This window comes from Podarcis raffonei, chromosome 12 (assembly GCF_027172205.1).
Source record: "Podarcis raffonei isolate rPodRaf1 chromosome 12, rPodRaf1.pri, whole genome shotgun sequence".
Taxonomy (NCBI): Eukaryota; Metazoa; Chordata; class Lepidosauria; order Squamata; family Lacertidae; genus Podarcis; species Podarcis raffonei.
Window position 1 is genome coordinate 19,067,463 of NC_070613.1, and position 60,948 is coordinate 19,128,410.

Genomic DNA, 60,948 nt, shown 5'->3' on the forward strand with positions numbered 1-60,948 from the left:
ACAATGTACATCTTTTCTGCCTGCTAGTTTTTCTGCCTGCTGCGCACTGTTCCTTCATGGATCTTTTTGTTACGTGATAGAAATATCACCTTTGTTTTAAAATAACATCATTTGTTTTGGAAAAATCACATTCATTTTTATAATAATTTTAAAATACATTTTTAATGCTATGGCAAAAACAATTCTCAAGTCATCCTTACTATTTTTTATTTAAATTTTGTCTAATGCACTCATGAAAGAAGATGCAATGGATTGCTTAGCTTAGTTTGTGGGGAATGGCAATGTGAAATGAGTACCGCTGGTCGCTGTCCCCTGTGGTGCAGCTACTTGCATAGCTATTTGCACAGATGTCACTGTGGTGACAGCCAGCCGTGCAAACAGCACACTAATGTCATGGTGTTGAAGCAGATGACTTTTTATTCTGGGCATGGTCACTTGATGTGGTGTCTGACAACTTCAACTCCAGCTGCTGGGAAAGGGATTATTTTTAGCTTATGTGTCATTCTGGCCCTAAATAATCCACATACAAAAAATATCTGAGATGACAATGAACTTTATCAAGTAATGCCTATGTTCAAAATGATCTGGTCAGCCCCTGCTTCAAATCTCACTTCAGCCCCAAACCCGCTATGTGACAAACCACTATTCCTCCAAGCCCCAGTCCCCTGTTTGCAGTTTGGGGTTGATAATACTCCCCCTTCTGTTTTTCACCAGTTATGGAAGGCCCTTTTTTATTTTATTCCAGCAGGCTTTTATTTTATGAGGCAGAGAATTTTAGTTGAACTGCTGACCCTGTCTCATTTTTGTAACTGGTTTTATAAATTGTAAGCTATCCTGATTGGTGTATTTATACTAGAAGGGATGATATATAAATACAATGAAAGAATCATCATCATGAACATCATCATATTGATCTACGTTACAGACCTATAGTAAAACTAAAGTGACAATGTGGCATGTTGTGCAGTGACAAAGGACAGGGCCTTCTCTGTTGTGGCACCTGGGATATGGAATCCCTGTAAAATGTGACTTACTCATTGGTAGCTTTCTCCTACCAACTGATGAATTGCCTCTAGCAATATGTTGTCAATTTGTTGTTGCTGTTGTATTGAAACTACTTATGGTGCAATTTTGACACATTTTTAATATTTTAAAACTTGCGCTGGGATCCAACATCTAATAAAAAAATAATATGAACATGACTAATAATTATTATTGTACGATCCATGATCCTAAAATATCAAGGCTCCAAGGTTCAGGCAAAAATTACAACTCATCTAGGGATTCTTCCATCCAGAGCCTACAGAGACTTCTATACTTCAGGACATCTCAGTTCCCAGAAAGCGGCAAAATGTATCATAAGTATAGAAGGTGATTATATCACACGTTACAAATTATTAATGATCACAGGGAACATTCTGCAACGGTTGCTCTTAGAACAAATTCCTATAAGAACCTTTCCAAGACAAATGATTAATCCCTACATCGCAAAACCTGTTTTACAGTTGAGCAGAGGTGCAACAGGGCGGGAGGGAGTAGACTCCATCACTGACTATCAAATCCAGCTAGAAGAAACAGAAGGAATCAAAAGTTTTGTGTCTTTTTGCAGAAAATGTATATTTTTTGTGTTCGCCAATTTCCTGGCCTCATTCAGCTTCTAACTATGACTAATAAGACAAAAGCCTTCTGTCCTTTCAGTGGCCAACAGAATGTTGAAAGGGTGGATAATAAAGTCTTCCAATATCCTGCGTATTCACACTATTTCCATTGAAACTCATGGTCCTTATGGTCCCAATAAACATGGATAGGCCTGGCAAAGAGTCAGTGGAGCCCTGCTATATTCTGCCAGCTGCCACTAGCCGAAGAGACTGACATTTCAGCAACCGCAGGGATTTTCCAATGACAACAACTGACCATGTCGCCCAACTGCCACGTTTCTCTTCTAAAAGTCTAAACGTCTATGTTGTAAACCAAGGAGTGAATGCATTGAAGATTGAACGCAGCAGGAAACAGCAGAAGAAACACAGTGGCAAAAGGGCCTTGTGGACATTTGGGTGAAAGAATAGTTGCAAAATGACAAAGCAGCAAGAAAACACAAGACGTGCTAAAAACAAACACCGCAAACTGAATAGCTCTTAAAAAGCAGGCAACGGCTGGATGACCAGAGCTGAACCGTATACTAGGTTTCGTTTTATGTGTGGGAAAGACAGATTTTGGAATGAGACGCAATCTGTGAATCAGCAGCTCTGGAATGCCAGCACGGAAAGAATGGCAGTAATGGATCCAAGGGGGGAACAGAGGCAAGTGTGTAAGCTATTCAGAGTCAGTTTTAGCTTAGCACACACTTCCAAATCCCATATAAAATGATGAGATGTGGTCTTGGAGACATTTAATAACATTCCTCCAAGTATAAACTAAGGCCATTGGCGATGCAAATCGCCGATGACATCTGTTAACCCTGGCAGAAGTCAGATGAAATAAATGCCTTAGGGGCCATCCACAAAGTGTGCGATTTGGCTGGGGGGGGGGTAACAAAGCTGAGAGAAAGAAGGTGTTCAGTATTGGTTAAAATATGGAGGCATTGAGATAGGGGTTAAAAAGACGTTTAAATTTTGTAAGAAATCAATATTTTGGCATGGTAGTGCCTACACTTTGGAACTCCCTGCCTATTGATTTTCACTGTGTTGTTTTCAGCAAGAGAAATTTAGTTCCATGGCACACTGTTTGAAGTCTACTGCCTTAAGCCGTGGATTGGGTGGATCAGTTCAGAGTTTGGCATGTGACAAGCACATGTGATGAACAGCTCACGTGTCAGCCTGTGCACCGGAAACAGGGTACAGTCAGGCAACCGTTTCCCTGTATTCCAAATTATTAGCAGATTCACTCAGCTCATGTTGCCCACATGGCAATTTGACTGTGAAACAGCTATAATCTACCAGTTATAATTATGCATTTTGTGATACCACTGACCATGCTATCCTCCTGAACTGACTCAATTAAATTGGTTTGGATCCTCTCTCTGGGGTTGGTTTTGAAAAATAGCACTGGGTAATAGAAAGAGAGGTGTCAGAACTCACCATGAATGCCTCTCTTGTTTTCTTATAATGGCAATGGCGCCTACCTGAGAGGTGCCAGCACTGAGTTCCAGTGAGTTCCTGCTGAAGAAAGCCCTGATCCTATCTCCAGTAATATTTAACACCTGAACACAATCAATAAGACGTACTTCTGAATAACCATATTCAGCTTACCTTGTCTGTAAACCTGCCTTCTAATAAAGAATGGAAATATTTGTGCTAAGACTGTGCCTATACTAGCTGTCAACAATTGTTTCCCCCAAAGGATCCTGGGAACTTTAGCTTGCTAAGTGTTCTGGGAATTGCAGCTCTGTGTGGTTTAAACTACCAGTCCCAGGATTCTTTGGGGGAAATATTGTACTGTCGATGTGTGATGTGTGTATAGTCTTAGTGACTCTCAAGATTATCTCTGACTGGATGGCGGACCATTTGCCCATCCAATAATCTAATTGAACTCAGAGATACTTTGGCATGTGTCTTTTGCCTTCATTTTCATGGGCCTGAGGAAACTGTTCCCTGTCAGTGCCAAAGGACACTTTGCGTATCTGTGAATTACTGGAACTGATTCTAGTAGCAATAGTTAGACAGTGTTTCTTGTCTTTTATTTTTAATGCCATTGACCAATTCTCACTCACTTTAGTCTTGAATAATGGTAATAAATATCTTACATTAGAAAACTGGAGTTCAATAATGAGGATCCAATCCATGTCTGTCTTAATGGTTAGAAGAAGAATGGACTCAGGACTGCCTCTTCTCCCCTTTAAAATACCCTAAGTTTATATTTCCATGCATTCAGATAAAATAAGTACATGGTGGCAGCAGTGCTACTGGTAGGTAAGTTATGCAAAAGGTAATTTATGCTCTCACCAAATGTAAACATTGGAAACCTGAGTTTACTTGTTAATGGATGTTATCTTGAGGGAGGGGGTTGCACATCTAAAATAAATGTTATTTTTAAAAAAATATATGCAAACAATATATCTCAGCAGTCCTACCTCCCATTTTGAACACATGTGGGTTAAACCACAGAGCCTAGGACTTGCTGATCAGAAGGTTGGTGGTTCGAATCCCCGCAACGGGGTGAGCTCCCGTTGCTCAGTCCCTGCTCCTGCCAACCTAGCAGTTCAAAAGCATGTCAAAGTGCAAGTAGATAAATAGGTACCGCTCCGGCTGGAAAGTAAATGGCGTTTCCATGCGCTGCTCTGGTTCCCCAGAAGCGGCTTAGTCATGCTGGCCACATGACCCAGAAGCTGTACGCCAGCTCCCTCGGCCAATGAAGCGAGATGAGCGCCGCAACCCCAGAGTCAGCCACGACTGGACCTAATGGTCAGGGGTCCCTTTACCTTTTTATTTGTAAATAATTTCTATGAGAGATACTTAAGAGTCCGCATAAAACAGGGTCTAGTCGTCGTTGCAGCCGGTGACTGTGTAATCGGTGTGGTAGATCTCCAAGTGCTTCATTAGAAACGTATCCAACGATACGGTCTCACTTACCGGTAGCTAACACAGCTGGTTGCTTCCCAGAAGGCTTCAGAAGAGGGCTCTCTGGAGGAAAGGATTGAAAAGACAAAAACAAAACCCTGCCAACTGATTTCTACATGTAGCGTAAGAGCCAGGCCTATCTACCTAGCCCAGCATCCTGTTTCCTACAGCAGCCAACCCAATGTCCATCTACAGCAGGTGTGGGGAACCTTTGGCCCACCTGAAGTTGCTGAACTACAGCTGCCATCTTCTGTGGCTCCTCGCCATTTTTGCTGGGGCTGATGCAGTTCAGCAACATCTGGAGTACCAAAGATTCACCAGCCGTTAGCCCTCTCCTGCTGCTGTTCCCTAGCAACTGAGGTCTGTGTAATCCAGATGTCTGCGTTATCAGATACAATTTTGTGTGTGTGAATGGTCACTGTTTACAATGTAATTACCACCATCTGTATAGATTAAAATAAGTCTCAAGCAAGCCAGTACATAGACAAAGCAGAATTGCTTTATGGCCGTTGCTTTTGTTGTTATTTTCCAGATGAATACCTGAATTAGAATACTGTTAAGTGCCAAATTGCTAGATATATAGCACATCACTTAAATTGTGCAATACTATTTCCATGCAGGATGACTGCTTTAATGCACGAGCATGCAGTTTGAGGTTATTTTTTATATTTGTTTATTTTTATTTTTACCCTGGCATCTTTTCATAATGGACTGCAATCAGCAATGATGTTTCTGGAACTTCGCGGACAAATGAATAGTGCCTTATTGGCAGACTTACTGCACAGCTAAATATTCTTTAAAGTTATTGCTTATTGCTTTTCTTTCCAATTAAAATATCCCTCATTTTTTCAAGCAAGTTTGCCAATAATAATAATAATAATAATAATAATAATAATAATAATAATAAATTTTATTTATATCCCGCCCTCCCCAGCCGAAGCCGGGCTCAGGGCAGCTAACAACAATCAAATAATCAAACAATCAAATAATCCAACATTCTAAAAACATTTCATTATAAAAATTAATTAAAATCAAATTAATGGCAACCGTTAAGCAAAATTCTGTGCAGATTGCCAGAGGAGGGAGTCAGGCTGGGCCCTGACCAAAGGCCTGGTGGAACAACTCTGTCTTGCAGGCCTTGCGGAAAGATGTCAGGTCCCGCAGGGCCCTAGTCTCTTGTGACAGAGCGTTCCACCAGATTGGAGCCGCAGCCGAGAAAGCCCTGGCTCTAGTTGAGGCCAGCCTAACCTCTCTGAGGCCTGGGACCTTCAGGATGTTTTTATTTGCAGAAGGTCACACAATTCCTTTTTGAACGCTTACATTATCTGTGGTCTAACAACATGGCAACAGCACTGATGGCACTTTGAAGAGTTCCAGTTTTCAAGAGATTCTTCATACACCTTATAAAGGCTTATATCTCATGGGAGTCATAATGATGTAATCCGTACTCTAAGGTTTTGTTCCTGCTTTATTATTCAGCTCAAGCTGTTGCATAATTAAGGGAAGAGCAATAGCAAAACATGCTTTCTCCTTGTTGAAGCCTGCTTGTGTTTACTTCAGAAATGGATCAATGAGACACAGATCTTCTGATTAAGTATTATTCCTCCCTTGCAGAAATAGTTGAAGCATTTTATGTGTGGGCATAGGAGCCAACTCCTAGGGGTTGAGGTCCCTTTGACACCCCCTCCCCCATAAAATATTTGAGGAGGCTGAGCCCCTCCCCCGAGCTGATGGGCATTGCCATTCAAATGTTGTGTATGTGTGTGTGCTGCTTCTTGTGTTCAATTATGTGGGGTGGGGCTTACCTGGACCCCCCTCAATATGTTATTCAAGTTGGGTGTGGGGGTTACTATTCCAAACTATTATACAGCCCTCTCCACTTTACCAGTGGGGGGAAATCCAAGAGCAGAACAACGAAGTTTAATTTCCTTTGTATGAAAAAATACCTGATGTAATTGCAAACATACAAACAGAGCATAGAGGAAGCAAATAGATTCCTGCAACAGGATGCAAAACTGCTGATCCTGGATCAGATTCCCAGAGAGCAGCTTTGTAAACCCCTCATAGCATGCAGGTTGCTTCTAGTCCATTGGTTACAATCCGGCTACAGTCTTGTCTTGAATAAACAGGTTCACACCAACCTAATCTCCGAGCATTGTGAGATTCCAGGGGTTCCAGGCACATACCCAGGGAAAGCAGATTTTATTAACACATATATACAACCTGAGCCTATGATGGAAGGGTTCACAGCATTAACACGCCAAGGGTCTTGCTTCTCCTATAGCCACAGCCTTGGATTCCAACAGAAATCAGGCATAGCTTTTTCTCCCAGTTGACCAGTCTTCAGCCTTGTTTCTAGTGTCTAGCTCACATAAATCCACTTTTAGCTCTGGTCTTTGCCTTTCTAACTACCAGCCAGTTGAGGGAGGTCCCCCCCCCCCTTTAAAAATCTGGCACAGAGCAACTTCTTTTGTTACCTTAATGACCCATACTTAGAGGACCATCACCTCAACAGGAAGCTAGCGTGGCTATTCCAGGAATTGAATCCAGGAATTAGAAGCCATACAGTCTGCCCACCCCCCAACTCCTAACTCTGGCCATAGATTTGCCTTGTCTCTCTGCCCTACTCTCTCTTCCCATACTCCCTGTTCCACCAATTAACTACTGGTGAATCCCTGGAGATTGAAGAAAGGTCATCTTTAGAGAGGGAGATATGAGAAGAGTGTCCCTTTTCTTAATCCATTTAATAAAACCTGTTTCTCACAAATGTAATCCAAGGAGGAAACAAACAGGCTGGCCCAGAAAGCAAACAAATCCATATTGTGTGCTCTTTTGTCTTTTGTTTTTTGCTGGGTTATGTACACACTGCTGCATAAAGCTATGCTGAGAAAGGAAAACAGGGCACATGGTTCGTCCCGTGTAGTTTAAAATGGGTGTGTGAGAGAGACCTTCCAATCCCAGTTAGTAATCTGGCTGCTAAATTATGCACCAACTGTAATTTCCTTTACGCCAGACGGTAAACGACTCCACACTATCTGGAGAAGCTCCACTGGATGGCATAGTGAGGATGCGATGAAAGCAGCGAAATGCTTCTCCTTTACTATGTATTCCACAGATCATTCAACTAGGGCTGCATCAAAAGCGCCAGTCATATCAACCAGAAAATTGTTCCCACAGCAATCTGTAAACCAGTTGGATCTATCAACCTCCAAGGGGGATGTTCCCTGCCTCTGTGGAGGGGAGATGCTACTGAAGGTTGAAATTTCAGTAGGAGGTGAGAAGCGTTTGATGTTAAAATCCCACACCCTCAGAGGGTGTCCTGCCCCATGTGTTGGGTTGTCCACATGTTGGAGCAGTCCCATTGTCGTGGTGGCCATTAAGTCCTGAGCCAACCCAGACTTGGCATGAATGTTGAAGAACCCCAGGAGCAACAACTTCAGGGTCCTCAACACCACGTCCAAGATCACGTTTGTCAGCTCAGGTAGGGAGACTGCTGGACCATGAGTTTGGAGCAGGGGAGAGTTAAACAAGCAGAATTCCTAATCTACCCTGAATGCCCAATGCAAGGCACAAACACGCTAGATCTCCACTCAAGTGGAACAGCCTACTGAATCACTTGAAATGTGCAAAGGTTTATGTGCTAATTAATTTAATTTCCAGATGATTTCAATCGGAACCTAATGAAAGTTTAGACTTTCAGAGGTGGGTGTTTCTTATTTAATGACCCTTACTTCTGGAATTTATTTTTTGAACTCAACTCTAGTAACCTTAATTAGACAATATTGATTTCATTTTTGGCATTTTACTGATCTGTGTTCTCCTCTGAGACTTCTTTTCAAGAAGACCCAAAAATTGTAACAACATTATTCAGAATAATAATCTCCCCTTATGAAATCATGTTCCTTTTAGGCTATAAAATCCCCAAATTAAACTTTGATTTGTGGACTTCCCCCCTCAAAGTGCACTGCACATTCTATAAAAAGGCACAACCAATAGTCCCAATTTCACCTTCGATGCTGTATAAAAATAGTGGAATCACGCAAAATGTATGGTGGCTAACCAAATACATGAGTACAGCCACGTTTCACTTATGTATCTTTGCATTATGCTTCATAGATTATAAGTATATTCAATATGCCTGAAATGCTGTTAAGACCCATGCTGCATATTTTCAGTTGCCTTTAATGAGAAGAGCACCGGTTGCTTTACGGATGCTGAATTTCCACATCCACTGCCAAGTGATTAAACTAGCATCTTGGTTTTTAAATTTGATGAAAACAAATTCTGTTTGACTCTGCATGTGCACCTGCACTGACAATTTAGTCAAATTGGGGTTTTTCTAAAAAGATAAAATCAAGCTAGCTGATGCCAAACCAATTTTGACAGGATAATTACATCATTATGTAGATGTAGTAAGCTTCAGAGTTGGCACAACCCCTGTGCTAAAGTGACTGTTTCTATAATACATAATAGCCGCAGAAATTACAGATTTTTTTCCAAAGTTTATTGCATTACCTGGAAAGAAGCGGTAAGAGTCTGAGGCCGCAGTCTTATGCACATCTATTTGGATCAAACTCTGTTGAACATGGGACTTAGGCTATGTATATATTTGTTGCTTGAAATGCAGAGGTCATTTTTATGTACACAGGTGGGAATGTCTTCATCTAATGCAGGGGTCAGCAACCTAAGGCCCATGGGCCAGAAGTGGCCCGCAGAGGTCGTTTGACCAGCCCACGAGCCACCCCCAAACCAAGCTGCCCACCCCTGTGCTAAACCAGCACAGTGTGGTGCGCAGACTCGTTCTGTGGCGCCGAAAACCACATCTGCGCAGATGCAGACGCCGAAAACCACAGGCGCATTTGACCGATCTGGCCCAGGCAAGATAAACCTTGCTGACCCCTGATCTAATGTGTATTACCTGATTTGATTCCCCATGCCTGCAACTCCCCCTGAACTCCCACTATTCAATGAAACCCTCATCTGTGCATGTGCAGCCACGGTGCAGCTTTTGGTGATTATTTTTTGGCATTTAAACATAACAGCATGGGCACCTCTTTAGAATGATGCACTCCAGTGGTGTAGTAATGCACTCTGGACTTTAAATAGTTTTGGGTGGGTGGACTCTTTGGAAGGTAATGCATATTACTTTTCACTTCCATCAATATATGGCAAGCCAGTCATGCTACATTTGGGGCCCTTTCCGCTGATTCTGCAGAGTGGGGCCCTGGACGTCTGCCCTAAATTCCTGCCCTGACAGCACCACTATGTTCTTCCTGAGAGTCTGACGTCAGACTCCATCAAAGAACAGTGGTCTTTTAAAAGCTGTGTTGACATCCTTAGCCTAGTGAATAATTGTTGCCTACAGCATGTCTGTGGCTGAGAAGCAGAGCTGCTTTCGTCCTGATTAAGATGAAACACTAGTCTAAGACAGAGGGACTTGTTACAACATGATTTTCATTGGGAAGCCTGAAAACTTGTCTTGCAACACTGAACTGCTTTAAAATAAATTATTTCATATGTTAAGAAAAATAAATAAAAACTTCCAAGTTCAGTTTAGAGACTATCCACTAATAAGGTAATTGGTCACCAGTCGGCACAATTGCTAGCCATCAAATTTAGGTCATAACAAGAAACAGGCCTGTGTGTGTTGAACTCAACTCACACCCATTCTTATTTGAATCTGGCATGCAATAAAATGATGTCAGGTGGACACAGGCCACAGGGTGGGTTCTGTCTTGCTAGAAGACATAACAAGAAGGCATGGTCCTGAGCCCCCGTTGTATTCTAACCAATTTGATATAGCGCTCAGATTAACTTCTGCATTGCGGAGCAGGAGTCAGAAGTAGGTCGGCAAAAAAATCACATGGCATCAATGAAGTTAACTCTTTATTCAAGGAAACACGGTTGACTGGAGGCCAGCCTTAGTGAGCATAGCAACTTGTCTTGGTAGATTTTGCCCCTTTGAGGCAGTTGTGGGGATTGAAGGTCCCTGCCTTCCCACAGTTCCCTCAGTCTCCTCCTCCACCTGCTCCAGGTCCTTCCCAAGCAATCTGAGACTTCAATGCAGCGCCTGCCTTTGCTCCACCCTCTTCATCCCTCTTGGCAGACCTTAAGAGATCAGAAACTCAGGAGCCAGCAGCCACCATACCAGGCATACAGGATATAGTCCCAGTGTAGCAGGGTGCAGAGTAGAACAGGCTACATACCTGACAAGGTAATTGACTATCACTGCAAGAACAGACTCAAAAGAACTTCTGGATAAACAAACTGAACACCCTGAACATTCCACAGCTATAAGCTAAAGAATATTTTGCCTATGCTTTTAATTTCTTTTAAAGCCTCCCTTGCACTTAAACAACATATTTCACCTATCTGAGAATTCTTACTATTCTCAACATTCTAAGAATGTCACCTTGGTTCTCCAGTCTTCAGGTCTGCATTGAAGACCAACCGTATTCTTGAAGGGATATATTTCTTAACTAACAATCATAAACCTATTGGGGTTTTAGAGATTTTATATAAAAGGTCCTTTATTTAACAAGCAATGCCTAAAGCACTAACAAACATAAATTGATAAATACCATGATCCTTTCTTTCATGTCTTTTGACAGATGCTTTTTTTAAAAAGTACCAAATCCTATAATTAAAAGTTTAACGCTAAACACATTTACCAGGGAGTAATCTGAATGTTGAGCTGCATGGAATTTACTTTTGAGTTACATGCATAGGACTGTGCTGCTAGTCACTATAAAAGTGCATTCCTATTTACTCATGATTTTCAAAATGTACAGTATAGTAACCTACCTTAAAAGGCAGATAATAAATGTACCTAATATCAGATCAGACAGAATACAGGGTGCTGTATCCTATAATCGCATTCATACAATTCAGCTATGAAGATTTCTTTCTTAATTTCAGTATTTTCTCAAAGGTCAGTCAGATGATTTCACACTTAAGATGGTTGCAAATATAGATAAGATTGTTACCTATACAATACCTTTATATGCACAAGCAATGAGGAAGTTTATGGGCTACTTTTTAACCCAAGACAATGTTGATTGCCGTGGGGATTTTGCAAAGCCTAAATGGTTTGGGGAACAGTACATTTTCAAGAGTTGATAGTCTGCAGTTCTATGTGATATGGTTTAACTTACTCTTCGATTGTCTGTCTCCCTCCCCCAGTGATTCATATCATAATGGCTATTGGCGACTATACAAACAATAAAAATCTTACTGACTCCAGAAGCATGTTGGTTAGTAAAGCCAAATGTTTTTATAATATACATAGCTGTGATCTTAAATAAACCCTAACTCCTAGTTGATTTCACTATACAGTTACAATGAAAGTGTTTAGCATTTTTGTCAAGAGTTTCTAAACCATAAAATTTATAAGCATGAGCTATTAATCTCAGTTCCAATAATTTTATTATTGTTGTTATTGTAATAAATCATATGGATTTTAAAATAGTAAGAGCAAAAATACTTATATATAAATACTTATAAATATAAATACTATATACTTATAAATACTTCAGATGAGCTGCTGGGGACATTTGAGGAATGTAGTGTGTAGTAGAGCAAAATTTCATTAATTCACACAATTATCATGAATGCAGCTCTACGTACAATCACAGCGCCTTCTTTCTATATAACATTAATAAATAATGCAACTGCTTTGCGAAAATGTCTGTGCTTTTTTTCTTCTTGCGTCACTCAGAGCAGCTCTGTTCTGCTAAGGCAAAGCCTTTTTTATACCTGATTGATTTCAAGCCCATTTAAAAGATGCTCCAGTAGAGTGCCAGCTTGGAGTGGCCTTAAATGAACTAAGAGGTAAATGCCCATTTCTTGGTTTGTGTACCTGGGGCTTTATTTAGGATAAAGCTGTTGATGAAGCTGGTTTTCAACACTTTCTGAATGAGTTGCCACTGGGAGGTCGAATTGCATCCCAGGAAAAACTCCATGGCACGAGCAAGAGGAATATCAACCGGGTTCCAGCCATCTGAGAAGTAGCAGCTGCAGGGAGCTTGCTTGTGCCTTCCATGTCAGAAAGCACTGCCAGTTGCCCTTGGTTTGAGGACCAGAAGAGAAGCAAACTCTGTCTCCATCCAAGGTCCACTGGGAAGATGCACCTTTTGCCTTTCATAGGAACATACAAAGCTACTTTGTACTGTCAGATCATTGGCTCATTAGCTCAATGTGGTCTACACTGACTGGCAGCAGCTCTCCAGAGTTTCAGATAGCCTTACTTGGAGATGATGGACATTGGACCTGGGACCATTTGCATGCAAAGCATGTGATATGGAACTGACTTACAGCCCTTTCAAGAAAGGGCATAATGATAAATGGAAGAACAGCTTGGCCAGAGAAGCAATAGCTGCTGAGAACTTTGCTTCCCCACTCTCTGCTGGAAACAACATTTGGCTCTCCGACCAACCAGTTGCCCTCAGACTCCAGAAGTACAGGAAGGGCAAGAGGAACAAAAAGCACTTAATAGTTATTTTAAATGTCCAACTCTGTTGGTAACCACATTGGAAATCATTTCAGTGAAAGGTGGGGTAGACATTCAGGGACCTTCGCTGGTTGTTTCCATCCCCCACCCCAAAGCTTTTAGCTGTCTTTCAGACACTCTCTCAAGCTAAAATTATACAGTGAAAACAGACCAAAGAATTCAAATGTTGGTCATACACAGGTGATCATTGATGCTTGAACGGATGGTGGGAGGGGAGAAACATGATTTCAAGCACAATACAAGGGGAGTGGAATGAAACGAAGTTGGTGTGCTTCACAGCTCTGTTAAACAGGACTTATTTCAAGTAAAAATAATTTTTTTTGAAGGTAGGAAGGGGATACATTTCAGTAGTGGGGCAGACTTAATTTTGATGCAACAGAAACAATTATCTCACCAAAATTATATCTTACATGACTATGGGGAAAGTGGTCAAATGGAGTGTTGAAGCAAGCGTAATTTTTTACACGATTTAAAATTCACATTCTGAGAAACATGCTCCAGAACACAACTCACAATATACATGAAATACAGTACAATCTCCAAATCCAAGCACAATACAATATACAACTTAATATATCCATTTTATAATAACAAAATAAATGGTGGTGGGAGACTCTCCGGAAGGAAGTTGATGACAATACAATAACTTAAATAAGAAATAATGCTTCAGTGTGACATTCATCTTTAAGTGTTATGAGGAAGTGCAAGGTGGGTGACCCTACAACTCACCAAGCACCAAGCACCAGCTGCCCTAGGCTTAAACTTTGGGCATCTCAAGCTAAATGGCAGAGACCAGAGCCAGCCCACAGCTGCCTCAGACGTCAGAAACCTGAGGCAGTGCCCCAGCCATCTCACTGCTTTCACTGGAGAAGTGCCGCTTTGCCACTGGTCTCCCTACTTCTAGGGGTGGACGGAGTCTAGCAGCAAACACCCCCGAAACGGTGAGTTTTGGTAGGGGAGGCATTCTGGAAGCCCTTGTGGAGTTTGTTTTCTCCACCTGGCAGTGAGGCTTTGCAAAGGCTTTTCCTTACAGGAAACCCTTGCATAGCCTCAGGCCCTCTGGCTAATTGCAGGGGCAGCAGCATGATGTTTTGCCTCAGGTGCAAAAATGTATCAGGCCACCCCATGAGACACAGAATGGTTGAACAGCCTCACTGAGTACAGTATTAGTTACATTTATGAGTCACTTCCTAAAACAAGCTAAGCATCCTAAAAAATAAATCATTATAATGTAGACTATTCTGACATATCCAGTACACTAATAATGTATCTCATTATAGCTGGTAAGTTTCTATTTGCTGTATAAATATATCAACTTCCTCTAACAGGTTAACAATCCAGAATACCATTTTTATTTATTTGCTTATTGAATGTGTATACCGTCCTTCATCTCAGGGCTAGATCTCAGCATAAAAATGCAAAAAAACATGATAAAAACAAGACCAAAACAAACCCGTAATATCTTCTCCCACAAACACATTTAAAGGACATATCAGTTTATAATTCAGAGCATTGTAACACACAATGCAAAAGCGGTCAGGCAGGGAGCAATCCGAGAAAGAATAACAAGCAGGTGCACGGCCAGCGCAGGATTCAATTTTGTCTGTTTGCTTTGCACCTCCTGCGAACTCTACTCAGCACCTCGTTCCACCTTTCCCACCTCGAGGCTCACGCGCAGGCGCAAACCCGCTGCCGCCCACCGGACTCCACCACGTGCGCCTGCGCGCTCGGCCTCTTCGTCGGACGCCGACGGAAGCTCGCTTCGGCTCGAAAGTCTGTTCTATATATACAGCACAGCGGCTTCTTTTATCGAAAGGGCGGGGTTGGGGGGGGAAGAAGGGCCGTTTCCGCGCGTGCGCAGCAAGTCCGAGGCGGGGCGTCGCGCGGCGAAGTGAGCCGGCGGCGTTCTCTGCAGTGGGTGACGTCACCCCCTCTCCCTCGCTCTGCCCGCCCGCCCCGCCTCTGCCCGGAGAAGGGGAGGGCCCGGATTCGCCGGCTGCAGGCGCCGCCATGGCTGCCATATTGGAAAGGAAGTGAGTGCAGGAGGCGGCGGCAGCGGCGGCGGCCCTGGGCGGAGCAGCCCTTCCCCATTCTTCTCGGCCGCGGCGGGTCTCCTCACGGCTGCGACCCGAGAGTCTCCCCGCACCACTGCCAGAGGCAGGGGAAGGGTAGGCCGGAGGCGGCGGCGGGCGGCTGGAGACGCGGCCGCTTGATAAGGCGTTGAACGCCCGAGAGGAGGAGGAGGAGGAGACGGCTTTGGCCTAAGATGGCGGACCCGGCGGAGTGTAACATCAAAGTGATGTGCCGCTTCAGGCCTCTCAACGACTCTGAGGTGACTCGCGGCGACAAGTACATCGCCAAGTTCCAGGGCGAAGACACCGTCGTCATCGCGGTGAGTGCGAGGGGCAGGCGAGGGGGGTCGGCCCGCCGGCGGGGAGGGGCCGGAGCCCCCCTGCCCGGGTGGTCAGAGCCGGAGGTGGGGGCTTCATGACCCAGCAAACTCTGGAAACCTTGGCGGGGGGGGCCGGTGTGAAGAACCTCGGGTGGGGGGGTGAGGAATTGGGTGGGGGGAGGGCGGAAGGAAAGCTGTTGCCGGGGCGCTTGGAGGGGAGAAACAGGGTGGGCTCACCCGGGGTGAGTGAGGGGGCGTGCGAGCCGGTGGTGGAACAGGGGCTGAGGGAGCAGAGGAGGGAAGGGCGTCGAAGTGGGGGCTCAGTGAGGACCGAGGGGCTTCTTGAGGGGTCGGGCGTTGGCTGCAGGAGCGCCCCCTCCTCTTCTGCCTCCCTCCCTGCGCCGCGCCTGTGAAATCTGTTGGCCGTGGGGTTTTGAAATGGGGGGAAGCAGTAACCTTCCTAATGTCATAATTCCAGCTGCTGAGTAAGGGAGTTGAGGCGCTCCTAGCGCTCCACACAAAAGCCGCTCCAGTGATGATGTTGTTTTGCTTCGTGTTTACCCGGGGTGCCGGCTCTATTGCATGCATAAAAAAACAGATGCTGTAAAATGCACATTGTAATAGAGAGCGGTGGTGTAGCGGTTTCTCAGCCCCCGCCCTCCATCTCAGGGGGTTTGACACCGGCCGCATAGGAAGATGGTTTTATACCAAGTCAGGCCATTGGTCCATTTAGCTCAGTACTGCCTCAGCTGACTGGCAACGGCCCTCTGGGGCTTCAGGCAGGAGTTTCTCCCAGCCCTACCTGGAGATGCTGGGAGTTGAACTTGAGTCGGTTTGCATGCAAAGCATGTGCTCTGCCACTGAGCCTTTTCCAAAGAAATCAGCTGACAGTTATTTGTACTAAGGTTCTTTTTTTCCACCTTTGCAGTTAACAGGCTGTAAAATATTGAATAATGAACCTTGCATACACTGGGATAGTTGCCAGACTATAAAGTGGTATTAAGCAAGTAGAGTTAAAACACGTTACAGATATGATGCTGGAACTGTACTAATGGTGCCTATGATATTGTAGCAATGTCATTTATAATAAAACTTCAGTGCCGCTATGAAAATAGGTGTAGGTGGACAGCTAATAGTTAATAACTAGAACTCTCTGTAAGGTAAGTTTGACCTCCGAATGGAACTCACAGATCGGAATACAGTACTTCAAAAATCACATGAATGGGTGTTTTACTGAAGGAAGAAAATTGCACATGTTTATATTGGGAAGACAAGCTTTTTAACGTAACTGAAATAGTTGTTGATGTTTAAATACTTTGGATAGAAGTCAGCACTTTCAAAAAGTGTTTTCGTCGGAGAGAACAGTGACTTGATGAAAAAGGGTTCCATAGGTGAAACTCATGGTATCAGTTTGACAGCACGCATAACAATGTGCACACCTTTTTTTTTGTTTGTTAAGCAGTTCTTCTACAAGACTGCACTTCCTTTTTTCCCTCAGACAGGTACCTCTTTAAAAATCCTCTCTGATCTTCAGCATGATGTCACACTAAGTCTAGAGTCCCATTTTAAAACTAACGATAAAAGCTTTTTTGTAGTGCTGTAGATTGTTTTTGTTTCAAAGCCCCACCCATCAGACATCTGAAAAACTAGCATGCAGCTCAAGCAACTAACTTGGTAAAACAAGTTATTGAACTGCAATATTAAATTTACTTTTCAAAACTTTAAAAGATGCTGGGCATTAATGTTTGTTTATCTTGATAAATTAAGCTTGGACTTAGAAAATGCTCAGCATGCTGTTGACATTAGAACAGACTAACATGTTAGTAATTGGACCGTGTGTGTGTGTGTGTGTGTGTATTTGGGTCACTAAATGGTCAACAAACTGTGTGTGGAGACACACACACATATACAGAGAGAGCGCCATTATTGGCCAATCATGTGTCTCCTTTTACAATCTAGCATTCCTATTTAGAGAGTTTAATAATATCTAACAGATTTTTCTGGTAAAATGAAAAATCTTGTAAAAAAATATTTTAAGGCAGAGATTGAATGGCAATCTGTCATGGATACTTTATTTGAGATTCCTGCATTGCAGGGGGGTTGGACTAGATGACCCTCTGGGTCCCTTCCAATTCTATGATACTGTGATTCTAACATTGTAACGGTGTTGCCAGCAGCACCAAAATATCTGGTCAAATCCCAGATCAGTGATTGACTTCAGGCACTCAGAGTCTCACTCTCTGTTGCCCATCTCTAAAACAAGAATTATGGTAATCGTCAATTTGGCTGCTGTGAAGATGAACAATATAGTCTTTAAAGCATATGGCAAGCTTCCAAGAGATTAAACAATACATTGTGTCCTCCCCAATCCTTGGGCATGGAAGAGTAATTTCACCTGGGGTGTTCCTACCCGGATGGGATTCATGATATAGCGTTAAGATGATGAGTGATATGATGAGCAGCAGTTAAAATGCTGTTGATATTAGTGAACAATTAGTGTTTGAGGCCCTGCAACTAGGAATTGTGGTAGGAGTGCAGAGCCTCTGAGATGTGAGCTAGTAAGATACTGCTATACAGAGGTACCATGGGTTACATATGCTTCAGGTTACATATGCTTCAGGTTACAGACTCCGCTAACCCAGAAATATTACTTCTGGTTAAGAACTTTGCTTCAGGATGAGAACAGAAATCATGCGGCAGCGTAGCAGCAGCAGGAGGCCCCATTAGCTAAAGTGGTGCTTCAGGTTAAGAACAGTTTCAGGTTAAGAACGGACCTCTGGAACGAATTAAGTACATAACCAGAGGTACCACTGTAGTTCAAATTCATTCTTATTAGTCTGCTCTCCTATTTTTCCTTGTCTAAAATGTATTCAGCATTCTGCTGCTAAACATTTTAACTTTCCTGTGTAGAGCCCTGGTTTTGTAAAAGTACTAGGATTGTTAAATTAGGCTCCCAATGCCAGAGCTTAGTTAGGTCTCAAGAATCAGAGCAAACTACAGTTTATGGGTAGTCTTCAAAGGCAGCCCCATGTATAATACATTACAGAAGTCTAATCTGAAAGTTACTAGAGTTTTCATAACTGTGGTAAGCCAGTCTATCCAGGAGGGAATCCAGTTATTGCACTGAAAAACTGAATTAATTGTAACCAGTTTAGCCTCCCATCCTGTAGACTGAATTGGGAACATTTTATCAAAATGGCTGAGTATGAAAACAGTCTGTGTCATTATTTCTGGTAGTGTTTTAAAGCCACAATGCACATTTATTATTATTTTTAAGCAACTTAGATGGTTTTATTGTTCATTCCATCATTGAGACATTACAAGCTGCTCACAGGTAAAACCTATACAGTTTAGGCCACAGCTTTTCTCAAGGAGAGAATATATTTGACTACCATATTAAACCATAGTTTATCAGGACAGTACCTAATCCCTTCCTGGACTTGTGCAATCTTCTCCCCACCACCCTGCAGCTGAGAGAAGATGTGTTGAAGCTTTTGCCTTCACTTAACTGCAGATTGTCATGTCCAGTGTTTCAAACAGTGGTTAACAACCATCGGTGATTTTCAACAACCCAACTTCAAGGCATGGGGGTTATGACACAGACCTGGTTTGCATGTCACACTTAAACCAAACTATGACTTTGGGTATGTGTGGGCTTCCGAATAGGAAATCATTATCACTTTGCTCTTCACTAGTTGCTATCCTGTTGTGCTGAGCTTAGTCACAACTTGGTTTCGCATATTGTCTGAACCCAGGCATGGGGTCTAGCTCTTCCCAAACTAATCATGAGCTGAACCAAGGTTTGTCTTGTGGCTTAAAACTTACAGTTTGACCAGGAGAATTAAACCTTGAACCTTGGTTCATCTGACAAGGTAAGATAGGCTTATTTATGTTGCACGAAACTTTGGTTTAGTTTGACATCCAGATGCAGCAACAGAATAGTAGTTTGAAATGAGTCCTACCCACAGTTAGAAATAGGGAAGCCCAAGTACATGGTAGGCCTTAGTAGGCACAATGAGATCAGGTTTGTGTGTGCAAGATGGGTTGTTCTTGTCTCCCATCAACAGAAATGCATGGAGAAAAACATCACAGGATGTGCTTATGCCACAAGCTAATACCTTCTCTCTCCTTCTGACTCACTGTCTGCGCTTCTTTACTATCTCTTCCAGCACAGTTTCTGCCCCATCTTTGACATTTGGGTTAGCTTTAGCTGGCTGTCTTTTGCTTCCCCCATATAGTCACCTGTCCTTTTTCTTAGTGGCTTAATCCTATTGTTTGTCTTGCTTCCACAGCATTTGTTCTCCAAATGGTGAGTAGGCTGGAGTGAGTGGCTACTAGAGGAGGGAGATAGAATGGAAGTAGTAAGCTCAGCTCTGATGGGAGCAGAGTCAGATGGGAGAAACAATATACTTGCTGTTGAGCTTCAAAGTATTCAATGAGCAAGTGAACCAGGGCTAGCGTGAAATATATACTACCTGCCATGGGTGAGCAGTCTATCTTCTAATTGCATATCCGTTTCTCTCAGATATTTCACTGTCTAATACAAAACTTGTCTTAGTCTTAAAGCATGTCTTAGTCTTCCAAATCTATTTTGCCTTGGGTTTTGCATATCAAATTATGATGCACTTACATACTTGGCTAATAGTTTTCACACTGGCTTTAACGAAAGCTACCAGATGTTTATAGTACTTATCTTAGCAATGAGGGATTATTTAATGCCTTAATGGTCTTAAATAATAATTCAGGGTATATGATGGACTTTGAAATTTACATCATTTGTAAACCTTACTGGACAACATGAATTAAAAGTACATTTTAATAGGTTTAAAAAGGCAGAATACTGTAGCATATTCCAAAAAAATGGTTGAAACTCTTGGACAGATATTCTTACTGCTTTCTCTGGCACTTTGTTTACAAACATTTAGGCATGTTTTGCATTCAGATCAACTTCTTGACATATTAAAAGAAGGTGACTTAAATGGTCCCTTCCTGGACAAAACAAAGAAGAAAAGATTTGTAAATTTGTATACTTGGTGTTGGGGAATTCCTCTGTATTCTAAAACTTGGTGTGTTACAGCTTTGCATGAGTATGAAAAAGCGTTGTGGTGATATACACACATAGATGGATACAGCTGCAAAAACTCAGCACGATGCTCAAATGAAAGGAAAACCAAAAGTCTGTTACCGTTATCTTCTTCCTTTTCAATTTTAAGAAATAAATATGGAGCGATGGGTCAGAATGAAATCAAATCAAAAGCCATCATCAACAACAAAAATAATTAATTGGTTTGGGAAGGGAGGAGCCTGAAACAGGTCTAGGGCAGGCTTCTATTTTTAAGCATGCTTGTGTTGGGATGGGAAAACATAGGTGTTGGTTCAATATTTATATGCAGCTGTAATGTTGTATGTTGAACTATACATTGCTTCTTATACCAGCATCTACTTTAGAGCAAAGAACAAACATACTAAGAAAACAAAATGGCATAAAGCATCTGCTCCAGCTATTATTTCGAATTAGTCAGGATTAACACTTCTATGGATCCAAATAGCACTTTTACACAAACAAGCAGCGACAAAGTCAGAACTTATTAGCATGTGATCAGATATTTGCTGACAAAAGGATTATAGTTACTTTTGGTTACATGGAATTCAATACAAAAAATAAAGGCCCAAGTGGGCTGTAGTTTACCTACGCTCACATGGCTCTTTGTGTGAACTTGTCCCTTCCTTAGGTTTGGATAAAGTCGAGTACCACTTGTTTACTTACCTGGCAGGGGCATAGACATTTGGCTGGCCTTGGTATCGCAACATTGTTTTGGTTGCCATTCTCAACCATTGCAATACTGTTGACTGTATTTGTGGGGCCTTGATAGCCACAATTGCAATCAACAATCTGGGAATGACTGCAGAAAAAGAAGCAAACCAGATCTAAACACTTGTTTTGTATGTGTAGTTCAGTGAGTGTAACGGCTGTGAAGGTGGATGAAGGCTGCTGCAGATAGGATCTACCGGTTCATCGTGACTACTCATTCCATCAGAACAGAGCCCTACTGCGAAGACTGTACGTTGATCAGCGTGCACTGATCTACACACACAAAACAAATTCACGCACAGGCATCTTCCAAAACCCGCCCAAAAACCCTATGTACTCTTTTGATTATAAATCTAAGGACCATAACTCAGTGGTAGAGCTGCTGCTAGTCTTTGTAGACAGTTACTGAGCTGGATGACCAATGCTCTAATTTGGTATAAGATATTTTACTATGTTCACAGATGTTGGCTTTCTCCAGCAATTGTAGAGTGGCAGGTGTCCAGACATGAAATTGCATAACTTTGTGGTGACAGGGTTTTAACTGACTTAACAGTAGACTGTATTTGATAGTAATGCATAGTAAAACATATATTAATGGAAAAGATTTTGAATCAACGTTGCTGTTTATAGCTGTTTCCCTTGACGTGGTTCAGTTTGTTGAAGTATTCCTCTTCTGTAACAATATAAAAATGCATCATGTGATTCCATTTTTAACCTGTCATGGTTAAAACTTTTTTTCAGACTTAAGTTGTGAAATTCTACTTCATCAGCTTTCTCCCTTAAGTTATCAAAGCCCCATTGAATTCAATGAGATTTACTTTTGAGTAGATTTAGCAGGAATTACTCTCCCCAATCTCAGTATATTGTAGTCATTTTTAGCAGGGATCGTGTGATATACCTTTGAGGCTTATTTCCAGGCCATTTATTTGCTTGAAATTCAGCCTCTAAATGTTTTGAGTGTGATCCAGCCAAATTTCAGTACTTAATAATATTACTGTTATGACTAAGAAGTGTTAACAATTGCTTTTTTAAAAAAATGAAATCAGTGGGTCCTGACTTGGCTGGATTGTTCTTAATGCCACTCCCCCTCGGCAGTACTTTTATTTTTATTCTTAAAAGGGATTCCTGCCTCATCAGTTAGGGAATCTGTTTCCACACTTCAGTCTTTTAGAACGGGGTACATTAATATCTCTGTTTGGTAACAAAAAAAATACCATTCAATATTTGAATAGGATGGTATTTCAAGAATATAGCTTCATTTTTTCTGCGGCTCTTATAGGGATATGAAAGGGCACAAAGCTAAAAGTGGAGATGTAAAGATCTGGTCTCTTTAATTTCTAACTTTGATTTTTATAGTTCTATTTTTGTATATTTTTCAGTCCAAGCCTTATGCATTTGACCGCGTGTTCCAGTCACACACATCACAGGAGCAAGTATATAATGACTGTGCAAAAAAGATTGTCAAAGGTAAGCGGAGACTTCTTAATAAATGAATCGCAAATGGGGTTGTTGGGCATAATGTAATTAATCTCGTATTTCCACCTAACATGCGTTTGAGGTACTAATTAAAATGCAGACAGGAAGATATTTATACAGTTCAGGTTAAAGAATGACATTGGTTCTTAAATCTCTGGCATTCTTCAGGCTTCATCCCCCCCGCCCCCCCGTCTGTTCTGTTTTGATTATTGTGCTGAAAATCTTGTGAACGTGGTGTGGGCTGAGGAATTGAACAGGTAGTAAGACAGATTGGCCTTCTGTCCCTATATCGGCTGAAAGTATAGGTATGCAAGATCTAGGGCTACCTTGCTACATCTGGATATATCTGCTTATGGGACTTTGATATTGGCAACACATATAATTGTAAGGTGTCTTTAGTCTTCCCAGGTGTGAACATTGTATTGTGAGCAGCAAGTATAAGTTCAGGCTCAGTTTTACTGGTTACCTTGTTTTGGAGCTTTAGATAGGACAATAGCTGATTCCCACCATCTGCTCGTTCCTGCTACCTGTGCATTTGATACCCTGAATTTATACAACTGCCTATTAGCTGTTGACATTGTATCTGTCTCAAGAGACAGTGGAGTGCATTTCCGGGGATGAAGTCAAACCACTGGAAAATTGCAGCGCCTGCTGTGGCTGCAGAGACCAGTATCTCGTAACTGCTGCCTACTGCGTTGTTTTTGCTGTATTAGAAGCACTGAAGTGACCTCTCTGGGACACAAGCCAGGGCAGTGTTTATGGGGGTCTAGGGCTGCATAAACAGCAAGACCCACCCCCTTTTTGGCCCTGCTGATGTTGTCCAGAGGAAAGCTGAACAATACATTTGGCACCAGCTTGGCTGCAGGAGTGGTCAGAAGGAGGTGTGCAATACGCCATCCAGCTGTCTTAGGGACTCCACTCTGGAATTGTGTAGGGTTTGCTCCTTAGCCTTTTCTTCTCCTAAAGATGTCCCACAAGACAGCAGGTACAGAATTTTCCTCTGGGTTTACACCTGAAGCCTTTCTCATGAATCAGTATAGCTGCAAGCCTTTTAGCTGTAGTTGACAGGGAATTGCATGCAGATGAATCTTTGGACTAGTGGAGATGTAGTGGAGTTGTCCAAATCTGTCCAGCATGGAAACCATGCAGCTGCCTCGGGAGCATCCCCTTGCCCAACTGCAAAATGCAGTGGGCTGCCGAAGGAGGGATGGAATTCTGTCCCTCTTTCAGCCTCATGTTATTGTTTACAAGGCTTCTCCAGATGCAAGGTTACTTTATGGCATGCTGCATACTAAGTACTTGTTAGCAAAATTTGTTCAAATACTTTTGGAAGATAGTATCTGTTTCAGGGTGGTTCACATGAGTTGTGGATTTATCATTAGTATGCATTTTCTTTCACCCTAGATGTACTTGAGGGATACAATGGTACAATATTTGCTTATGGGCAAACATCATCTGGGAAAACTCACACTATGGAGGTAAGATATTGTGGTCATGCATACTTGGGACTCATTTCTCTAAACATATCTAAACCCTGTTTCCATATTCAGGAAGTAAAGCCTCCAGGTGTGGGGAGAAAATCAAAGGTAGCTGACAAGTTCTGCTATATGTGATATATTTTAAAATGGAAGACTTTTCTACAATAAAAGCTTTTTTTAAGTTAATGCAAAAAATATGTAGACCTAACAGAGTATAACACAGATGTCATTGGCTCATATACATATATACAAGATAACATATGTCCTAAGTAGACTCCAACAATTATCCTTCCGGCATCAGGTGATTGCCTCCTTGTGCTTATTGCCATTGATAACAAATTGGCTATGATGACACACATGGGATTTTTTCTCCCAACAAGTATTTAGCGTATTGAGCTGGTAGTCAGGGTAGTAAAGTGAGAATCATTTGCTGATGAGTTTTATCATAAACATCACTTTCTGGTTGTTAAAAGAGAACCCCTGTAGGAGTGAAGGATAGCAGCATAACTACCTCAAAACAGTTCAGAAGGCAACACATTAAATGTGTCCTGAGTCAACAGCTTAGGATAGTTAACTGCTCATTTTAGGAACTTACAAAAAGAATGATAACTGCAAATCAGTTTATTCCAATATATGGTCTGTCTCACCCAAGGTTTAGCATAATACCTTATGCATTTTTGTATTTAAGTATAACTTAACTCAATAGAACTTACTCCTGAGTAAACATACTTGGGATTGGGCTGCAAGTCCTATTGCAGTGTGTGAATTAACAGTTGTTCTCTCCTCACAATTGAAATCTTTGGAACATAATTAAATTTGTTTGGATTATTTATTTATTTATTTATTTATTTCATAAGAATATCTACTCTTCTTGATTGTAAAAAAACTAAAAGTGGTTTCATGCTTATATGTTTAGACAATTAATTGGTTATAAAGGCATTTCCTAAAGGCTTTCTTGTTAGTGTTCTAAAAATCTGTAACATATGTGGTCTTTGTTTTCTCTTTCTTTCTTTCTTTCTTTCTTTTTAAATCCAGGGGAAGCTACATGATGTGGATGGAATGGGGATTATTCCAAGGATTGTGCAAGATATTTTTAATTATATTTATTCCATGGATGAGAATTTGGAGTTTCATATTAAGGTAAGTTTGTTTTTAAATTATACATATGTCAAATTCAAGACAACAGAATTCTAAGTATTCTAAGAGATACACAATTTCCATCTGGTTTAGAGATCCCAAGACAGTTTAGGTTGAAAGTATGACTCTCAAATGATTTAAACTATAATTAACCAAAGTATAATAAACCACTAAAAATATCCTAAAATGTCACGAACCATCGCTTGTTCTCTATTTAAAAGAATTGGTTTAATAAGATTGAATGGTACAATAATTTCTATATTATGTAGTATTATGTGTCAGTGCTTTCTAAATTTATTTTCTTTCAAAATCTAGTATGGGAATAGAACATTGTAGTTTGCTAGAAAAGCTCTTTCAAAGGTTGTGAAAAATGAAATAGAATATAGTTGGGGATCTGTGGTTAAGGCATATTGTTTGGGTATGATACGTGGGGTACAAATAGTCATTACTTGTGGGATTAAAACAGATCATTTTCACAGATGTTTGGGCATGGTTGATCATCAACATTATAGACTTTCATAGTATTTTTTTTAGATACAAATGCTTAAAATTCTGCAAAGTGCCATTGTGTTGAATGGTATTTCTTCAGCTGCAAGTATGAAACTTTGTATCTTAGTTATATTTGGGGCTGTTAGTGATCTCTTTAGACACATCACTAGACTTGTATGTTAACTGTATGATGTGTGCAAATGTTATTCAAAGATTTAATGCCTGATAGTTTACTATAGAGATATATTTGTTTAAGTTTACAGATCCTTTCTATGGTATTGGTCTACTGGTTTTCAGTTACAACAATTCTCAAAGTGGTTCACAAGAATAACATCAGATCTCTAAATGGATTGCACTGCCCTCCCAATGATAGATCATTAATATAAGTTGCTGTGGACTTTGATTGGGCAGTGGTTACTATCCTTACCCCCCTTATATTTTTTCAGGTGTCATATTTTGAAATTTATCTGGATAAAATAAGGGACCTTTTGGATGGTGAGTACATTTTTTTTCCTTTGAGGGAGAATAGGAGCAGTTTGAGTTGCAAGCAAGGTGTAATGAAACTTGGATCTTGCACCTGTCTTCTGAACCAAAAGTTAGAATGGGAAGCATAATCAGTTGGATTTCTGTTCCAGCTGTATGTACACAGAAACAGATTTAAGTGTGCAACGGAGGATAAGAACCAAAATAATGAAGGCACTAATTTGAGGGAGTTTTTGAGGATTAAGAAAGACTTAAGAGATGTTGATGGGCCCACAAAGCAAATGAAACATGAAGACAAAAGGGTAGAATAATTAGAGGATAAAATTAGGGAAATAAAACTGTAAAAGGCTGTAAACCAGAAGGAAGTTATTCTGTCCATGATTTCTGGCAGATTGCCTAGAGGCTAAGTATTATTGGGATATTAGATGTATATTGTACAGTGATAAATATAGAGGACTGGCTGTGGAAGATAATGGTATAGTAAAATTAGTTTTAGTAAATAGCAGTTTATTTTATGCCTCTTGGATGTTACATAAGTATATAGCATCTGTATTGGTTTAGTAATTATTCAAATTTCTGAAAAGATTGCTTGAAGGCCTTTTATAGCTTACTGTTGAAACCCTTATGCAGGACACAGTTGCAAGTTTAATAATGTTTATAATGGGTCAGAACTTTTCTAACATTATAGGTGGTTTATGTCTGGTTTAAAAGGTGGTTAGCATACAGAAGTGATCAGAATTATACATCTCACCTAGGGTTACTAGTTTTTGTTTAGTGCAAGGAACTATCTGTAATTATAATGATATAAATAAAATGTGTTATCTATTAAACTGTGTTAGAGTATTGATGTTGTACAAGCACACACTTGGGTAAAATTATTTTACCATATATACATATATATAACTTTATTTTTATGATTAACCAGAAAATAGAACTTGGTGTTGTCATAGAAAGCTCAATAATAACAGCTTAAAAGGTTGCAGTAGTGCAAAAGGCGAATTCAGAATGGAAAAGTATTAGAAAGCAGACTATGTGTAAATGACAGATACAATGCTATCATAAAAGTCCATGATGCAATCATATTTTCAATAGGACAGTTCTAGTCACCTCATGTCAAAAAGCAGTGGTGAACTTTGGGCTTTCAAATTTGAGCGATGTCAAATTTGAGGGATTTGGCACCATCCCTCGCCTTCTGTCTTGTGTCATTGTTGCAGTGCCCCCTGTGGCGCACTCTCAGCTCAGCGCCCAGTGCGGACAAACCGATCACACTCCCCTCATTGTGTGGAATCTATATCTCTATGGAATGTTTGCCTTGAAAGGAAAGACTAAAAACTTCCTGGCTTAGCCGGGGGGGGGGGGGAGAGCTAAGGAACAACAAAGTCTAGACAGTGATAAAATCCAAGGAGAATGTAAATGGATAAATGTTGCTGTATAACAGTAGAAGTTAAGAATTGCCAAGTGGAGCTGGCTGGCAATAGGTTTGTTACAGATAAAAGGAATTATTACTTCATGTTACTCAGTTGCCCTATGACATTATTTCCACAGTACATAGTGATGACCACTTAGCCTGGTTTAAAACAGGCGTATGCAAATTCATAGGTCAATCAACAGCTGTTAATGAGGATTACTAATTAAGACCTCCAGGTTGCAAGGAAGTGCTTGCTCAGTATCATTGCTGAGGAATAATGGGAGATGGCCGTTGTGATCATGCTGTATTTGTGAGCTTTCTGTGGTTAAAAGAACACCGGAATAGCAAGTTTTATTTATTTGTTCATTCTGTAGCTTCTGACGAGGGTAACTTTCAGTGCTTTTTTTTCTTTCAGTCTCTAAGACCAATCTTTCTGTGCATGAGGACAAAAACAGAGTACCTTATGTGAAGGTGAGTATAAAGATTACACAAGTATGTTGGCCTCCTTTACAAATCTTGTATATGTTATTTACCTTATGTTCATGTTTTCACAGGGCTGCACTGAACGTTTTGTATGTAGTCCAGATGAAGTTATGGATACTATAGATGAAGGAAAATCAAATAGACATGTAGCAGTTACAAGTAAGTTGTTTACTTTGTAAGATTTTTTTTAAAAAAAATAAGAGCATCTCATGTTATCCTATTAACAAATTGCCAGTTCTTGTTCTGGGCATATAACTCTATAAAATTTTAAGTACATACAATATCAGTGAACTGGGTATTCAGTTTGCTTCAAAATGGTTCCTTTCCCCCTTGGGTATTGGAGATATCCGAAGTGTTCAGTTCTTCCAATTGCTTGGCAAGGCAGGAAATCCTGTGACTTCAGGGGAAGCTGTAACTCTTCTCTTCCTGTTGGAGCTTCTGTTCACTTCCTGCCTTTGCTCAGAATGCCTACTTGAACCCCTGTCTTCAGGATCCTTTTCACATATCTTTGGCATGTGCCAATTCTAATTCTTCCATGATTTTCTCCTCTTCATTTTCTCTAGTGCCTTTCTTCAGATATTAACATTTTTTTAAAAAATCTTTAATCCAAACTTTGAGTTTTCCTCCTCCTTTTTATTGCTTATTCACTGTTTTCCTCTAGACCTCTCTCCGATTCCCCCCAACCCCAGTTGCTATGGCCAACAGAAGGGAACAACTGAATGGTCCAACAGTGAATGGACAAAACCTGTGCAGGCTGTCTGTACAGCAGCACTCAGCGATTGCTTCAGCTTTGGCCCTGCTTCCACTTGTGGTAGCACTACTAGCCTCCATGGAATACTCAGAGCCCTCAAGTGACCATGGACTGTGACAAAATTCCCCAGCTGATGAGAGGGCTTTATGTTTTCATCAAGCTGCTTGGGAATGGAAGTATACTGGCAATGATACTCACAAAATCCAGTCTCCGCAGCTTGCTTATAGGCTCTTTCTTTCTTGGCTGATGATTTCCATTCTATCAATAAATTAATAAGAGAACTTGGAAAGAAGATTTTGAGGGGAGGTGTGCCTCTTAGCAGGGAAAGAAGGGGACTTTGACTCTATTGTACTCCTTTTGACCTGTGGCCAGCATCTCAGGTGGCAAGCCCTGTGACTAAAAAATGAGAAGACCTTGCAAGTCAAATATGGCACCTGGATGGAGAAAATGCTGGTGTGTGCTGGATGTGGACATACATGTTCTACAGTAAATTATCACTGGTTTAATTTTCTGTCTGTTAATCAGTGTGGCTGTATAAAAGCAACTGTATAATTTCATGTACTAGGCAGATCACTGCTGACTAATTCCATGTGGACATGTAGTTTGTTGCTATAGGTTTAACAATTGGCTTCTTCCCCTTTGATTATTAAGCACTTGTAATGCACAAACAGGTGAGGTTTGTTGCCAGAATGCATACTTACACAACTCAAATTTCGTTACAGACATGAATGAGCATAGCTCTCGAAGCCATAGCATCTTTCTCATTAATGTAAAGCAAGAAAATACTCAAACAGAACAGAAATTGAGTGGAAAGCTTTACCTTGTAGACTTGGCAGGTAGTGAAAAGGTAATAAATACATTTATATTTTGAAGGTGATTGAACTGAGTATGTAATTGAAATAAATTGTGTTCCCAGTTTCAATATTTGATCTTACCACACGTCTGCTACTGCTTCTGGAGTAAGGTGGTCATATTGAATTGGATTCAGGCTAACTTAATTCCCTTTGAAATCAATGAGACTCAAGTTCCGCTAACTTAATATTCTTCCAGCTAAAATGTAAATATATTTACATCCCTTTACCAGTTTGTGAAGGTAAGGCATTTTTGCTTGACATCTGGGAAGTATTGTGTTTTCCATCTATTCCTTTTACAACAGATTATTTAGAATTGTATAATGCCTTGGTAGCTATAATAAATGAACTTCCATTGTCAACCATGGAAGTTGAGGAATACAGTGATAAATCCAGAGAATCTATACCAGTGAAAATGCAGAAGGAGCAGTATTGGTGATCTATTCACATTTACATTGAACAAGAGAGTGAGTGTAATTGATTGTCATCTTGCAGTTCCTATTTCCCTCTGCAGATTGTTTAGTAGTTGAGCCCTATAGTCATAATAATTTAACAGAGACCTTAGCAGCTGCAGCTATTTCATGTGGAGACTACATATTATATTCTTACATGGGTTCAGTAGTATAAATTAAAATGTCTGCAAGAGTCTGACAATTGCTTTCACTTACAAGAATGCTGGCACTCAGGGATTTTTATTTTTTTTTACAATTTCATGAAAATCCATCTATTGTCTTGAACAAATTGCACAAGATTTGAAACCTTATTTAATTCAATCTACTAACTGAGTATAATTTTTCTATCATTTGGAATGCATAAAAGCTTGGCAGGGGAAGGAGGTTGAGGGGTATAAGGAAAGTCCATTACATAGTGTGGAGGCTTCTTTGAACCAAGGCAAGGGGTTGTAAAATTTATTTGTTTAAGCTTTCTTACAACTGCCTACATTATTGCAGGTTAGTAAAACTGGAGCGGAAGGTGCTGTGCTAGATGAAGCTAAGAACATCAACAAGTCTTTATCGGCTCTTGGAAATGTCATTTCTGCTTTAGCTGAAAACAGTGTAAGTGTATTTCTATTCTGAAAACATTTGATGAAATTACTCATCAGGGGATGAGCACAATACATATCTGAAGAAGTTTAGCAGATTAAGTGTTCAGTGATTTTGTAGTTGTCAAATACACAGCAGCATTTATGTGACATGGGCCACATTTGCATGTAATGCTAGGCCATGGTTTAGCACTAAGCAGAAGTGCCTGAATGAGTCTGAGCAGTGTGTCAGACTTGGACACTTCCTCCTCCCCTTTGTTCCTTGAAGAAGGCCATAAGGAGGACTTAGCAAAGTTAAGTTTCACTTTTATGGCATTTGAACCATAGATCCTAGTTTCAAAAGTTATGGTTAGTTTAGCAAGCCAGCCTTAGAACCTATGGTTTGAAGTTGGCTTGAAATGAAACCAGGGTTTGTTTTAAACCAGGACCTCTGGCCTGAATTTAAAACTAAACTAGGACCCTTTAAAAGTGAAGCTAAACTCTGATGTTCCACTTTCATAGGGCTTTGAAGAAAATTGTGTGAGTTCAGTGTTTCACTTAAGTAGGCTCATCCACATAGTGCCAAACCATGGTTTAGTATTACGGGCGAATCAACCATATGTATACTGTATTATCCAAAAATATGCTATATAGAAGTTCAGGCTTTCTTGGTTAATGAACATAAAAATATTAGGTACTGCTTTAACTTTACAAAGCAAAATGCATATGTAGAAGCTTAGTTCATAAAATAGGTCTATAAATCAAGTTAAGGCCATCTTTTTTTCCTTTTTTTTGCAGAATTATGTTCCATATCGTGATAGTAAAATGACCAGAATCCTTCAAGATTCACTAGGTGGCAACTGTAGAACCACAATTGTTATTTGCTGCTCTCCATCATCTTATAATGAATCTGAAACAAAATCTACCCTGTTGTTTGGTCAAAGGTGAGTAATGAGGTTAAAACTAACTTGTAGAGCACAGCCCAAGGTGTGAACCCATGGAAACAAACTGTAGACTTCCCACAAAGTTCTAGTAAGCTGTTGTTCATAATGATTGTCCATGTGCATGCTATATACATGCACACATCAATTTATTTGTATGCTGCCTTTCCATATGCTCAAGGTGGCTTACAGTGTGAAAAAATACATAACTACAAACATAACAAAGGTAGCCATACATAATAAAACATCAAAAAGTGCACAACCAAATTGAACCATTTCCACATAAATAAAAATATCTAAAATAAAGATACAAAAAACAAACACCAGCAACCCATCCCCCACAATCCCCCGCCCCAAATACAACACCCCAGCGCAAGAATCTGTTCAGCAGCCTCAGCTTTTGTAGGTGAAGTTGGGCTCTCCCTCCCAATCCAAGTGTAAAAAGCCAGCAGGTCTTCCACAGCCAATATGCTATTGAAAGCAAGTAATGCTTTGCTTAATAGAAGTCACTATAGAGCTCTACAAATGGATTGATGATGTGCTTTCTGGAATATATTATTGGAGATTGATGCATTATTGCCTTGCAGAGTCATTGTTGACGTTGTTTGATTTGCTGAATTGGTGTCTGGACTCATTAATGGTCTGGATGAGTCAACAAACTGATGTTCAGATTAGGACACTTAGTGGACAGTTCCTGTGTTCATATGGGTGAAATGTATCATGTTCAAGATGGGGTTACGATCTTCTAGAAGGAGCAGATGTGCAGTTTGGGGTACTCTTGGATCCAACACTGTCTTTGCAGGCACAAGTGGCTTCAGTGGCATGGAGTGTCTTCTAATTCTGATAATCTCTTACTCTTATATTGACAGTGATAGCATGACTTCAGTTCTCTATGCTTTGGTAACCTCCAAGTTAGACTTCTGCAGTTCATTGTTTGTGGAACTGTCCTTAAAGATGGCTTAGAAACTACAGCCAGTGCAAAAAGGGATGTCTGCTAGATTTTTAACTGAAACAAGAAGATGGGAACATATAACACTAGTTCTGGTCTGACTGCATTGGCTGCCAATTTGTTTTCAGGCACAGATCAAAATGCTGGCTTTGACCTTTAACTTAAGCTTTTTATAGTTAAAGGGCACTATGTCTATATGGCCACCTCTCTGAATATGAACCTGCCTGGGCCCTGAGATATCATTTGATGCCTTCTCTGTGTGCTAACTCTAAAGCAGGTCCAGAGGGTGACTATGAAAGAGTGAGTCTTCTCTGTAGTACGGGTGAGAAATAGGCATTCTCTCTTTATGGGGCAGGAATTCCAGGGGGCCTGCTTGGTGTCAAACCTGTCATCATTATGGTACCAGGCAAAAATGTTTTTGTTTCCTGGAATTTGGGCAGCACCAATGATAGTATTATTATTTAACTTTTGCTTGACTGTAAATTGCTTCAGAATGTTTTTTGTGGGAAACAATACATAACCCCAAACCTAACCTTAAGTTTATTAGCTGCAGATTAGCTTACTCTTATCTGCAGATAAGTTATAGTTGCAGATAACATTTAAGGTTAATGTTTCGTGCTGTATGACTGCCTTGTGCTTCTGTCTCTGCCTGAATCACATGCAAAATGAACTTGGTGTCTAAATGTGATGTTCTAAGGAAAGAAAGTATAGCAGCCGTATCTGAAATTGTGGGTGCGTGGAATATGGAGGATAGTTTAATTACTTAGAAAAGGTCTTTAGGCTGTAGATCAAAGTTAAAATATTCTATACAGAAAAAATTAATTACCTTGTGAGCTGACTAGTAACCCTGTATTCAGTTAGCATGGCAAACATGTACTTTACCTTTATAGAGCCAAAACTATCAAGAACACAGTATGTGTCAATGTAGAACTAACTGCAGAACAATGGAAGAAAAAATATGAAAGGGAAAAGGAGAGAAACAAAACACTTCGCAACACAATACAGTGGCTTGAGAATGAGCTGAATAGATGGCGTAATGGTGAGTTATGTCACAGATCTTCACAACCCGTGTTAGCTATACATTATTATAATGTGTGGCAGTAAATTCCACTTTACCTGTGGGAACTGGAATACTGCAAGATTTTTTCCCAGCTTAGGCTAAATGTTCTTGTGACAATTGATCAGTTTAAAGATCCTTTACATTAAGGACCTTTAAGTTCTAATAACTTTGTATTTAAAAAACTGCATTATTTGTGGGGCTACTCTTGAGATTGGAACAGAAGCTGCAGCTGGGGCAGAACATGGTGACTTGGTTGCTTGTGGAGACAAAATACTGTCAGCATATAACACTTTGGCTTGAGGGGACTGTTTTGGCTTGATTTGCACTGGCTGTCATGTCACTCTGCTACCAGGACAAGTTTAAGGTTCTGGTACTAACATATGTCTCTTGCACATTCCAAACTCCCCAGGAGCCCACTCCACAGTGTGGAGCTATTCTATGGCTGCTCCTGTTCCATAGAATAGCAATTCTGTCAAGGTACAACAGGTGTCCACTATCTGTACTTTCTGGAAACAGCCAAAGACATTTTTGTTACAATAGGCTTAATAGGTTGTTGCCATGAGTATCTATTTTGTATCGTATTAGCTTTGTTTTGAAAGTACAGTGGTACCCCGCAAGACGAATGCCTCGCTAAACGAAAAACGCGCAAGACGAAAGGGTTTTCTGATATTTTAGCCGCTTCGCAAGACAAATTTTCCTATGGGCCTTTCTTGCAAAACGAAATTTTTTTTGAGTTTCTCCCCACAGGCTCCCTCTAAACTTCAGCGGAGCGGGGCGGGCTGGGAGGGAATCCCTTGGACCCCCGCCGGACTTCCCGATGCTCTTTTGAAGTCCGGTGGGGGGAGAAGGGCTTTTCTTCCTACCGCCAGCCTTCAGAACAGCCTTCTGAAGGCTGGCGGTGGGAAGAAAAGCCGTTCTCCCCCCGCCTGCCTACAGAAGAGGTTCGAGGAAAGAGGTGAAGGAGCGCTGCCCCTTCACCTCTGTCCCCGGAGCTTGCCATTCTCCCCCGGCCTGCCTTCAGAAGAGGTCCGGGGACAGACTGTCCCCGGACTTGGTCTGAAGGCGGTCTCCATAGGAACGCATTAATTGATTTTCAATGCATTCCTATGGGAAACCGTGCTTCGCAAGACAAAAAACTCGCAAGAAGAAAAAACTCGCGGAACGAATTAATTTCGTCTTGCGGGGCACCACTGTATCTGCTACTTTTTGCTGTTTTTATTGTACACTGCTTTGATACAATTAGGTAGGCTAGTGTTTAATAAAATCATATCTATTGATAATATCAGAGCTGCAGTATTCAACCCAGTGGACTCGTATTTTGTGTCCAAATAGCAATTTTCAATGAAATTCTCATGCCATCTGAGGTGACCTAATGTTGACTTAGTTTGCAAAGATATTTCAAACAAGATGCATTTGGTAATTTTGTTTTAAAGGAGAGACTGTGCCTGTTGATGAGCAGTTTGACAAAGAAAAGGCCAACTTGGAAGCATTTGCAGTGGATAAGGATATTACTGTTACTAATGAAACTCCAACTGCTACTATTGGAGTGATTGGCAATTTTACTGATGCTGAAAGGAGAAAGTGTGAGGAAGAAATAGCTAAATTATACAAACAGCTAGATGACAAGGTATGTCTTTAAATTTTAATGTACTTTAAACGAAGAACTGCCATACTTTATCAGAAATCAAATTGTTTCATTAATGTAATTGAGTAGATAGCTATTTCTCTTTGTTAAAAGTAAATTGACAGCCTAAGATCTGAAATTGATAGTGCAATCCTGCATATGTCTACTTAGCAATAAGCCCTATTGAGTTCAGAGGGATTTATTGCCAGGCACTGTATTTAGGATTGTAACCTAACTGTATTTTAGCACTTCGTTGCTAACCATGATCATGTAGAGAGATCATGAAAATCATGCTAAGGATGCAATAAGTTGGCATAAAAAATTACAGTGGCTAAAAGTTAATGAATTGAAAATAAATTTGTCCTCCTTATGGAAAAGTTTTTACCCTCCCAGGTTATTTTGGCCATACCCAATCTTTTGGGCACATACAGTGGCATTCTTGACTCCTGTGGTTTTCTGTTTGTTACAGAACAAAACTTCCATGCCATATCAGTCAGTTCAGTTTGAAAAGGGGATTTCCATTTGGCATGAGGAGATGCCCAAAGACCTCTTGTGCAGAACTATTCACAAAGTGTTTTGGATTTTGACCGTTCTCTTTAAATTTTGTGGCGGGATCAACCCATAACAATCTGTGACACTTTTAATGAATTCTAGAGTGAGCACATTTTTCTTTCTTTAAAAATTCAGGATGAAGAAATTAATCAGCAGAGCCAATTGGTAGAAAAGCTAAAAACACAGATGTTGGATCAGGAAGAGGTGAGTTTTGATCTTCTAGTTAATTCTGCATGTTATTCTCTGCAAGAATACAGAGCAAAAAAAGTGCAATGTATATAAGTGACACTGAATTAATAGTATATAAGTTAGCATTGCTCTTAGGCATATTACTGTTACTGAAGTACAAAAAAGTAACTGCTACACTTCTGAGATCAGGCTACTGATTTCAAAAGGGCTTCTGTTATTCTGTATAGTGTCTTCAGGGACACCACTGTCAATCACAAAATTGCCTTCCAGGATTTAAAGGAGTAGTCAGTGTCCTTATTGAATTTGGTGTACGCTGCTTAGTTACAGCCGAAAGGAAATGTGGTGTTTCTTACCATATTTATTTGCTTCCTGTTCACCAAAGCTTTCTATGTGGCCTGTAATAACAGTTAAGAACTCTTGCGCAAAAATAAAAAGCACTAAATATTCACAGCTGTTAAAACTCCAGAAATATCCAAGGGGTCTATAAATCATTAAGAGATTGAGAAGTCTAGGAAAATCCAAAGCTCATCACCTGATGCTGGAAAGACCACACAGGAAAGATAACCAGGAGTCTAATGGTGAAAATGCCGTTCTCTATCAGCCACCTGCTGCACCTCATTTGGTGCAAGGTACCTTTAGAATGGCCTCAAAAGTTACAGGTAGGCATAGGTGGGACTGAACAACAACAAAAATATAAATATCAGAAGCAGCTAATTACATAAAGATTTCTAAATGAGCAAATTGTGATGGTTTTTACAGTCTGGGAAACAACTGCTTTAAAAAACACAACTAACATAACCTTTGTGTGTAGCTTCTAGCATCTACCAGGCGGGACCAAGACAATATGCAAGCTGAACTAAATCGGCTTCAAGCTGAAAACGATGCCTCTAAGGAGGAGGTAAAAGAAGTTCTCCAAGCCCTTGAGGAGCTGGCTGTCAACTATGATCAAAAGTCTCAGGAAGTGGAAGACAAGGCAAAAGAATATGAGATGCTTAGTGAGGAGCTGAATCAGAAATCGGTAAGAAAGCACCTTTTTTTGTTGCCAGTCCAAATGGTTTTACAACTATTAATGAACCAAAACTCTTTTCTCATTGGGCTTTGAAAAAGATAATTACATGCCATATGCTCAATGTTCAAGTTACAATAAAGGATATTCTGACTAAACATCAGGAAGAACTTTCTGACAGTAAAAGCTGCTACACAATGGCTCCCATGACAGGTAGTGGACTCTCCTGCCTTTTTAAACAAAGGTTTGGATGCCCATCTGCCATGGATGATCTAGTTGAGGTTCCTGCATTACAGGGGGTTGGACTATATGACCTTTTGGATTCCTTCCAACTGTACAATTGTAGGATTCTATATTCATACAGCATTATATTCTGACAAGATTTTAACACAATTTGATTAAAAAATGGAAGGTTAGCAACTGTAAACAAACATGTACATTTCAAGGTTTGTCATCCTGTCTTGAGATCCCCATGTGGTTGGCTCAATGTAATCGTGTGTAACACAGTGGACTTGCTCTGTCTTGTCTGATTTCCGTTCCCTAGCTGTGCAACACACCATAGTATCTGCATCTACCTAGGGCAGCATCAGGAGTAAGTTAGACTCCAACTTCTATCAGCCCCAGCCAGCATGGCCAGTGGTCAGAGATGTTGGAAGTTGTAGTCCAGCAACATTTAGATGACCACAGATTCCCATTTCTGTCCTAGAAGGTTATTGACACTACTATTATTTATAACACTACACTTTGGAAAGCATGTATTTGTAGAAAAGGTCACTCCTTTTGGTTAAGGATATGCATTCCCCCACTTCAGCTTCTACTGATGTTCTTGAGATTGACAGATATCTTGGCTGTCGCTGGTTATTTAAATTGTTTTCTGGGTAAGTATACACATACTCATATTATTACTGGCATATGTTCTTTATTTGATCCACACTTCTCTCATTCTAGGTAACTTTAGCTAGTATAGATACAGAACTTCAGAAACTTAAAGAAATGACCAATCACCAGAAAAAACGAGCAACAGAAATGATGGCATCTCTTCTAAAAGATCTTGCAGAAATAGGAATTGCTGTGGGAAATAATGATGTGAAGGTAAGTTGAGCTATATTATATTCTCCTGAGATTTTTTTTAAAATGTTATATAGGTAAAGTAAGCATGTGCTTCCTTGTCCTTGTATCTTCTGTACCATTCAAGCATTTAAAACAACCATGACAGTGTGTGTGTGCGCGCGTGCGTGTGTGAGTGTTTGTTGTGGTATCAGGTGCTTACAATTATGGTATAAAGAATGACTGTCATGGGCTCCTCTTCCCTAAAATGGTACTAACCTTGATTAATTTGCAAGCAAATATTTGAAGCAGGGTATTTGGAAAAGATTGGGTGGGTGGGTTGCTTGCTTGCTTGCTTAGTTGTGGCAGCAGCAGTTTCTTTGAACCAGACTCCTCACAGGAACAGATTCCTGGAAGCATATAACTCGACTGCTGAGGGAGCTGCACTGGTTGCTGACTTGCTACTTGGTCTGCTTCAGGGTTCATGAATCCTTAAATAATTTGGCCCAAAGTACATTGAGGGTCATTAAAAACCTGATTGGGCACTTCTGGTGGTTCTCCACAGCCCATATAGACTAAGCATTTAGTGTGTGGCAGGCCCTGCCCTGTGGAGCTCACTGCCTAGTTTGGCAAGAACTGCTCCTGCCTTTTCTGTTTATACAGACCTTCACAATATGCAAAAATAGTGCACATTTGTTGTGACGGGAGGTGTAATTTTGTCACAATCCTAGTTTAAAGCAGATCTTTATACAGGTAAGTCAGCTGACATGCACATAGATCTATTTGCTGAATAATATATTGAACTGTGAATGTGTCACATGATTTTCTAATATTAAAAATGTTTTGAACTAAAAACTTGTTCCTCCTCAGCAACCAGAAGGAACTGGCATGATAGATGAGGAATTCACAGTTGCAAGGCTCTACATCAGTAAAATGAAATCTGAAGTGAAAACTATGGTAAAACGGTGTAAGCAGTTAGAAAGTACACAGACGGAGAGCAATAAGAAAATGGAAGAAAATGAAAAAGAGCTAGCGGCCTGTCAGCTCCGTATCTCACAGGTAAATGAAATGGTTTGGCTCTGCCAGTTAATGTCATTTTTGCTTCTTGATTCCAATCTTAGCTATGTGTTTTATAAGTAAGTAAAAGTGCACTTCTTAAATTATAATCATCACAAGTGGAACCTACAACAAAATGTACTGTTGTGAAGTGCTGCTCTTCATAAATCCAGCTGCTCCGTTCCATTCCCCCTTCCCTGTTCCCCTCCATCAGTCAGTCCTCTTGAAGCTATTTTTTTTTAGGTTTTCCTAAACATTTTCTCGTACGTCTGCAAGCCCCAAATCTCCTGATACCTCACTCTTGTGTGTGAGTTATCCCATTTTAGTTGCCGAAACAATGACTGTCACAGCCTGAACAGTGGAAATAATAGGAATTGTTTTTGCTTAACCAATAAGCATTAGAGTGAACTGATTAATATAAGCAGTTCACTTTTCTTTCATATATTTTCTACAATGTGCATGACTAATTTGGGCTACAACGTTTCAACAGCTTTTCAGGATGAGTTTTGAAATTTACATCTAGTGACTGGATGCTTATAGGTACTTCCATCTTGGGTGCAAAGGTTTGCTGATATAGTGGGTCTCATGCTTAGTATACAAAGGCAAGAGCTATATCCAACTACAAACTACTTCCAACACATGCAGTCAACTTTAAAACCACTGGTCAACTTCAAAAGGCAGCTAGAAGTCAAATGTGTCAGTAACCGGCTTTCATATTTTGGGCAACATGTAGGATTTTGCTACCATGTCAGCCCACATCATGTAAAGAACATTTACTCTTGAAGCTTTTAATATTGAAGCAAGCTAGTTGTACCTTAAATGTTAGTTGAGATAGAGAAATTGATCAAACTTCATTATTTTGGAGAATTAAATGACTGCAGCTTGTGATATGCAGTTCCATATATAGTACTTCAGTATATGCTTCTACAGATATATGTCCTAGTCTTGCAATGTAACTGTGAAATTTACAAGCTGTTTAAGTTTATTTGCACATGTAGCTTCTATAATTTCAATTCTTGTTTTCACCCTGAAAGCATGAAGCCAAGATCAAGTCACTTACAGAGTACCTTCAGAATGTGGAACAGAAGAAAAGACAGCTTGAAGAGTCTGTGGATTCGCTTAATGATGAGCTAGTCGAACTTCGAGCACAAGGTATTAATTGCTTTACTATATGCTTAATGTTTAAGGAGCATGAACTGTGAACTGGTCTTCAGCAAGCTGTTTGTCTCACACTTCTGTAATATGGGGAAGATACTAAGAAATATGCTATGTATGTAAGGATTAAATGTACCTGTGAAGTGTTTTGATCACTTATGAAAAGGGTTCTGTATAAACGTTACATTGCTAAGTTACACTTGAGAGCTTCCTAGAGGCATCAACTTGGCCATAATTGGAATTGGGATACCTGACAAGATAGGTCACTGGTCTGATCCTGTACAGTTATGTTTTTCTGTAAGGTGCATAATATTTTAGGTGTGGCATGCTATGGTCTTGCAACAGTCTGAGGTTGCGAATCCAGTAAATTTGTATGTGTCCTCTGACTAAATGCTCTTTTCTTCACTAGAAAAAGTTCATGAAATGGAGAAGGAGCATCTAAACAAGGTTCAAACAGCAAATGAAGTCAAGGCAAGTAAACTTCATATATGTTTTAATCAATAATTCAAAATTAGTTTCTTCAAAAATGCAATCACTTATGATGATGTAACATCAGAATATTTGGTTCTTTAGCAAGCTGTTGAGCAGCAGATTCAGAGTCACCGTGAGACTCATCAGAAGCAGATTAGCAGTCTCAGAGATGAGGTTGAGGCGAAGGAGAAACTAATTACTGAACTGCAAGAGTAAGTTTTGCAACTACTACATGTGTCATTGTGGGAGGGCAGAGAACAGCTTTTTCAAAAAAAACTTCTAACGGTGCAGTCCTTACTATGTGTATTCAGAAGTAAATTGAATTCAGATGGACTTTCTCTCAGATAAATGGAGTTAGGATTGCATCCTAAGTCTTATAAATGTGTTATTCACTTTCATTTATTTACATAAAAATCCAGCCTGTGTTCAGGCATGCAGTGTACCTTAGCAAGAATAGAAATATCCTTATTTTATGTAACTTTTATGTAAGCCTTGGTTCATGGCTCATTTTGCGCCTTTCTTTCCTAATGAGATGGGAGCTTAATGTTAGTGCCAAAAATGTAAAATTCATTCCAGTATTGACATAGTGTTTTTAGAAAGGCTTTATTTTGAGGGTTTCTAAATTTGGCTATCAGTTCTAGAGTTGTTTGTCAATTCTAATGGATAACTGTGGGTTCCAACAGAATTTTTAATCTGATCCCATCCCAGTCTAATGTGCATGTTTTGGCAACTAATAATATGTCACAAGATTGAAGTGCTGGTTTTGTGGAAATCTCTCACATCATAATTACATGTTTTTTATTCTGTGTTAGTCAAAATCAGAAGATGATGCTTGAGCAGGAACGACTCAGAATTGAACATGATAAACTGAAAGCTACCGATCAAGATAAAAGCAGGAAACTGCATGAACTAACGTAAGTAAGAACAATAATGTGGACAATCTGGTTGGTCAAATCAAACTTTGATGTGTGGACACAGTGTATTCATTCTGGCATACTGTTTTGAGCAGAAAGGTTCCATAATTTTTGCCTATGTAAGTTACCTATGAATGAACATTAGCAACTTTTAGAAAGGTATTTAAAAAAATAAAAGCTAATTAGGAAGTCTGATGCGACCCTGTATTGCTATAGGAGTTCCCAACGACTGTAATAGCATCTGTTCTCAAAAATCAAGAGCTGTTAGATGTAGATTTGGATCTTAGATCAATATTTACTGAAATGAAATTGGAAGGATAGGATAGTCTAAAGTTTTAAATACGGACATGCTTGGATGTTTGAAGCATAGATAGAGGCTATATAAGTTGTATGATTAAGTATTAATTTAGTTGTTCAAAATGCGTGTACAGGTTTTGTTTTAAAATGCATTCTAGCAAACCAGAATAATGCAATATCTGTCTTTCAAAATCCCATTAGCCTTAGTTCCCATTAGCCTTAGTATATAGACAGTTTATAGTATGCATTTGCAACATTCTAGATTTAGAAGTTCCTTTTCATAGTTTCCCCCTGTCCTGTGTAAAGATAGATGTAATGTTGTTCTTGATGAGCTCAGCATTTTAATAAATTATATATAAAGAGTTGGAGGAAGGAAGTGAAAGAGGCACATCTAATATTTACTCTCCACTTCCATGTTTATAAAGTGACCAAGAAGGTTAATTCCATTTCAACTACTTTCACATGCTTTGCTCAGCATTTGAAGTTCCACACATAGTTCTTTATCATTCTCCCACAAACTAAAATAAAAGTTCATTTCCCCAATAAACCGTCTTCTTCCTGAGCCAACAGGTTAGTTGGCTTTTAAAAATGTACTCTCTGCTTGAAGAACAATTGGTCAGACAGTTTTGAATCACATTACAAATAATTTTCATCTTACACATATATCTTACTTACACAATCACAACTTTGCACAGTTTGGGGGAGAAATAAATAAATAATTGGAGAGCTGAGGAAACGCACTCTCCATTTGTTTGTTTGTTTGTTTGTTTGTTTGTTTACACACACACACACACACACACACACACACACTTGCACAAAGCTGTGATTGTGGGTTTATCTGGCTCTTGGAAGGTGGCACAAGGGCTTTGGCAGTGTCCTAGATCCCTCTCACCGCTTTCCAAAGCTGGGCATGCACTTCCTAGGCTTTGAGAAGGAGGCTATGTCTCTGGCAAGGCCCTCGTGCCTCTTTCCTGAAGCCAAGCAAGCAGCCCTCCATCGGGGGGGGGGGGTGATTCAAGGGGTTCTGGGCTTTACATGATTTTGCATATACTCGTGGACCCCCGGAACTGAACCCTCACGTAAGATGCAAGTTCCCTGTTTCATTGTGCATTGTCAGCACCACATGTTAAAATACAGTGGGTATACTCTGTTCCTCTTTTGGTTGTAGCCTCCAAATTATTGATACTTACTTCAACCCAGCACTTCTGGGCTTCAGAACGTGGGCAGAGATTGTTTGTCCAATGGAAGTTTTATTTTATAGTTCTGTTTTTAAGAGTGGAAGCAGCTGTCTATGTGTGATGCTTCATCCTTCTTAGATGCTTTGAATTATTCTACTTTGGGCTAGATACTGGAAGAATAGTAGGTAATACATTTTTGTTCACTTTAGGGTTATGCAAGATAGGCGAGAACAAGCAAGACAAGACTTGAAAGGCTTAGAAGAGACTGTGGTAAGCTAAATATTCAGAAAGTATCTTTCAGATTCTTGAATTTATCACCTAAAAATGCTACAGTTTGCCATCTTTATGTTCCTAGGCAAAAGAACTTCAGACCCTGCACAATCTTAGGAAACTCTTTGTTCAAGATCTGGCTACCAGAGTTAAGAAGGTAATGCCCAGTTCTTCATTTTAGAAACTATTGATATTTTTTGTACTAATTCCATGGGGATTGAAACTCAGATTGCCTATCTTATCGCCATAGAGTGCAGAGATAGACTCAGATGACACAGGGGGCAGTGCTGCCCAGAAACAGAAGATTTCTTTTCTTGAGAATAATCTTGAACAGCTCACAAAAGTCCACAAACAGGTAATCTGAAATATATTCTTATAATCTGATCTATTTCCATGGCTTTATAAAAGCTTATCCATGCTGTACATACTGAAGTTCTTTGGCTCACACGTTTTATCTCTTAAAGTTGCCACAAGTTGCCCTATTCAAGTAAACGTGCTACTGAGTAAAAATCAAGAACTCTTTGGCCAAATTTAACTACCTTGATTGCCATGCTTTCTTTCATATGACTTGCCAACATCCTACTAAATCTAGTCATGCAGTAGAAGAGAAAAGGAAGGCTAAAAAAGGTAAAGGTAAAGGACCCCTGACAGTTAAGTCCAGTCGCGAATGACTCTGTGGTTGCAGTGCTCATGTCACTTTACTGGCTGAGGGAGCCAGCATTTGTTCGCAGACAGTTTTTCCGGGTCATGTGGGCAGCATGACTAAGCTGCTTCCGGCAAAACCAGAGCAGCGCACTGAAATCCCTTTTACCTTCCCGCCGGAGCAGTACCTATTTATCTACTTGCACCTTGACACGCTTTCGAACTGCTAGGTTGGCAGGACTGAGCAATGGGAGCTCACCCTGTTGCGGGGATTCAAACCGCCAACCTTCCGATCGGCAAGCCCTAGGCTCAGTGGTTTAGACCACGGCGCCACTTGCGTCCCTAGAGAATCCCAAAGAAACATTGCAGCAATTAGTTGCACCCATGTCTCTCAAGGAGGCTATTACTATGGAAAATTTAAGTAGGGGTTAGCTCTGAGGGAAGATTTTATTTTTATTCTGGATGCTTTAACTTTACCTTGAATTCTTTGTTAGTTAAAGTGCTGTTCAAAGTAACTATGGAGTGAAAGGATTTGCAAAGGCTTTAATTTCCATAGTCCAGATTTAACATAGCTCTATATGAAACATATATTTCTACCCACAGCTGGTACGTGATAATGCAGATCTTCGCTGTGAGCTTCCGAAACTGGAGAAACGACTTAGAGCTACAGCTGAGCGAGTTAAAGCTTTGGAGTCAGCACTAAAGGAAGCCAAAGAGAATGCATCTCGTGATCGCAAGCGTTACCAACAGGAAGTAGATCGTATTAAGGAAGCTGTGAGGTCAAAGAACATGATCAGAAAGGCACATTCTGCGCAGATTGGTTAGTAGATAAAATGGGAACGTTAACAGTGCTGGTATGACATGAATTCAATTATTGATCCCTTGTTCTTGGGTCACTTAGTTCTACACCTGGATCTTAGAATGGTGGTAAATCACTTGCATATCCATAAATTCTATTGATTTGTCCATTGACCAGATTATCTGAAGTTGTTACTTGTATAGTCTGGAAATTAGGACATTAGTTGCTTGAAGTAGTACAATTTAGGATTTAGATACTTCTGGAGTGCAAGCACATGTTACAACAAAACTTTCACAAGCTTAATATGTGAGGGTTGTTGATCCTGTTAGTATTGCATACTATAATAAGTTTTGTTATAGTTATGTATATGCATATTCCACCTTTCAGAATAGAAATATTTCTACAGGTAAAATCAAAATACTTTAATCAAATCACCATGGAGCGGTATCAAAAAATAACAAATCAGGATGCTTACTACAGGACATAAAATTTGTAACTTGTATTCTTGCACAGTTATGGAATGGGTATGATAGTTTCAGAATTTCATCATGGTTGGGTGTTGGTTATAGGAGCAAGAAATATTTATAGATCTAGGGTGGAATTCAACATTATTATAAGCATTCTATCCATGCAGACATGCAGCTTGCCAGCCAGGTTAATTCGCCCCTCCTCCCCCAGTGCACTGTTTTGAAGGTTCTTCTGACCCCTCTGAGCCAATTGCAGGGGCACACAATGGGAGGAGAGGGGTGGGAAAGTCCCATTGAGCAAGCAGGTATCCTTGCACAGGGCTTCTGCTGAAAGGGCACATTAGGTGATTCCTGCCCCGAGAACCCATTTTTTAGAAAACTTGCTTAGAAGGCAGCATAGTAAATATCAGTAACAAAATCTTTGGCTCCTTAAAAGTGTTAACGCATTCATTTGCAAAAACTTACACTGATTTGAGTCTGCTTGGTCAGATGTATGAAATAACCATGATGCACAAAAGTTTTTACCATAATAACTTTTTTTGGTCATTAAGTTACTACAAGACTAAGTTTGCGGCAAAAACAACAAACATGCATATTCCTTTGGAAATAAAATAACAATGAAGTATCAATAAACCAGCACAGCTGAATTGTTTAAAAACTTGACTTGGCTTTACCTTTAACATTTGTTTCCTGCAGCTAAACCTATTCGCCCTGGTCAGCATCCAGCAGCTTCTCCGACTCATCCAAGTGCAATTCGTGGGGGAGGTGCTTTTACTCAAAACAGCCAGCCAGTGGCCCTACGTGGAGGCGGAGCACGGCAGGAGAAGGCATGAATTTACATTATCAAGGTTGGCAGTTAACTTGTCTATTCCATTTAATATCCTGTCTTCAGTTTAAAATGTTTGGTAGTTTCAAGGAAAATAGGGAATATGATTGTTTAAATACAGTATTGGATAAGAGTCCAGATCCATATGAGTATTTGTGATTGGGGGCAACTTCAGTTGAACAAGTACGCTGTGTGAAACTACCGTATTTTTCGCTCCATAAGACACACTTTTTCCTCCTAAAAAGTAAGGGGAAATGTCTGTGTGTTTTATGGAGCCAATTCATGGTCCCTGGAGCCGAATTGCCTAGGGGCGAAAAGCAGATTGTGCTTATTCTTCTTTTTTTTAGAAAGAGGGAAGGGGGTGTTGAAACGAAGCTGCTGAGCATCTGATCAGCAATTGATTGGGAGGGAGATAAGGCTGCAGGTAGAGGAGGCTGCCGGGGGGCGCAGGGAGGTAAAGACAGCAAACTTCCGAGGAGAGGAGACAGGAGTACTAAAACAAGCAATGAGAAGAGAAATTAGAAGAAAAGGAGGAGCAAAAAACTGCTCCAGCTAAGGAAAAGACACTAAGGCAAACAAGAGGGAAGGGGGTGTTGAAATGAAGCCGCTGAGCAGCTGATCGGCAAGCAATCAGGAGGAAGATAAGGGACGCTAGCTATAAAGGAGGCTGCCTGGGAGTGGGGAGGTAAAAGTGCATGAATCCTCAGAATTTTTGCACTGGGTCACCCCAAATTCACCATCAGATCACATAGCATGTCCATGGCTATAGACTGCCCCAAAAAAATCTCGCATCCACTGTTTTGTGGGGCCGCAATGGCGCAAAAATGTGGTTACAAAGCATAGATCCACATGGATCCTCTGGATTTTTGCATTGGGTCACCCCAAACTCACCGTCAAATCACATATTATGTATGTGGCCACAGCATGAACCACAAAAATCATGCATCCGCTGTTTCGTTCAGAATATATTTTTTTCTCGTTTTCCTCTTAAAAACTAGGTGTGTCTTATGGAGCATAAAATACAGTAATTAGTTCAGAACCAAATAGGTTCCAGAATAGCTTATCATGTTCCACACATTGTCTCCCCCCCCCCACGAGTTTGCCATACCACAACTAAACAGCGTTTGCAGTTGCCTGTCTGACTGGGATGGCTTTCAGTAAGTTATAAGGAATGTTAAGGATAAGAGAGGAATACTTTAATTCAGTATTACTGGGGTAAATCCAGTTCAGCTGCCTCCAAATTAAAGTACATAAACTGAGGAACAAGCTAAAGAAAGACCAGAATTCATGGGTTTTAAGGAAGACAGAGTTGAGATTGGAAGATTAATTGCAAAGAAACCAGGGGAGTAAGACGTATAGTGATAAATATAAGGAGTTAATTTAAAATGATTGCTAAACAAGTTAGCATTTAGAAAAACATTGATACCTTAATTCTGTATTAGATCTGGTACAGCATCTTATACTGAAATTGTGGCACAAACTTAAATGGTGAATAGTTTTCAGTGAGTAAATGTAGATTAAAATAATTGTGTAAATCTCACAATTTTTAGAGTAAAATAAAATTATGAACATTTTGTTCACTTATTTTTCTATGTATGCATAAGTTTCTTTGGCTTTTTCTAGATGCTGAAAGCTACACAGCATGAAGAGGATTGGATATTGCGCAATGAGAGTCATTCCGTGACAGTGACGTCTATCTGTCTCTCCCTGGGGATTGTAGGATTATTTTTTTGAAAATTGTATAAACTTATACTGGTCTGTACAGCTCTCCTCATTCTACAAATTTGGCTAATTGACTCCAAACAAAACTAGGAAAAACTTTCTTCTTGGGAAATTGACGTGTAACTTAAAACGTAGCTCTTTTCATTACCTGATCTATCTTTCACGTCTTAAATTTAGTCTGCACTGTGCCAAGTTGAATGTATGTTAAGCAACATCTTAGTTAAAATTTCCTAGCTTAATTTATGTATATTTAATGGTCTTAGGGATTGTGGAACAATGTTGAAGTAAAGTTTTAATTTTACCACTTTTAATAACACTACTTGACCCACTCTTGAATTAGAGCAGCACTGTACATTAAGTTTGCCTGTATGGCTGTATAGAGCATAAGACTAAAATTATGTGTACAGTTTGCAATTACTGAGGTGTGCTTATGACGACTGCCCTTAGGCACTGAAGTCTCTCAAAAAAACGTGGATTGAAAATTTTCCTTTTTTGACGAGGCTGCTTAACTGTTTGATTAAACCTGTTATCAGGTTAATGAGTTAATACTGTATAACAAGTAGTAAATGTAAGTTTACATGGAAAGACTTTGGCAATGACTTTTCATCTGTCCTGTTCCTGATTATACCCAGAATAGTGTGATGAGGTGAAAACATTCTGCTTCATCTTGATAAGCCTGTTAATTGGTCACCAGAACTGGATGAATTTGGTTAACTTTTCCAGTGAGAAATCAGGGCACTGTAGAACTCCTTGTATTATCAGTGCATCATATTTCATTCAAACCACAAATTTGACTTTAAGAGAATGAATTGATAGAATAAGTGGAACCAAGTGAATAAAGGGGGAAAAGAAAGTGCATAAAATGGCCAGAAATGTAGGGTGGAAATGGAAATTGTGCTACACTGAAACTGTACTGTAACTTATTTGTAAATCTAGAGTTCTGTAAATGTGTTTTTCTCTAGCAATCCTGTTGGACATCATTGTCATGATCATTACTTTTGCAAAGTTTTGAGACCAAGTTTAAAGTTTTGCCCAGCAAAAAGCACTTGAAATGACATGCCACAAAATTCAAAAGAACACCTTTGACAAGGAAGTTACTGTTCGATATTGTCCAAAGGCTTTGAAAAGTTTTCTCATTACAGTCACTTGACTGGTAGGAAGTGAAAGAAAATGCTTTCCAACAGTTGAGAGATTTTGAATAACTGCTTTTCCAGAGTAAGTTGATGCCAGTTTTATATTATACTGAAGTACATTCACAGGCACTTGCTGGGGGGCGGGGTAGGTTTTCTGTAGAACTTTATGACTATCTTTTGTACAAATTGAAATATTTGTATTAAGACGGAGCCTAGTAATAGAAAAAATTGACTGACACCCCCCCCCAAATACCTTAAGTTCTGATTAGTGTCTTTTTTAATACATTTATTTTAGAGACGGGGGTTTTCTTTTTCTTTTTTTTTAATCAGCCAGACCCTTGTTAGTTTGGAATTGTCATAAGATTAACCTCTTTCTTTTGTGCTTGAATTAAACACTCCAAATTGAAAAGATGAAATAAGAGGGGACTTGTATAAAGGGAAAATGGTGGAGAAGGAATCTCTGTTAAGTGCTTGAAGTTGTGTTTTCAGTTGCATTGGCCTATGTCAGTTTCTCAACTATAGACGTACAATTTCAGTCTGGATTCGGTTTACACAGTTCAATCTGGTTTCCTGGCAGTTACTCAAATGAAGCAGGATATTTTCTCATGGCTGTTTACGTTAGTTTCATTCCTGTAAGTAATGTATCACGGATTTTGGTGCTGACATGGCTGTGTAATTAAACAGTTAAATAAACTGTAACTAGCATGTAGCTCAACATGTACATCCTTTTTATACCTAAGCTTTTTTATTTTAACCTTTTATGAAGTTTACCAAGAACTGCAACTTAAACTTTCAAAAGGACTCCTATGTTCCTTGGCTCTCCTATGGTAGGTTGCATGGACAGGACAATTTTTTGGTTTTGTAAATTTAGAATCTGCAATCTGCAATAGAATTTTAAATGCGTTACTGTTCCAATTTACAGTTCTTGGATTTTTATTCCTCTAGGCTATTTTTTAAAAAATGGCTTAGGACAGGAATTGAATGACATGAAAGAAGACTATTTATTCATGGAGATAAACTAAATTATTTGCATAACATTACTGATTAACTACTTTAAATTAGATCTGAAATGACAAGAGTCTGCCTGTGGCAAGGATCTGCCACTGAATAAACAGTTATGTATTCTCAATGCATGAGAATGCATTTAAGAATAACTGGTTTGGAGAAGATGCCATATAGTTTTAACTACCTGCATGCTGTAAATGTTTTTGTGTTTAAATAAAGAAAATCTTTGAATTTTAGTGAACTTCATTGAGACCTATATAACCTTTTAAGGTCGTAGCCATTGGATGACATTGTTTTTTCTACATATGTATCTCCATATATTGTACTGAGGTGCTATACTGAGCATGAGCATTTTGGAAGGGGGCTTCATCAGTCAGCTCACAATTTTCCCATTAAAGGCCAGTTTATACACTATGGGTTTTTCCCCATAGGAAGAAGGACTCAACCTAAGATTTCTGTGTATACCATTTCAACCCACCCTTGCAAGCTGCCTGGATGGTAATGTATTGCATGGGTACTTCATATTGATACATGTATTCTGTTGTGTATGCAGGGATGTCATCCTGAAACTCAGTCCTTGACCCTTCCATGTGCATGCCCAGATCATGCGTGAACCAGCTGGGCAAGTGAAGTCCTACATTCTTAATCTCATCTTGCCAGTGTAACAATTTTATTTAAATATCCTTTATTTTTATAATTAAAAAGTCAGCCCCAGGCCTGATTAAGACCTTACACAAGTCGGCCTAGATAGCTTTGTCAGAATAGCCTGAAGGGGAGTAATGTAGATTGTTGTAGAAGCAGCGTGCTTTTGGCTGGCTCTGGTGTCCTACTTTTTTTACTTTGGAAAGCTGACTTCCACACCAAGAAAAAACACATGCTTTGTTTGCTAGTCAACCTGTACATTTTAGTGTGTACCCTTCTTCCAGCTGTATCCAAATATGTTTAAACCTCATTTCCAGATAACGTGGTAGAACTGATGGCTTACGTCTTAACCAACTGGCTGGGTGAACAGAAATGAATTCATCTAAAAATATTCGCCACTAGGGGGTGCAACAATCACTTCTATTAACAACCTGGAAATCTTTGAGCTATTGACTGAAAAGCAGGAAGGCTCTGAGGAATGGCAGCATAAATGTTGCTTTCTACTTCAGTTTGAAGAGAAACCAGCCTGAAGACATGCATCTTATAATGTGCAAATGGTCAGAGATTAGATGCTTCAGGAATCTTTTGGTGTCTTACACTCAGAGCTGGCCATTTGCACATCACAAGGACATGTCTGCAGTTGTTCTTTGCTCCTTGCAAAGTAAGGTGGGAGGTGATTTTTTTGCAATAACGAATGGGATGTTTTTCAGATTTGGAGTAGGAGCAGCCAGGTGATAATTTTTGCTGTGGCCGTTGGACTCTGATTTCATTGCCAAGTAGAATAAGTACCGTATTTTTCTGTGTATAAGACGAGGTTTTTTGCTTTAAAAATTAGTTTAAAATTGGGGGTCGTCTTGTATATGGAACATGGGCATCTGAGGGAATTTTTAAAACATTTAAGCATATGTCCGGGAGTTTGGCTTGGGCGGGCTGAGGCGATCCCTCCTGCTGCCACCCCCCTTCCTCCCCCCCGCTTCTGGGCTGCATGCTGACGACTGGCTCTCCTGAAGCCCCCACTGGCTTGACCACTGGATTGAGAGCAGCTGCCGCCGCTGAGAGATACCTCAGTGTACCTCTCCTTGCCCTTCTTTTTTTCCTCTTCCCCCTCAAACTCCCACCCTGCCCCCAGCCTGCTCACCACCTTCCTCAGCTCAGTTTGCTTGACAGCATGGCCGGACGCAGAGCGGCCGCTGCCTTCCCCCTGGTCTTCCTTGGAATCCTGCTTGGGAGCCTGCTTCCCCACAGCAGGAGTTGCCACCGAGGGGGAGCGTGTGGTGCCCCAGTCGCTGCCTTTGCTTCTGTACCACCGTGCACTGCAATCACCTCCTGCTGGAAACTTTGAGGGCGATCGCCCCAAAAAAGGTCAACAGCTTGCCGCCGCCAGTCATCCAGATTTTCACTTCTATTTTAGGGTTTCGCTTTCTTAATTTGGGGTTCAAAAAAATAGGGGTCGTCTTATACCTGGGGGCATCTTGTACATGGAAATAGACGGTAAATCTTGTTTCACTGTGATTTAAAAGTGTAGTTCTGCTAACAGTTTGGATTTCCGAAGCAATTTGGACTTTTTAAAAATGCAGATAATGGGTCCGCAAAAGCTGAAGTATTTCCCCTCCAAGGTTGCCAAAAGAAGAAAATGCTGGGGAGAGGGAGAATTGTTTTGTAACCGACAAGTCTAGCTTCTACCGTATTTTTCCCTCTATTACACGCAGATTTTTTCTCCTAAAAAGTAAGGGGAAATGTCTGTGCGTGTTATTGAGCGAATGTGTGGTCCCTGGAGCTGACAAGCGCGAGTGAAGGCAAAAATCAGGCAAATATCAAATCGTCCGGAGAAGGGAAGCCTTGAAAGGAGGAAGCTCTGCCTCAGGGTCTTACTGCCCACCCGCTTCTGTTTCCTTACTGTGTTTGCTCAAACGGAACAAAGAGCAGAGAAAACCCCTCCCCTCCAGGCAAGCAGAGTGGAAAGCAGAGTCCTGCCTTCTAGTTCCTCTCCGTGCGTCTGGGACTCGAAGGCAACATGCAGGTTGGGGGGGGGGAGAGAGAGAGAGCTGGCTGGCTTGTGGGGGGGGGGGACTTTTGCCTTCCTTTCCTCCCTCCGGTAAAACCCCTCTCCTGCATTCTTAGCCAGCTGCCTCTCTGCACACCCCTTTCGGCGCTCCTTATCCTTTCTATGTTTTTCCTTCCCTCCCTACTTAAAACGTGGTTCCAATCACGGATCCACATGGATCCTCAGGATCTTTGCATTGAGTCACCCCAAATTCACCATCAGATCACATAGCAATGATCTGATGCAAAAACAGGGCTGCAATGGTGCAAAAACATGGTTACAAAGCACGGATCCACATGGATCCTCAGGATCTTTGCATTGGGTCACCCCAAATTCACCATCAGATCACATAGCATGTCCATGGCTACAGCCTGCACCAAAAAAATCACGCACCCACTGTTGCCTGGGGCTGCAATGGTGCAAAAACGTGGTTACAAAGCATGGATCCACATGGATCCTCAGGATCTTTGCATTGGGCTACCCCAAACTCACCATCAGATCACATGTCTGTGGCCGCAGCATGAAGCACAAAAATGATACATCCACTGTTTCATTCAGAATTTTTTTTTCTTGTTTTCCTCCTCTAAAAACTATGTGCGTGTTATGGTCAGGTGCGTGTTATCGAGCGAAAAATACGGTAATTGGAGGGAATTATATCACCAGGACTATTCAATCACAGCACCCCAGCTCTGCTTCCTTTTGTACTTTGCATGCTGATTGCAGCATCTGGGCTTGACGAGGCAGATGACCCTCACCTGCTCCAAGCCTCCTCCAGCTGAGGAATCACACGCCACCTCCCAGAGCTAGCAAGCTCCACCCAGTCAGTTAGACAGATGGGCTCTGGGCCCTTGCCTGCCTCAGGCTCCTGGAGCATCACTTCCGCTGCTCCCTACACCTCAGAGCCTGCTGTGTTTGTGGATAGAGGAGCCCCTCTGACTCTGCTGATGGGGTCTGCTGCTCTGGTTCCTGTGCATTTACCCCCATCCTCTGTCACCCTGTGAGTACTTCCTTCCCCATCCCCTGCTTTCCTCAGTGTGTCCCAGTCCTGTTCACACCTCCCACTAGGATCTTCCTCCCTGTTGACCTGCCAGTTCATGAGTGACTCACTGTATTTTTCCGTGTATAAGACAATGCTTTTTGCTATAAAAAATAGGCAAAAATTGGGTGCCATCTTATATACAGATAGTGAATGCAGGGGGGTGGGACATGTGATAAATGGCAGCAGCAAGCAGGAGATTGGCAGCTGTGATTGAGCAGGTGATTGGTGGCTGTGGCAAGGCCTGCTGGTGATTGGCTGTGGCTGCGGCAATTGGGCAGGCGATTGGCAGCTGTGGCAAGTTGGTGGCGGTGAGTGGGCAGACCGTTGGCTGCAGCGGGGTGTGCGATCGGCAGTAGCCGTGGCAAGCGATTGGCAGTAGCGGGCAAGTGGGTGAGTGATTGCCAGAAGTGACCTCCCCCTCAAAAAACTAAACAACTTAATTTCTTAATTTTGGGTTTAAAAATATAGAGAGCGTCTTATACATGGGGGTGTCTTATACACAGAAAAATGTGGTAGGTAAAATCAATAACAAAAGGCTAGTCCCTACCCAGAGTTTTATAGTCTAGATCATACCACACAAAAGGTAATTGGGATGAGAAGGGAAAATAAAAACAAGCGAACTCAGGCAGCCATTCTTGAAGTTATGTACAGTGGTACCTCCGGTTAAGTACTTAATTCGTTCCGGAGGTCCGTTCTTAACCTGAAACTGTTCTTAACCTGAAGCACCACTTTAGCTAATGGGGCCTCCCGCTGCTGCCACGCTGCCGGAGCACAATTTCTGTTCTCATCCTGAAGCAAAGTTCTTAACCTGAAGCACTATTTCTGGGTTAGCGGAGTCTGTAACCTGAAGCGTATGTAACCTGAGGTACCACTGTATTTCTTATATTGACCAGTTCAAATTGAGGCAGTTGAAGGAGTGTAGGAGCCCAACGGAGTCCGTCTTTTAGCAGAGCTAATGAAATTTCCCTAAGATCCGTATTGTACATGTTAGCCAAAGTGCCTCAAGAGGCATCTGGCATGTTTTATTGATTATAATAACTTATCTGGAAGCAGGTCTTTGTAACCATAGAAACAGAATTTTCTTTAATGCTGGCAGCATCTTTGGGGAAGTAGTCAAAGAAGGAGCAAGCTGATTAAATTATTTAAGAACTAAAAAGCATTTCTTTCGTGGCCGCCTCTCTTCTAATTGGAGACGGTAAATAATGGATGGGAACAAAACACTGAGCCTTGCAAACTGCTAAACTTTCTCCAAAAGACCTTGAAAGTCCCTCAGTTGTGCTAGATCTTTAGAATACTATCTCTAGGCTACAGCTGAAGCCTGTAGTGAAGGTGAGCAGAGGTGTCCAGTTCCCTTCCCTGTTGGGATACGGCTGCAGTACCTGTAATAATAGCATGGCAGATAAGGGAAAAAGCAGCTGAGGCTTTTCCTGGCATGCTAATGCTATGACAGGGAAAAGTTTGAGATGCTCAATTCTCTCCAACCGCTTAAGATTTTTTATTACAAACATTCTATAGATTTTATTAGATCAATAAGTTTGAGGTGCGCTTGCTGTGCTGGCCAAATGTGGCTGAGGGGGAAATTAGTTGCTGCAGCAGTTTAAATTCTAATCATGTCAAGTCTGCTGTAGTTGAATCTGCTGTCCTTTGGAAGGAACCCTACAACCTCTACTCTCTCAGAAGCCACTGCAATATTGGGTGGAATTGCAGGCCCAAACACCTTGCTTTAAGACACCTTGCTGGTGTGAAATGTGGCTGTATCTAATGAACACAATGCATTCCTTCCACGCCTGCTGTGGTGTGTAACTTAATACCCTGGGTTGTATCTAATGTAATCATCCTGTTAGTGCAATGACTTTGGCCTGTAGAATGGGATGTCTTCTTCCTCTCCATCTCCATGTGACTTCCCATATGCTCTGGAGGAATGAAGGAATCCTTGAGCAGATTTGGGGAGGAGGCAGACACTTGGGGAAAGGAGAGCAAGTCCCATTGTGCAAGCAGAATATGTTGCTCTAATGGGACGACTCTGTTGGATATCGCGCTCTGATTCTGCCAACAGCTGACTTTGCTTCTACTGTGGATCTCGTTCAGAGACGGATGCCAAAACTGAGCAAAAATGTGTGTCAATTAAGTAGCAGCTGTTCTGCTTGCTTCATATTGGAAATTGGCACTTGTGACCAAAAGGAAGCATAGCACAACTTTCAGGGCAGTGCTGTCTAATATTTTATTCATTTAGCATTCTTGTATCCCAGTCTTAATTAAAATACAGTGGTCCTGCAACTTACACAGAGGTTCTGTTATGCTGGGGAGGGGTGTCCCTATGCAAATGCAAAATTGTTCAAAGTCAGGAACCCCAGAACTGACCCCACCCCACCCCAGTGGGGGGCTACTTACCAGGGTCTGGGAAGGTTGTGGGAGGGCTCTGGGAACTGCGACCTTCCTAGAGGCTGGTAAGGAAGGCGCCACTAGGCTTTTGGGGAGGTGGTGCAAGGGGTCTGGGACGCTGCCAGATGAAATGATTAGAACATTGAATTCCACCCCAAGTATGTCAGTGCATATTGATGTCTTAGGAAAATGTTCAGTCAATATCCCTGCAATTTGGAAAACTCTTACTAAGTGGACATTCTAAACAAATGTATTTCAAACCATGGGAATAAACACACACTGCAGATTGCTGATACATCCCATTGTGTGTGGATTGGTACTGTTTTGGCCACATGAGTACTGGCACTCTGAGAACTTACATATATAAAGATATTTGTGTCAGCCATTGCATTTTTGTTTGCTGAAACATTGGGATGTGCTAGTTTCTGCACAAAGATGGCAGGTCGCATGTTTTTTCTCACTCTGCATTGAGTTTACACTACATCGTCAATGCATAGCAAACATCCTTTCCAGACACAACTAGTGTGACACATTTCAGCTGCTTGTTAGTTTCAGGCTTTCTGTATCTCGCCACATTGATCTCTCTCTCTCTCTGTGTGGTTAAATGACAAAATCAAATGAGCCACTGTGCCCTGCATGGTGACTGAAGGCCAGTCCTGCTGCCCCAACAGCATCACCCCTTGAAGGGAATGAGCACAATGGAATATAGTGGAACAGCCACTCAAGCATGTTAATCTTTGCATCAGGTCACTGAATGGAAACAAGGCAAGCATTGTTCCTCTAGGGGACAAGAAGAGCTTGGAGAGAAATGCAAGGAATAAAGATCAAAACCAAAGCATGCCCACTTGGGAGAGGTGGCAGAAAGGAAAATAGCATGCATTTTTCTGTGTGGTTTTTTTAAATATAAAAAAAATCATCCTGAGGGTTGTACAGCTCTTGCACTACAGTACTGGAATGTATTACTGGAGCGCATAAAAAGCCATTTGTTAATATTTTCTGTGTACCCATTTGCAGAAGTGAGCAGCTGCTCATCAATGCCTCTTGGCATTGTCTGGAGGAATTAGCTATGCGCTAATTCACACTGCTAAAGAGTTAACAATTAACTGCATGGCTGCTGCTTTACTACTAATTCACCATGTGCAAGTTTAGTGCTGCAGCACATTGGAACATGTGGTGTGTAGCTCAGTGAACTAGCATTCAGTGCAATATTGATTATGAACTTGAGGTTCCCTGTATTAAAGGTATGATTTGCTTCCTTGATTTTCTGTCTGACACAGTGGCACCAGCCTAGGGTGGGTCTGCATATGTGTGCCTTTTTAAAAATGCTAATAGAGATGATTGTCAGAATAACCTTTAATTGCTGCTGTGAGAGATTAAATAAAGAAAGTACTTTGACCCAGTATTGCTGGTTCAGCTACCTTGTAGGCAGGATCTTTCTCCCACATCAATATGCTGAAATTGATAGTACACTCCTATGTATATCTGCTCATAAGTTGAGTGTGTATAAGACTGTGACCTACGTGACTTGAATAGGTAAAAATGCAACTTCTGCACTTTAAAGTATTCTAATTTTCAAGGTACATTTCCAAAAGAACTATGATGGAAGGTATGAGTAGGGTGTTGGAAGGAGGTGAGGTTTATTGCTAGAAAAGGAAAAGAACAAAAGTTGGTGTGCATTGTTTCAAAAAGCCCTTTCTTCTATACATGTGCTGTTAAATCAGTAATATTTTGGTTGGGAAACCTTAACACCTGTCCACAAATTATTCTAATGTAGGGCTGGCTAATCTCTGGTCCTCTTAATGTTGCTGAACTCCAGCTCCCACCAGCCCCCAAACAGCATAGATAATGGTCAGGGATGAAGTGCCTTTAACCACGCAAAACTTAGGGCATTTGACCATAGACTTGTGGCAACTAAAATATAATGATCACCTATATGCACGACACTTTTCTGTCTTAAAATCAACACAAGGAGACACCAACAGAAGTGGAAGGAGGCAGGAGTAAAAGGGGCAGAAGTATGTAATTATTTCAGCTTGCAGATAGCCTGCTATAACTAAGCCAAAGGATGTTGCCTTGTGCTGGAAAGCTTTGACAAAAACGCAACTGTTGATTCATGGGTAGGCAAACTAAGGCCCCAGGGCCGGATCCGGCCCAATCACCTTCTCAATCCTTCGGACAGTCCGGGAATCAGTGTGTTTTTACATGAGTAGAATGTCTGCTTTTATTTAAAATGCATCTCTGGGTTATTTGTGGGGCATTGGGATCCACCCCCCCAAAATCTAGTCCGCCCCCCCCAAGGTATGAGGGACAGTGGACCGGTCCCCTGCTTAAAAAGTTTGCAGACCCCTGACTTGATTTGTAAGCACAGCCATGCAAAACTAAAACAAACCATAGCAGCCAAATATCTGGTCTTACCCATATATTTTTTAAAAAAAACTTACATAGTTTGTGTTATATCCCTGTGGGGTCAGCTTGTTAATATTATTTATTAAATTTGTATGCTGCGATATATACCTGCAGGTCTCAGAGTTTGGTGATGATTCTGCAAGGTAGATTCTTAAAGCCTCTGAGCGTAAAGCACATTCTTTGTAAACTTCAACCAAAAAAACCCCCACATTGGGCTGGATCACACCAAGTTGCACTGGGGTCCCATTGAAGTCACTGTGAAACATTTGCTGTGTGACTTAAATGAGGCTTAAGTGCAACCAGCTCTTTAACCCTCTGCTGGAGTCTTAGAATTGTAGAGTTAGAAGTGCTCTGAATTTAAAAGTGACATAGATAGTATGAAAATTGCTTAACTACAAATAAGTGTGCTTGTAATGTACCTGGTTTCAGCAGACAAAGGATGAACATGCAGTAAAATTGAAAGCGTACTCTTGGCCTGAAATTTTTGGTTTGCGCTTACGTAATTTGTATTGTATTTTAAAATCCCACCACATGGGGGAGCAGTTCATCAGCAACAAGATCTGACCAGCTTGGCAGGGAGTGGAATGTCCTGCTATTGGCTTATTCTGTGCTGCGCAAGACTGCAGTTCTGCAGACTCTTGAAATTCTACTTCAGCTTTGCACTGGATTGCCATGGGCTATCCTGTTGATTCTCTGTTGCATGTAATGATGAATACTTTGTGCTCATTGACTATATAACCACATCTTGAATTAACTAGGGACCAACTTGCAATCAGTCTTTAAAACCAGCAAAACTAGTATTCAAAACATAAAATTGAAAAGTGGCACATTTGATTTAATAGATTCCTATGTTCCTGTGTGTAGTGATTCAATAGCATGTGAATATGTGTTTGTGACAGGGATGCGGGTGGCGCTGTGGTCTAAACCACAGAGCCTAGGGCTTGCCGATCAGAAGGTTGGCGGTTCGAATCCCCGCTACAGGGTGAGCTCCCGTTGCTCAGTCCCAGCTCCTGCCCACCTAGCAGTTTGAAAGCACGTCAAAGTGCAAGTAGATAAATAGGTACCGCTCCAGCGGGAAGGTAAACGGTGTTTCTGTGCGCTGCTCTGGTTCGCCAGAAGCGGCTTAGTCATGCTGGCCACATGACCCGGAGGCTGTACGCCGGCTCCCTCGGCCAATAAAGCGAGATGAGTGCTGCAACCCCAGAGTCATCTGCGCCTGGACCAGGGGTCCCTTTACCTTTAAGGGGGCTGTGAATAAGTGTTTGGACAAGAGGCCTGTGTGTGACAAGGGGGAAGAAGAAGAGTTTTGGATTTAATATCCCACTTTATCACTACCCTGGGAGTCTCAAAGTGGCTAACATTCTCCATTCCCTTCCTCCCCCACAACAAACACTCTGTGAGGCGAGTGGGGCTGAGAGTCTTCAAAGAAGTGTGACTGGCCCAAGGTCACACAGCAGCTGCATGTGGAGGAGCGGAGACACGAACCCGGTTCACCAGATTACGAGTCTATCGCTCCTAACCACTACACCACACTGACTCTCCCACCACACTGGGAAAGTGTTTGGGCAGCCTATACATACTTTATTTAGGAAGACTAGTGATTTTGTCTTCTCCACTGTCTATAGATAAGCGGAGGAATGCATATTAGGAAAATTAAAACAGATGAATGGATAAAACTTCGTTGACAATGGAGCTCTGAGGGTATACTTAGTGCTGCATTCAGAATACCTTCTGAATGCCAACATGAAAACAGAGATTTAAAGGCCAGAGCATCTCAATCCTGCATGCTTGTGGACATCTCCTGCCTCCGTGCCTACACAAGCACGAATGATATTTTCTGTGAAGTTCATTATTATTGGTTTGCTCGGGGGCATGAAAAGAATTGCAACCCTCTTTACATATTTAGATCTGTTTTTCCTTCACAGATAGTGATCTCAAGGGGGGAGATGGTTGTGATGGTTGCAGCAAGCTAAATGCCACGTGGCTTTTGCCTAGGTAGGGTGTTTTTCCTTCCCAATGCAAACATTGTTCTAAGAATGCCCAATTAGGGTACTTTCTGCTTGAGTCAGGTTTTGAGGTTTCCTGCATCAAAGCCCAACATCCTTCTCTGTTGCACTGCACTAAATGCCTTCCATAGTGGTCGTTTGCAATCACTTACACCCACCTGTTGCTGTACTAGATGCCATACAAAAGCTAGGAAACATTGCCCTACCTGCAGGCATCAATTTTAGTAAATACAGCACACAAGGAAAAGCAGTTTGGGGAAGGGGGAAGAAAGGAGAGTAT

The 60,948-nt window shown here is 40.9% G+C and overlaps 1 protein-coding gene across 1 annotated transcript; it reads left to right on the plus strand.

The window, feature by feature from the left end:
• Nucleotides 1-15,033: 15,033 nt before the first annotated feature.
• On the plus strand, nt 15,034-50,380 carry KIF5B (kinesin family member 5B). The gene is made up of 26 exons (XM_053409601.1): nt 15,034-15,457; nt 22,649-22,736; nt 24,150-24,223; nt 25,259-25,363; nt 26,296-26,344; nt 28,156-28,211; nt 28,295-28,382; nt 29,697-29,821; nt 30,776-30,880; nt 31,645-31,790; nt 33,627-33,775; nt 35,230-35,423; nt 36,108-36,176; nt 36,973-37,179; nt 38,116-38,259; nt 39,085-39,273; nt 40,305-40,422; nt 40,835-40,900; nt 41,003-41,108; nt 41,709-41,810; nt 43,495-43,555; nt 43,641-43,712; nt 43,806-43,910; nt 44,801-45,017; nt 46,160-46,311; nt 47,913-50,380. Exons 1-25 carry the CDS (start codon nt 15,332-15,334, stop codon nt 46,294-46,296), a joined length of 2,898 nt encoding a protein of 965 aa, XP_053265576.1. The 5' UTR covers nt 15,034-15,331; the 3' UTR covers nt 46,297-46,311; nt 47,913-50,380.
• The last annotated feature ends 10,568 nt before the right edge of the window (nt 50,381-60,948 follow it).

Coding starts and splice junctions, on each gene's coding strand:
- KIF5B (XM_053409601.1), top strand. CDS start 15,332: ATGGCGGACCCGGCGGAGTGTAACATCAAAGTGATGTGCCGCTTCAGG. Junction 35,424..36,107: donor ACAAACAGCTAGATGACAAG/GTATGTCTTTAA, acceptor TTAAAAATTCAG/GATGAAGAAATTAATCAGCA. Junction 38,260..39,084: donor TGGGAAATAATGATGTGAAG/GTAAGTTGAGCT, acceptor GTTCCTCCTCAG/CAACCAGAAGGAACTGGCAT.